The 60948-nt window shown below is 41.1% G+C and overlaps 4 protein-coding genes across 15 annotated transcripts in view; 3 read left to right on the top strand and 1 right to left on the bottom strand.

The window, feature by feature from the left end:
- The first annotated feature begins 322 nt into the window (after positions 1 to 322).
- Positions 323 to 17914, top strand: thbs2a (thrombospondin 2a). Of its 3 annotated transcripts, none has more exons than XM_061836764.1 (23): positions 323 to 399; positions 815 to 877; positions 951 to 1504; positions 2547 to 2631; positions 4780 to 4979; positions 5912 to 6052; positions 6481 to 6574; positions 6656 to 6826; positions 7501 to 7677; positions 8213 to 8386; positions 8534 to 8661; positions 8744 to 8896; positions 9715 to 9933; positions 10018 to 10125; positions 10712 to 10871; positions 10953 to 11071; positions 11155 to 11389; positions 12770 to 12997; positions 13089 to 13360; positions 13430 to 13527; positions 13821 to 13960; positions 16402 to 16432; positions 16808 to 17914. In XM_061836764.1, exons 2-23 carry the CDS (start codon positions 820 to 822, stop codon positions 16809 to 16811), a joined length of 3549 nt encoding a protein of 1182 aa, XP_061692748.1. In that variant the 5' UTR covers positions 323 to 399; positions 815 to 819; the 3' UTR covers positions 16812 to 17914. The 3 variants fall into 3 exon arrangements, with proteins under 3 accessions (XP_061692748.1, XP_061692747.1, XP_061692749.1); XM_061836763.1 differs by lacking the exon at positions 323 to 399 and adding an exon at positions 451 to 655; XM_061836765.1 differs by lacking the exons at positions 323 to 399; positions 16402 to 16432 and adding an exon at positions 451 to 655.
- A 10532-nt stretch (positions 17915 to 28446) lies between these two features.
- Positions 28447 to 35866, top strand: agpat4 (1-acylglycerol-3-phosphate O-acyltransferase 4 (lysophosphatidic acid acyltransferase, delta)). 5 transcript variants are annotated; one of them, XM_061837851.1, is made up of 10 exons: positions 28450 to 28793; positions 29098 to 29279; positions 29362 to 29531; positions 31873 to 32034; positions 32116 to 32269; positions 32373 to 32475; positions 32562 to 32637; positions 33420 to 33618; positions 33712 to 33729; positions 35495 to 35866. In XM_061837851.1, the coding sequence occupies exons 2-9, from the start codon at positions 29102 to 29104 to the stop codon at positions 33726 to 33728; spliced, it is 1059 nt and encodes a 352-aa protein (XP_061693835.1). In that variant the 5' UTR covers positions 28450 to 28793; positions 29098 to 29101; the 3' UTR covers position 33729; positions 35495 to 35866. The 5 variants fall into 5 exon arrangements, with proteins under 5 accessions (XP_061693833.1, XP_061693835.1, XP_061693834.1 ...); XM_061837850.1 differs by having other exon boundaries at positions 33709 to 33729; XM_061837848.1 differs by lacking the exon at positions 33712 to 33729 and having other exon boundaries at positions 28458 to 28596; positions 28723 to 28793.
- A 2843-nt stretch (positions 35867 to 38709) lies between these two features.
- On the top strand, positions 38710 to 45305 carry LOC133509602 (transcription factor 7-like 1). 4 transcript variants are annotated; one of them, XM_061836803.1, is made up of 8 exons: positions 38710 to 38866; positions 39489 to 39813; positions 41280 to 41348; positions 41623 to 41687; positions 42401 to 42448; positions 42575 to 42731; positions 44616 to 44723; positions 44796 to 45305. In XM_061836803.1, exons 2-8 carry the CDS (start codon positions 39511 to 39513, stop codon positions 44859 to 44861), a joined length of 816 nt encoding a protein of 271 aa, XP_061692787.1. In that variant the 5' UTR covers positions 38710 to 38866; positions 39489 to 39510; the 3' UTR covers positions 44862 to 45305. The 4 variants fall into 4 exon arrangements, with proteins under 4 accessions (XP_061692787.1, XP_061692789.1, XP_061692786.1 ...); XM_061836805.1 differs by lacking the exons at positions 44616 to 44723; positions 44796 to 45305 and adding exons at positions 43111 to 43197; positions 43280 to 44107; XM_061836802.1 differs by lacking the exons at positions 44616 to 44723; positions 44796 to 45305 and adding an exon at positions 43111 to 44113 and having other exon boundaries at positions 41626 to 41687.
- A 140-nt stretch (positions 45306 to 45445) lies between these two features.
- Positions 45446 to 60948, bottom strand: part of map3k4 (mitogen-activated protein kinase kinase kinase 4) — a 31053-nt gene continuing 15550 nt past the window's right edge. For 2 of the 3 annotated variants that reach the window (XM_061836798.1, XM_061836799.1), the window contains exons 8-27: positions 60312 to 60411; positions 60109 to 60192; positions 59765 to 60031; positions 59542 to 59691; positions 58649 to 58810; positions 58310 to 58443; positions 56851 to 56929; positions 56666 to 56744; positions 55771 to 55864; positions 55399 to 55521; positions 53560 to 53660; positions 53401 to 53481; positions 49641 to 49832; positions 48658 to 48728; positions 48242 to 48358; positions 48002 to 48161; positions 47788 to 47910; positions 47136 to 47242; positions 46809 to 46988; positions 45446 to 46267 (exon numbers count right to left, since the gene is read on the bottom strand). In XM_061836798.1, coding sequence (XP_061692782.1) covers positions 46247 to 46267; positions 46809 to 46988; positions 47136 to 47242; positions 47788 to 47910; positions 48002 to 48161; positions 48242 to 48358; positions 48658 to 48728; positions 49641 to 49832; positions 53401 to 53481; positions 53560 to 53660; positions 55399 to 55521; positions 55771 to 55864; positions 56666 to 56744; positions 56851 to 56929; positions 58310 to 58443; positions 58649 to 58810; positions 59542 to 59691; positions 59765 to 60031; positions 60109 to 60192; positions 60312 to 60411 — 2425 coding nt within the window. In that variant the 3' untranslated portion in view covers positions 45446 to 46246. The remainder of the gene's footprint in view (positions 46268 to 46808; positions 46989 to 47135; positions 47243 to 47787; positions 47911 to 48001; positions 48162 to 48241; positions 48359 to 48657; positions 48729 to 49640; positions 49833 to 53400; positions 53482 to 53559; positions 53661 to 55398; positions 55522 to 55770; positions 55865 to 56665; positions 56745 to 56850; positions 56930 to 58309; positions 58444 to 58648; positions 58811 to 59541; positions 59692 to 59764; positions 60032 to 60108; positions 60193 to 60311; positions 60412 to 60948) is intronic. The other variant, XM_061836800.1, reaches the window with a different exon arrangement.

Below are 60948 nucleotides of genomic sequence, written 5' to 3'. Positions count from 1 at the left end.
AGTCAGCTTTGATCACATCTACAGCAGTGTAGGTGTCCCTCTTTAAAATGCACCTGGGGAGGCCAGTCCGCGAAACTCCCAACAACCACTGGAGGTTTTCAGAGTGATATTTATGGAGGCACAGGGCAGCATTCTGTATATTTCCTAATAGGAAAAAAGGAATCATTAGAAGATCAATTCCTGCAGATTTTACTTCAACAGTACACTGATACCCTGTGAGGATAACCTTTTGAGAAAATGGATGGATGGATGAATAGACACTGAGAGTCAAGTGAATTTCCATTGCTAGTATCACACTTTTTCCTTGTGAGTGAGTGAGTGAGTGAGTGAGTGCCAAAGGAAGGATGAGCGTGAGGGAGACGTCACACACAATGTGTGTGTCACGCAAATGAAGCCAGGGTAAGGTCATTTTGTAAAATGGGCTCCTATCTTACACAAGCGGGTCGGTGCTAGACTAGCTAGCCTGCTGCACCCTCCTCCCCGAGGGCTGAGTATAAGAGGCGGGAGGAGTGCTTCTCACCTCCAGTCTGTGGATGTAGTCACTCAGAGTGGGATTCTCCTGCTCAGGTACTGGAGGTGCCGCATTATCATCACATCTCCTTAACTTCTTTTGCTTCCTTTCAAACTTTATTGCTGGATTAATTTAACATTTTTGGTAAGTTATTACGCGCGTGCTCGCTTGTGAACTCATTCGTAGAAGTTTCGATAAGCAGCTTTAATGGATATTTTAAAAAAGTATTCGTGCTTTTGAATTCATACGATTGACCCTCGTAAAGGCTTCACATTAATAATGCTGTTTGTGTTGTGTTCGAAGGCAATATGATACTCAGGTACTTGCTACCAATAACGTTCCTCTTCCTCCACACGCTCGCCCAAGGTAATCCTTTTGTTTGAATGAAATCGCTCGCTAAAGATGAGCCATTTTTAATTGCAACTGCTCAATTTTGTAGATGGCGAGCAGGACGACGAAACCTCCTTCGACTTGTTTGAGGTGAGTCACATCAGCCGCAAGACACTGGGGGCCAAACAGTTCCGGGGCCAGAACTCGGACGCCCCCGCCTATCGCTTCATCCGATTCGACCACCTGCCCCCGGTGAGCCCCGTCGTCCTGGAGAAAATCGTGCGCCGGATCCAAAACAACGAGGGCTTCGTGTTCGTGGCCAGCATCCGTCAAGACCGCAGCTCACGTGGGACCCTGCTGGGCTTCGAGGGTTCCGACGGCCGGCGTCAGTTTGAGATCGTGTCCAACGGACGCGCTAACTCCCTGGACCTGGTCTACTGGCTGGAAGGTGCCCAGAACATCGTTTCGTTCGAGGACGTGGACGTGTCCGACTCCCAGTGGAAGAACTTAACGCTGCATGTCCACGGGGAGAACGCCAACCTGTACGTTGGCTGCAACCTGGTGGACAGCGTCATCCTGGACGAGCCATTCTACGAGCACCTGCAGGCCGAAGGCAGCCGCATGTATGTGGCCAAAGGATCCATCCGGGAGAACCACTTCAGGGTGAGTCATGCAGGCCTCCCGTGCACTGGCGCGGCATGGTTAGGTTTGCTGTTTTGATTCTCAATTATGGGTTGAAGTTCATTTTAACCAACAGTTTGTACATTCCACAGAAACTCATTGTTCCGCTTTTAGACTCTAAATTGCAACTTTCTGTGCAATTTGTGTAGAGTGAGAGTGCAAGAATAAAATGTTTTTCGTTTTGTTTAATACGTGCAAGCATGGATAGAAAAAGGAGAGAGGGAACATCTACAGTTTAAACAATGCTGGTTGTACACTTGGTAGTCCCCGCCACAGCTCATGATGTTCTATCAATGAGGATTTGCCTCTGAGAATATCGATCAAATCGATCTCCTGAAGTGCCCTTGAGTGAGTTGCTCCAAGAACATTTGACCTTTAAGCTGCACCCTCCCTCACTCCCTCAATTACCTACATTCCTCTGTCTATGAATTTGAAGGTGTTATTTTCCTTGCATTGCATGCAGTTAAAAATATACAGCTTTCAAATTTGTATGTCGCCCTAGTTTCAAAAGATGTGTAAACCTCCAACCTTAAAATGTTGGACATTTCTTAAAAAAAAACGAGTCAAGAAAATCTGTAATTGCTTTAATTTTATTTATTGCGTTACTAAAATCTATTCTAGCATAAAATGCCAAAGAAGCTCTGCCATTCTCCATAATCAGATGATGAGCGGAGGTGGAAAAATGTATTGTAATGTGTTTATACACTGTACCAACATAAAATTGCATATTAAGAGTAACTATATAGGAAAGTTAACTTGGAAGTGATTGATAGAATAGTGTGTCTGCTGAGCCTAAAAAGTCCTGAACTGTATTTTGTCAAATTAAGGTCTCTGTTATGCTTAAAAAAAAAAATAAAACTACACTCCATCCTGCTCAGATTTTGTTAATGTAAAGTTTTGAATAAGTACAAAGTAATCTTAAAAATCATTAAACTTTCAAAGTAATACATGTTGATAGGTAATAGACACACAGACAGATTGCTATCTATTATGATGATCATTTTATGTTTATGTTACCAAACAGGGTCTTCTGCAAAATGTGCATTTGATATTTGACACCACAATCGAGGACATCCTGCTAAGTCGAGATTGTGAAGTTTCCAAACAAGGTACCGTGTATTTGTCTTTTTTTTACCCCTCTTAAATTACTGTGCATTATGTTCTTTGGTACTTAAAGCAGAAATCACCCACCAAAAAGGTCCCCAATGAGTTAAATCAAGAGGCTTTTCTATTTGTGTGACCTTGAGCAGTTAAAGGTTGTGTCAAACATGATTACATTTGCAGATGTGGGGCTGCCTTTCACGTGCGAGTGTGCAGTCTAAGATCAGAACCGCACTAACTGCCCGCATCAAACGTTTCACTGCATACACTCAGCTGACTCACGGTTTTAACTTTGTTTTTAAAGTGGGTCAAAGGACTTGCAGATTAGATGTGTGGCAAGATTTTCCAGCATTACTTTCAAGAAAAAAAAAAAAAAAAAAAAGAGTCCGTAGCAGAAGGTTGTGAAGGTGGTGTGGCTCACAAAAATGCATGCACGCACGCATTATTATTTCCACTGCACAGGACCTCGAAAAAAAAACCCTGGGAAAGAAAATACGAAAGGGAACGTGAATACCACACAACGGAGTGAGCCTCGGCTTACAGCTGCACACATGCACGCACACACAGTGAAGTCACACCGTTGGCTGATTAGCTTTTCGCAACTCAACCCTCATGAGAAATAGAAGTTCTGATCCTCAGCTCTGCTCACAAAGACTAAATACTGTATGTATCTAATCATGTTACTGGTCACCTAATCTGGAAACAGTGGGACAAAGTGAATCCATATGAGGTGTGCTCTGCATAACAGTTGCCATTAGCAGGGTTGAATTCTAGATTTTGTCTGACAAATGTCGGTCTTACGTAGACTTTGGAGACAATTTCATCATTTGTGTCTTCACGAGAAAAAATACAGTGTGACTCTCAGGGAGTGAAGATTGTGTGAATCCTTTCATATTTGTCCTGCACACATAGCAGTGAACGCTCTTGAGGTTCTAATGAATCGAGCCGCCGAAGCTGGAAAGAAAACACAACGTGAAGCTCAAGCTGGTTTGTTCTCAGGCAATTTTTTGTGAGTTCTTGATTTAGAGTGCCTGGGTCTGCATTCAATCTTTGCCTATTTACAATGCTTCATCCAAAACATTTGCTCTCCCTGTCACACATTCATTTAAGTCATCATGTCATCACTCCCGTTTTGTGGCTCCAGGAAGAAAAACAATCCTAAACTGGGTGGAATAAAAATCTTAAAATGTCATGTGGCTCATTGGGCCATAAAGATGTCATATGCATGGATGGTATCTGTGGTCTTTTTGCTTTCTGCAACAGCGATCACAGCTAGTTACTAGCAACAGTTACTCATTTCTTCAGATGGATGGAAGGATGGAGTCAAAGAAAGATTTGTTTCCACCAAGAAGTACACTTCACTTAAGTATTGTTCGCGAGGTATGCTATTTTTACACCTTTCTTCTCTCAAAAGCTGGAAAGGCTACTGAAAGTTTAAATGTGCAGTTACAGATAGTACAGTTGATGATAGTGATGACATAGTTTCTTATCTTTGTCTGCTTGATGGTTTAAATAGTGTTAAGTGGATGTGATTTCCTATTACCTTGGCTGACATACTGTCGATCTCATCATCCTACATACCCGCAGTGTAAGCCAGAACAGCGTTTAACGAACTGTACAGCTTTGTTTATTTATGGCTTGACAGCCCTTCAAAAGCCTTCACCTTGAAGACCAGGAGCCCAGAAGACTGCAACCCTACACAAATTAGAGAGTTCTATTATGTGCTCATTAATTGGATTGTTTTTGCTTTGCGATCTCACCACAACCTCCAAATTCTTCTATGTACGTTCATCTGTGTGCTGCTCTGTTCATATTGTGTATGTCAGCTTATCTGAAGGATCGTGGAGATTTATGACAAACGGTTGTCTCAGCGCAATGGATAACGCCCCCATTTCGGAATTCTCTACTTCTGTCCACTCCCTTTACCCCCACCCACTCTTCCACTCTCCCTCAACCCCTCTGTCACCGTGCTGTGGAAAGATTAACCGACTCTTTCACTGCTGACTGAGCATCTGTTTTTGAGAATACAATCAACACTATAATCCTCACATTGTCGCAATCTTTTTGTGCTTGGGCTCAGAACAACTGGGAAATCCCAGCATGCCCTGATCAGTGTACTTCTGTTTTCCATCCCCCTGATGTCTCTTTTCTTCCAGATGATGCCAATATTGTCAGCGAGAGCACTGAGATCGTGGATGTGAGTCCTTCCATAACCACCAACATCATTGGCCAGAAGAGAGATGACACTGGCGCAGACATGTGCGACCGCTCCTGCGAGGAGCTCAGCACTATGTTCCAAGAGCTCAAAGGTCTCCGAGTGGTCGTCAGTAACCTCATTGATGGCTTGCAAAAAGTGGTAAGCAGAAAATCTCGTTGATGGAGCCTTTTTGGAAAATTCTTTACTGATGATATTTTTTTTACAGAGGAGTATTCATAATATGAGGAAGATTCAATTCAATAAATGAAGAAAGTAGATATCGTCCTGTCATCTTAAAAAATTAAAGAATACGAGGTGACCCAGATTGGTTTAAAAGTAAACAGCTAGTGACCACAAGGCTGGTTACAGCAACCTGAGGTAGATCAACCCCTTGACTCCTGCTCTTTCTGGCATTATATGTCAGACAGATTTTATGACATGCTACATGTGGATATAGGAAGTGTTCCTCTGGCAATGTTGGGGACCAGTCTAATGTCTGGCTGTGTTTAAACAGCGCATGTGTTTCCTCTGGGAGCCTCCCAACAATAAGAGAGTCTGGGCACGAAGCTTGGAAAAAAAATGGCTGAGATGAGAAGGGTCCCTGAGGCTCTTCCAGACCAAGTGGTGTCTTAGATTCTAACGGCGCACACTGCTGCCTCCATTCTTCAGCACACAGACGCAAAATTTTGGCAGCATTTTATCCACTGACACTTGCCAAGTGTGCAGGAGTCCAGCCACAGACTTTTTTTTCTCTCCAATTGGGTTGGAGGTTACAAATGAAAATTTCTGAATTATTTCACTCTTTGTTATTTAGAGTACAGTAATTGGAACCGCATTTACAAGTATTCAGATTTTCTCATCATTGCTCTTTGTGCTCTATTTAACATTTCTCTGAGCCTTTGGCACTTCAAAGGATGAGGTAAATGAGCTCCCCAAATGTCTTTCTATTTTTCTAGTTAGTTTGTCATGCTTGAGTATTATTTACTGCCTACTGCGGTTGCAGGTGCCTATTTTAACGGAACAGAGCAAGCCATTAATTAGCAGGAGTCTGGTGTATCCAAATTCAAACTCATCTATTCTTTTTATGTCAGACGCAGGAGAACACCATCATGAAAGAGGCCCTTGGAAAGATGAAGAACACTAAGGAGAAGAACATGTGTTGGCAAGATGGCCGACTATTCGATGACAAGGAAGACTGGGTTGTAGACAGCTGCACCAAATGTACCTGCCAGGTAAAGCTGACTCAAATGTTACAATTTCATCTCACCAGAAGTGAGCATGAAATGATCTGAAAATTCAGCGCACTGTGTCATATTGGAATTATTATTTTTTTTAAATATGAGAATGACTGTGCCTCTGTGACACATCGCCGATATCCAAAAGTGTTGAATCCACCATAAAAATGGCAGACGTACATTTTTTTCCCCACCAACATACTAGTACAATATTTTGCTGTAAAACCAAGAGAGGTGATAAGTTTAGGTAATATGTTTAATCACAACAAAACGTGAAATACAGTATGTTTTATATGACATTGTATTCCTTCTTTTGTATTTTTACAAATCTATTGTGAGAACACTTTACAAGACATGTTATAAAAATTTACCGTTGATTTAAATTGTCCTGACTGTGCATTAATCTTACTTTTTCTTGATTACAGGAGTCCAAGGTAGTGTGTCACCAAATTACCTGCCCCGCAGTGGCCTGTGCCAGCCCTACATTTGTTGATGGCGAGTGTTGTCCTGTGTGTCTGCGTAAGTATGCGGCACCTCCTATTGGCATGACCCCCCCGCCACACACACACATTTTTTTAATCCCCCCTTTCCTTTGTCTAGCTAAAGACAGTGAGCATGGCTGGTCCCCGTGGTCGGAGTGGACAGAGTGCACAGTCACTTGTGGGCCAGGAACTCAGCAGAGGGGAAGGTCATGTGATGCAACCAGTAACCCCTGCACAGGACCTTCAATTCAGACTCGCAAGTGCAGCCCAAGAAGATGTGACAGTCGCGGTGAGAATATGAATCATATCATATGATATATTGTTATTTTGACCATTTGTCAAAATGTGAGGAAAGGATGTGATCTACATCGGGGAAACCACACCTCCAAAGACCACCAATTAGATTCCCTACAGTGCAACATTCCTCAATGTTGTTGAATCAGAATGAGGTTGGACTGCATGGTTGGCTTACAGGGTGTTCCCAGTGTAAGATCTTTTCCAAATAAATGCTAAACTCATGACCCAAAGCCCAGTGAATCACTTTTGGCTGTAATGCAATATTAATGATTATTGTGAATTATATAAAACACAAGAGTTTTGGGGATTTTCAATACATATTGCTGTATGAAATGAAGATAATTGGCTTCTTGGGAGATTGAGGGATTGTCTTGTTATTGCTTGAGGGTAACATTACACTGCATCTGTGTGAGTGGCTGAATCAGTCTAACCACTGGATGATAGCTTACGCAGTGTGATGTAAACAGTGGAGCTAGAACTTTGGAGCATCTTTGAAAGTGAGCCATGGCCTCCAACATCACATAATATTTACTTGTAGAAAATGTGGTTGCCATTTTTTTTTTTCTTAACTTTGGAAAATTGGATTTCTTTTTCTGTTTTACTCAGTGGAAATCTTGGAGGATAATTTGTATTTGTGTTGCTTGCCTGACATGTCTGATTTTTCAGTTCGCCAGGATGGAGGGTGGAGCTTGTGGTCGCCGTGGTCGTCCTGCTCAGTGACCTGCGGAGATGGCCAGATCACCAGGATACGACACTGTAATGCCCCCATGCCTCAGCTAGGGGGGAGAGACTGTGAAGGAAACGGGCGGGAGACTCAGCGCTGCACTGCAGAGCCTTGTCCAAGTGAGTAGCATCACTTCCTTGTGCCTTGCACCTTGCCTGAGCCAACATATTTTGGACTAGCCTCCTTCAGGAAATGTTGACCTAAATCTCTGTATCTCTTGTAGTGTTAAGTCCCCAACCTCTGACTTGCTGACTCTTCCCCAGAAACTGGACCTTTTTTTTCCCCATAATTTATGTGTTCAGTCACGCACCTTAATCCATGTTTTTCTGAATTTATACACGAATATATGCGCTGAACATTTATGTGCTTTACTACTGTGTAAGGGGCCCCTTTAGATACAGGACTCAAAGACTACAATGGTGGATGGCAGTTTTACCATAATTTAATTTCAGAAGCCATTAAAGCCGACCTTTTTCATGCTGTTTGAGGTATTGCTATCCCTAAATGACTAAAGGTTGCGCTTCAAACCTGGGTGTTGAAGTCATCCTCCTACTTGGCCTGCTTCTGTTAATTTTGTACTACGGGAGGAAAACGCTTACTACTGAGTTGCTGAGTTGTGATGTTGCACACACAAATAAATCTTTGTTTCATCAGTTGATGGAGGTTGGGGACCTTGGTCTCCGTGGGCAACCTGCTCCGCAACATGCGGTGGTGGGATCAAAACTAGGAAACGCGAATGCAACAGCCCTCATCCTCAGTACGGCGGCCGGAAGTGTATCGGAGAGGTCAACGACAGTGACAGCTGTAACAAAAAGGAATGTCCTGTTGGTAAGCTCTTGGTTATAGATTGGACTCTTTCTAGAAATTGATACAAATTTGATCCTCAAATGAGGTTGAGGATCTTTTTATTTTTAATTATATCAAGTCGTATTTAATTAAATCTCTTTTCAATCTCACCATGTGAATCCGTTTTAGATGGCTGTCTGTCTAATCCGTGCTTTGGGGGAGTGGACTGCAGCAGTGCTCCTGATGGCTCCTGGGAGTGCGGGCCGTGCCCCGCTGGTTTCCGTGGAAATGGTACCCATTGTGAAGATATCAATGAGGTAAATGTTTTTTGTCCTATAAGAGGGATGTTTAAGAATGATGTCATAAACAGCTTTTTTCTTTATTTCCATCCTTTTACAGTGTGAAATGGTGCCTGACATTTGCTTCAATGTGGGTGGACTGCAGCGCTGTATCAACACCGATCCAGGCTTCCACTGTCTCCCCTGCCCGAAACGCTACAAAGGCACCCAACCTTTCGGGATGGGGGTGGATGCTGCTAAGAAGATCAAGCAGGTAATGTAAATCTTGACGTTGCTTGAACTTTATATACAGTAAAATAGTTGTCTTCAGTAACCATAGTTGCAACATTTAACCTAACAAAATTGAATTCGCTGGATCAAGAACATCATCAATAGTATTTTTTTTTGACACCAACTCTGAGGTTTGATGAGTATTTTGACCCGGTATCAATAAGTAAGCAGACAGGTGGAGATGCTTTGTGTCTGTCAAACAAAACACTTCTCTTCTGTTTTCAGTATAGTAACAATAATCTTTTTTTGTTTACTATTAATATTAAACATAATGGTATGGTTATTTGAATAACAAAATCAATTGAGATTTCTATTTCCATAGCTAAAGCTACACAGCCTTTTGACCAGGCTACTTTTTCCCCCACTTTTGTTCTTTGCAAATGCTCATCTATATTCCCATGCCCCAGTCATATAGTTATTTGATTTGAGGATACTGGAATTGTCTCACTGCTGGCAGTGAATGGTTCCATTTCAGGGCTTTGGATCAAAGGCCTACTCTCACTGCCACTTTCTACTCTTTGAGCTCATGGAGTGGCTTTTCAAAGCGTCGTCATATTTTGGTCCGCCAGTAATGAGTGGCAGCTGTGAGTACCTTCTGATGCAATGGGGAGCCACAGTGGGATGTGTGATGCATTAAGCGGGATTTTATCAAATCAGCAGCGCTCTGAAGTACTTTGTCTAAAACGTCTTTTTTAACTATGTCAATTTGGAGCTGCTGTTGTTTTGCAATCCTCTTTCCAGACAGACAGATGACAATCTCAGACCATTCCGACCCTAGCCCCATTTTTTTCTGTCATGCAGGTGTGCGAGCCAGAGAATCCCTGCAAGGACAAGACACACAACTGTCACAGATCGGCTGAATGTATCTACCTTAGCCATTTCAGTGATCCCATGTATAAGTGTGAGTGTCGCACTGGTTATGCTGGTGATGGCTATATATGCGGTGAGGACTCTGACCTCGATGGCTGGCCCAATCACAACCTTGTGTGTGGTGCCAATGCCACCTACCATTGTAAGAAGGTATGTCATTTGATTACCTTTCGTTATGTCATTTTTTAATGGAAACAAGTTTTTTATTTTGAAGCCCTTCTTCTGCATTTTCAGGACAACTGCCCCAGCTTGCCCAACTCTGGACAAGAAGACTTTGACAAAGATGGTCAAGGAGACGCTTGTGATAAGGATGATGACAATGATGGAATCTTGGATGAGAGGGTATGAGATGCTTTTTACATATTTGCACAAATGACTTGGTCCTCTCGACCTGTCTTCTTTTTCTTTCTGCTTGACCCGTTAAGGGTTTCCACAGTGTGTCATCTTTTTCCAACTAAGCCTATCTCGTGCATCCTCTTCTCTAACCCCAACTGCCCTCATGTCTTCCCTCACCACATCCATAAACCTTCTCTTTGGTCTTCCTCTCGCTCTTTTGCCTGGGAGCTCCATCCTCAGCATCCTTCTACCAATATACTCACTCTCTCGGCTCTGAACATGTCCAAACCATCGAAGTCTGCTCTCTCTAACCTTGTCTCCAAAACATCCAACTTTGGCTGTCCCTCTAATGAGCTCATTTTTAATCCTATCCAACCTGGTCACTCCGACCGAGAACCTCAGCATCTTCATTTCTGCTACCTTCAGTTCTCCTTCCTGTTGTTTCTTCAGAGCCACCGCCTCTAATCCGTACATCATGGCCGGCCTCAGCACTGTTTTATAAACTTTGCCCTTCATCCTAGCGGAGACTCCTCTGTCACATGGTCCTCTCAACCTGTACATTCCTCTAACAAGTGTATATTTTTAACCTTAGGACAATTGCGCCCTCCTTTACAACCCTCGTCAGTCTGACTTTGACAAGGATGAAGTAGGTGACCGCTGTGATAACTGTCCTTATGAGCACAATCCTAACCAGATTGACACGGACCACAATGGGGAAGGGGATGCCTGTGCTATAGACATTGATGGAGATGGTAAAAGAACCCTCAAACTGTGATAATTATTGCCAGGCCACTGTTGTGTCTTCTACCCACAATCCATCTTTATTTTCATAGAAATCCTGAATGAGAATGACAACTGCCCTCTTGTATACAATACTGACCAGAAGGACACAGACATGGATGGAGTTGGTGACCAGTGTGATAATTGTCCCCTGCTGCACAATCCTCTGCAGGTACTGCAGTGTGTACAAGATCTCCAAGGTACCAAAATTCTCTTCATTATACCCCTGATCCCTCCTTTGTGTTTTGCCAACAGATGGACTTGGACAACGACTTGGTGGGAGATCAGTGTGACAACAACCAGGATATTGACGAAGACGGCCATCAGAACAATCTAGACAACTGTCCATACGTGGCAAATGCCAACCAGGCCGACCACGACAAAGACGGCAAAGGAGACGCATGTGACTTTGATGATGATAACGACGGTGTACCTGATGACAGGGACAATTGCAGACTGACCCCCAATGCAGACCAGCTGGACTCTGACGGTGAGGACAGAAGTTGTTTGGCACTTTTTATCATATTTATTATATGTTAAACACATAAAAATACCTAAGCAATCACTGCATCATAGATGACTTACTATGACTAACTTTGAACCACACAGTAGGGAATACAACTAATTTATTGTGTACCGCCCATTTCTTTCAGAACAATGGTCACATCTCCTCTTTCATTTTTAAGTTCTATGTTTTTGACATATCTTCAGTGAAAAACAGCCACAAGGTCAGAAGATTTCTCAAACCTACAGTAGGTGACAGTAATGTGTATTACTAATGAGTTGCCATCAGGTCCAACAATATCAAGAGGAAAAAGAAAAACTGTGGAAATAGATTTTCCATAAAAATAAACAATAATTAATAGATTGGCATCAAAATTTGATAAGTGGATTACATTTTGATTCTCCATGACCATCTATTTCCAGTTAATTAACTGTGGTTCTAGTTAATTATATGCTAGTGTTTTGTGTTCAGTGACAAGTTGCGGTTTATTGAGATGATTAGAAGGAGTTCAAGGAAAAGTCCGATCTGACGTTTGTGTTCTGATTAACAGTAAAAGGAAGTAGTTCCTGAAGCAATTGAAGGTCGGAGTATACAAGTATCATCATCATCATACACACAACAAACGCACCTGTGATGATGCCAATCATTTTCATCTGGTGTTGAAGTTTGGCTTGAGTTTTTCTGTTGTCGTGCATGAAATGTGGCAGTGGAAAGAGTGGCGCTTTGGGGTTGGCATAGGTGATGTCATTCCACATGACTTCAGCGAGCGGCCCAAAAGGGCACACGCCAGCTTGTTAAGTTTTTATTTGTTTTAGGCTTGCTCTTGATTAGTTTGCTATGCCCAAATTGCGCCGGGTTACCTGGAGTTTATACAGCTGCATGTAACTGGAAACAGACTGCTGCAGAGGAAGGCCCTTAGTCACTGATGCGTTCACTCTCTTCACAGCTTGTCAGATAGTGTTTATTTGACAGAAGTGTAGTTTCGTGTGCCATAACAAACATGATGACAGAAAGCAGCGAGCTACTTCCATACGGCGGCCTTCATGACTCACGGCAACCTTTCCACTGGGAGCTCCAAGCCTGCTGTCTGGCTCAAGTGGACCTCGGATATCACCACTGATAGTTATCACACCATGGCAAAAGATGACTGCTTTTGCTTCAGTGACTTGGAAAATGTGTTTAGTTGTACTCACCGGCCACTTCATTAGGAAGAAATCAGAAAATTATCTTTTTGTCTTTGGCACACAGTCGAGCACAGACCTCTGCCAATGCAATTTGTATCCATCTGTATATTAGCAGGTACACATTATACCCAGTTCCAGTGTGAGTAAGGTCAAACCTGTCTTTCATCTCTTTCTTTTCCAGGTGATGGAAGAGGTGATGCTTGCAAAGATGACTTTGACAATGACAGTATCCCAGATATCCTCGACGTGTGTCCAGAGAACAGTGCTATTAGCATCACAGACTTCAGGAAGTTCCAGATGGTCCACTTGGACCCAAAGGGAACCACTCAAATCGACCCCAACTGGGTGGTGAGGCACCAAGGCAAAGAGCTTGTGCAGACTGCCAACTCTGACCCAGGCATCGCCGTAGGTGGGCATCACTCATTAGAACTGCGTAAAATTACACTTAAGTTTAAGTCAAGTCATGTATGAAAGGTTGTGCTTTTCTCTCGCACCACCAGGCTTCGATGAGTTCAGTGCTGTGGACTTCAGTGGCACGATGTATGTGAACACAGACAGGGATGACGACTATGCAGGCTTCGTTTTTGGCTACCAGTCGAGTGCGCGCTTTTATGTGGTGATGTGGAAGCAGATCACACAAACTTACTGGGAGGACAAGCCCTCCAAGGCCTTTGGTATCTCTGGTGTGTCCCTCAAAGTGGTCAACTCGACCACCGGCACTGGAGAACACCTCAGGAATGCTTTGTGGCACACGGGCAACACCCCCGGAGAGGTAGGCTCAGGTTTAAACATATTTGTTGTCTGCTTTGAAAGCGCTGGCATTTTTTTCTTATTTATTTAGGTACGCACTCTGTGGCATGACCCCAAAAATATTGGCTGGAAAGATTACACAGCTTACAGGTGGCACCTCATCCATAGACCGAAAACTGGTTTCATCAGGTAAAATATTCACTTGAAGTTATTGTGTTTATAATTGTATAAAAATAGAGACTCATTTTACAATGAGCCTTATAAAAGAACTTCTCAGTATGAAGCAGTACAGTTCTGCATCACTGCTAACTATGATATCAGTATTAACAATATTGTTAAATTAATACCTCTATGATACAGCTCTTGCTTTGTGTGTCAACAGACAGGCACATGTACTTAATTTGAGTCTGGTGACAGACACATAGAGTATAATATGTTCCTCACATTTTTTCCAAGTTTAATGTGTATGTCATTGTTTGCAGAGTTGTTGTATACGAGGGCAAACAGATCATGGCTGACTCAGGACCAATTTATGACAAGACATTTGCTGGTGGAAGGTTAGGATTGTTTGTTTTCTCGCAAGAGCTCGTCTTCTTCTCCGACCTCAAGTATGAGTGCAGAGGTTAGTAGAATCCATTTTATATATATATACATTTGTAGGGATGTTTTTCTTTAGCTCTGTAAATGAACAAATGTGTTGTCTTCTATGTGACTTTCTGCTAGGATAGTCTTTTCTTCGAAATTCAGTTTATTCATTCATACATTCCCGGGTTTATTGTTTGCTTACATTGTAGTTGAAATAAGATGCATGAGCCATGCCAGAGTTGGACTCTGACTGTGATATTGAGCTTTGAAATGAGTAGCTGTGCACCTTCTATAGGGAAAGTGATGTACCTAAACAGCACTTGTCAATCTACTTGAAAATATTTGAAAAACTCTGGTTCGACCTACCACTTATTATAATTGGTGTCACATTCTCTTCATTAACCTCGATGGAAAAACCTCAAGGGTTTGGCTCATTACATAAAAACCTGATTCCAGTGAAGTTGGTATGTAGTGTAGAACGGAAATTTAAACGAACCATTTTGTCATGGATACATCATTTTTAGCAGATGCATCGTCCCAACTTCATTAACAAGTCTCTTTGATGAATTCCAAGCTGATATTGCAGATTTTCACCGGGATTGTTCCAAATTTTAATTTCAAGACCCAAAGTAAAAATTTTGGTTCAAGGTCCCATCCTTGATCCATACATCCATCCATCCCTCCATCCATCCATTTTCTGAGCCGCTTATCCTCATGAGGGTCGTGGGTGTGCTGGAGCCAATCACTGATGTCATCGAGCAGGAGGCAAGGTACAGCCTGATCTGGTTGCCAGCCAATCGCAGGGCGCATGGAGACAGACAACAGTCGCACTCACAGTCTCACCTAAGGGCAATTTGGAGTCCCCAAGTAAATCGTGTTTTTGGGATGTGGGAGGAACCCGGAGTCCCCGGACAAAAGCCCATGCAGGCACGGGGAGAACGTACAAACTCTACACATGCAGGGCCAGGATTTGAATCCCAGTCCTCAGAACTGTGAAGCCAACGCTCTACAGCTGCGCCACCGTGGTGCCAAGGTGCCACATTTTAGCTATTTAAACCTCCACATAGTGACTCTCTAATAAGGATTCAGTAGAAAAATGTGCTTTTCATCATAACAGTGTCCAGAAAATGCCCTTCTCACAGCTACTTCTGTTTGACACAGTTTTGTATCCGCTTTGTCTATATTTGGCTAAGACCATCCCTCTTTCCTCTGATTGGTTGCCTCTATGTAAAAGACTTGTGAGAGCACACGTGTTTGTTATGTTGACAGCGCTGGCCTGGGACTAGAGAGGGAGGCAGAGCTCTATGCTTGTATGTACATACTGCAAGCTCGAGAAATTCGAATGACCTTATTTCAGGCTTCTCGGCAGGAAAAAAAAAAATGTAACTCAGGAATGGTGCAGACGATTTCAATTCATATTTCACGTTTCCTGAGACACCATTGAGACAGTATCACATCCAAAATACTAGAAAAGGTTGGTTTGGCAAAATATGGGACCTTCACAAGAATACAGTATATCAAATTTGTCACTATTCATCATCTATGGCCACATAGTGTTCAACATAAATGGCCAACAGCCCAACAGATGTTAGAAAGCCAAGCTTTGAGTTTCTTTTCATAGTCAATATTTTCTATGGCATACTGTATTACAAAATACTACCACGTGTGGTCAATTGTTTCCCAATAAAAGGTGTCAATGTGAACACACAAATAAAGATAAAGATTATGCTCATTGAATAGGCTCCAACACTCCCACAACCCTTGTGAGGATAAGCGGCTCCGATAATGGATTGCTGTTCATTTAAGTCTATGTTGCAAAAATTGGTCTATGCCAATGAAAGTCTCAGCAGCAACTTTATATTTTACACTACAAACATTCCAATAATTCGGCCGAGGGTGACTCCAATCCTCATCAAAATTCTGGAGCTTGTTCTTGTTTTAACTGCGAATCTCGTAAATGTTGTCATGGATCCAGATAACTGCGTGAATCCTAGATTTGCTCAGTCCTAGTTAACGTTATAAGACTTCCTCCATTCAGCAGTGAGTAATAAGTGAGTGTTTATGTTGAAAATCAGGCTTATGCAAAATTGATCTGCCTTGCCAGACGCCTTCAATTGTTTATACAGCTCTATTCAGACTGCCAAGTGTTAATATTTGGATATTAACTTTTTTTTTCCTAGCAGCAGTGTGTTTGTGTGTATGGATCGAAGCTAGGGCTCCACAATATCGGGAAAATAATTGTATTGCGATTTTCTTTAACCCTGTGACGGATATTAATACGTGAAAAAAAATACAGAATAACAATACACGAAAAGGTAAAACCAGCACACATTCCTCATCACTGCAAAAACTAATCTTAGTCCTAATCGGACCGTGCATGTGGGTAACGAATCAGGGAACCAGAGGTCCAGAAAACCTCTTGCCTTTTTTATGTCATATGAGAAAAGTCTGAAAAACCCTTCGTGTCTTTTGTGTCAGATGAGCTGGAGTTGCCGACAAGGTTGATAAGGTAACATTGTGTGTGTTACATGTTGTTTTGTTGGCTCAAGCACATTTTTAAAAGATAATGTCATGCTATGTTTTGTGCTTGTCAGCTTTTTTGTGTACAATGCACCAGATGCATTGTGGAAGACCTTGTAAATGTGTGTGCACGCCTGTGTTTGTTCAGAGTGTGTGATTCAAGGACTTCCAACTTTCTGTCCAGCATTGAAGTGCTGAAAAGCCTGCAGCCTTCTTGCAATCACTCAGTGATGCCCGCCCGCCACGTGCACACATTTTTTTCAGCGCTTTTGACTGCGAGGCCCTCTCCCGGCGGCGGCGGCATTGTTGTGCATTAGGATTCCAAGCATCCAAGTAAAAGCCACTATTTTCTGTGTTTCTGCAGATAAGTGAATCGAGATGGCAAGCAAGTAAACATCACATCGTCACTGAATGCATTTCAACGTAAATGAGACTTTCCATGCTCTTCCATGTCTCCACGCTGGAGAGGAAACCATGACTCTGATTTCCTCTTTTCCGGGTGACTTGTATGTATACGTTCTCTTCAATGGGTTTGCATGGGAGGACGGACATGAGTGGATGAGAGGCAGAAACTATGCAGAATATTTCGTTATAACTAATGTACTTATGGCTACATTTTTAGACAATTCATTGTACAACCACTTAGATTCTGTATGTGCTTTCCTACACTATGTGAACCAAAATGTGGTCTGTTTGCTTTTTTACATGGCTCCTGTACAGTATGTTACAATAATCGTATCAGTAACCAAAACATCATTTTACTATTCCAAGTCATTTCTTTTAACCCTGATTTTTTTTTTTTTTTTTATTGAGGACTTGGGTCAACAACTATTTTTTAAAAAACATTTTCTGAACTGCCAAAGATGTTTATACTAAGTCTGTATTATAATTCTTTTTGTAAATTATTTGTTGTTGCTTGATTTGTTTTGGGTATGGGTATTTTTGCATTTTTTTTCTAGAGTTTGTAAATATTATTTATTTGTTTACACTGACAAAGCGCATAAACAAGAACCATTACCATCCAGAAGAAATTATCACAAGTTTACATATGCTGTCATTATTGGCAATGTTCCAAAAATTTGTCCAGCAGTTTGCAACCTTTCTTGAATGCAACTGAAAATACTTTTGAGGGAGTTTACTCTGGCAACAATATGTTTCAAAGGAAGTGTTTGTTTAGGAGGCTTGTTTTTACCTTAATTCTTTGGCTCGTAAATATGGTTTGTGCTACACAGTGACACATTATTGCATGAACGGCAAAAAATCAGCGCTTTAACATGCAGCCATTATGTGCAATGACTTAATTAACAGTGTGAATATTCATATGGTAACCATTTCTTAAAAAGGTTTATATGTTTAGGTAGAATTTTTGTTCTTCGGGGAAACATTTGCAACGTGGTCATTCCCTTGCACAAAATCACGTTTTGTTGTGTAACATTGTTCTTTTTCACAAATAAATTACTTGTACACATTTTGTTAGGACTGTTATTGAAATACACTGTAGTAACCTTCCAATTGATTTGCAAAACATCAACTCTGATGTATTTTAAGGAGAACCTTTTATAAGGATTTATTGATGAATTTTTTTCTCATTAAACCTGGTTAAAAAAAAATCATAAGCCATCAATATTATACCTTATTTGGTATTAGACTTACATGAATGTTGATGTAATGAGATGGGATTAATTATTTCATGTCACGGTCTACCATCTGGGAGAAAATATTCAACAAATAATATATTTTCGAATCACCTAAGAGGCTTTTAAATCTATTTGAGGATTTATTTTCTGCAGCCTTGCGCATTTTCATCAGTGGAGGGAAAATTGGGGGAGATCCAGCCAGGAAAAGAGCGTACGTCTGGGGAAAATGGGGAAGTCAACACTCAAAGCAGTGTGGCATGCAGATATTTGGATTGAAACTTTTGGATAAGTCCACATGGCCCAGAAACACTAAACACTGGCTTCAATGGCTTCTAGCACGTTACCACTTTGACTGAGTTCCAGCCACATTGGTTTCGTGGGCTCTGCCAAAGGATGTCAGCGTGTTACCCAGTAAACCAACACTTTCGGTTGTGACACCAGCCGCTACCTCAAGAAGATGAGCTTCCTCCATTAATTTATTGTCACTTTCATTGGGGTCCACAACCTGAAAACAGAAGATCGATAAATACGTACAGAGTGTTACTTATCGCGGAGATCCAGAAACGGAGCTCGGCAGCAACATGTGACTTATAACAGCACCGAGATAAATACATAAAAATAAGTACAACTGTACGCAACCCTCACGTTTTAAATTGGATGTTTGAATTTCCTCTCTATCCACAGAGAGGTGGGAAATACCAACCGGCGGTTCAAGGTAGCTTCACATATTATTCCGCTGACAGTCTTTCTCAGCTTCATGTCAATTTTCCCTTTTCCATGATTTCTTCCTTTTTTGGGGGGAGGGGGGTAGGCACCACTGGAGTGTCTTTTGAGGAACAGACGGACAGAACAATCATAAATGTAACAAATGGCTTTCAGGCAACAAGGTAATAGTAAATTTACAATAATATTAATAATTCATGGTTTTCCTTGATTCATTACTTAAATTCATCCATCCATTTTCTTACCGCTTATCCTTACAAGGGTCGCGGGGAGTGCTGGAGCCTATCCCAGCTGTCAACGGGCAGGAGGCGGGGTACACCCTGAAGTGGTTGCCACCCAATCGCAGGGCAAATTGAGACAAACAGCCACACTCACAATAACACATACGGGCAATTTACAGTGTCCAATGGACCTTTCCCACTGGTGACCGTCAGGCTCCGCCCCCCTTAGCAACAGTTGGCATCTCCCACAATCTTCTAAAATGGCGACTGAACACAACAGGTTTGAAGTGGATTCTCTATAGTGTATTCCCGGTAAAACTGCGGTATGTTTTTTGCCAAATGCGCCAGACTTGCATTCATGCTCATGTACACTAAGTGTCTTTTAAAATTAAATGCTTGAGCAATGAACAGCCAACATTCCATCCATTTTCTCCCATGTGGGAACATTATTGGGATGAAACAGGCAGCACTCACTCACAGGAAACTCTGCATTTTGCTATTTCACAGAATCTGAGTGAAATCAGAATGTACTGTTCCCACCGGCCGCTTTGACAAGTTGACCGTTGGTGCTGCTGAACAAAGTGATTTCGGCGCCTGCCAAAGAAAAGAAGTGAATCTGTCACTCGGAATCAAATAAGTCATTTGTTTCAAGGCATGAGTCCCTGTAGTCACTGGGAAAATATCCACTGCTTATGCCAGTCTTCGGGCGCCTGACGAAGCAGAGTTGTCAAAATGTTGAGACCGCAAGTCGAGCTCCCGTAACACGCAAGCCCAGTGAAGAGAAAATCAACCTCTAAGACATGACAAATACTGTAAAGGGGTTTTCAGTTCAGTTGGAGTAGAAGCAAATGAGGGAAGAGTTTCCCAACATGTAGTAGTAATCACATTTTTGATCCTTTGCTCATATTCGCAATGTGGAAAAGAACACGTAATAAAATGTATTCTTTGAGCACTACGGTGATGACCCCTGAGGTTGAACAGACTGCTTGACCTCCGATTTGTTCTGATAGTTTTTCAAAAGATTTTTTTTAAACAGAAATGTGTTATCTTTGTAGGCCATGTTTATCATATTTTTTAAAACGGGTCCAGGATGTGCACCACACACCACCGTCAAGTTTCTGTCCCATAAGAATACATCATCACTCAGCAAAAGGAGGCACACGCAGTTACCAGCATGCTATTTTTCATTTGATTGAAACCTAGAGGTTGAAATGATATTAAGTTATTTCGAGATCACGGTTTGGAGTATGTTCAGGGGCTGAACTTAAATATAGGTGATTATTAACATTTTTAGGGAGGAACCTCGATTACATATTTGCATCTTTTTGCTGTTCACTGCAAGTTTTGGTCACTAACCCTTGCAGTAGCGAGGGTTGAAGGTACCGTGTGGAAAATAATACAAGAAAGACAGAAGTCACTTAAGTATTGTACGTTTTCTTAAAAGCAAAAGGAAATAAGAGATTGTGGTGTCAAATGGAGGCTTGTTTCCACTAAGGTTTGTGTGAAACTGAGAGCAGACACATTTGGTCTCATTAAATCAGTTTATGAAGTCTTGGCCTTGCAGTAACCTCGTAGAAAACAAAGCCAGGCAGTGCACGTTGCTGCAAGCCCCCTTAATATTAGATTTATCTGACTTTGCACTCAGAAAAATATCACTCGATGACGTTCCAATTAGCCACCATCAGAAATAATACAATCACTTCTCGTGCCTGATTAACTGATGCTCACCTGAACGAGTGCTCATTTTCCATGATGGGGATCGGTTTAATTTCTGCAGGTCAGTTCCCTTCATGTTGAATGTATGCCACATAATTTGCATCAAATATCGAGCTGCTGTTTTCCCTCCTGGAACACACAGACCACACGCTGATACATGAGAAATTACTTTGGGTACACCTGAACAATTGAATTACATCAAATAAAAACAATCTAACAAAAATTCTGCATTTCCAAATGGAGTGACTGCACCCACGGAAAATAGCCGAGTTTACCACCACGCCATCAATGCTCTCCATGTGGTCAATCCAGTGATCCTCCCTCGTTTTGGTCTCACGATGTCAAAATAATTCTCATTGAACCACTTGAATTTTGCCATTCAGCTCCTTGTTAGAGAACAATAAACTGTACAAAAAATCAATGAAACACTGAACAGTTGAAAATGAGTGTTCAAAGGTTGAGAGAAGGCAACAATCAGATAAACTCCACAGGTTATATGGCATTTCAGAAATTACGCCAGAAAGCCAGATAACCCCAATTTAAACTTCATAACCAGATTTGTTTGTTGGTGAATTGGACACAGATTGACAAGAAAATGGGGATTAATGACACCATTTTGGATTGAACCTATTTATTTTCGTGGTGAATTGTGGAAATAATGAAGGGGTTAGACCAGCGTTGGACACAAGTAGATAAGGTCTATTAACGCATACTTGTGAAGCGATGTCACTTAAAACCTCCCAGTGATTTTTTTTTATACATGGTGCTCATCCAACTCCCTCCTGTGATGCGCCGCCAAAATGATAGAGCTCCCTGGCTCTGAGATGTTGGCCGTGGGCAGTTGCATCAGGATTATTGGGGGGGAGGGGAGGGGGTTGTCTTCTGTAGTAATTTTTATAAGGGTTATACATTCCTTTCCGCGAATGAGTAAAAGAGGACTGACTAAGTAGATTTTTTTTTTCTTGACACTGAAAAGGGTGACAAACAAGAATCTTAACTATAACTCTTTCTCCATCTTTTCACCAGATGTTTCACGAGATTACCAATCATCCAAATTTAAAAAAAAAATTCTGATAATTTCAGCACATGGCACAGGTTACCTAAGTGTTAGTCACACACCCTGAACTTTTGCTTAGTTCCGCTATTAATCAAACTCGTCAACGGCTTTATGTGGGTAATATTGTCATGAATAGATTTACTGAACATGAGAGGAGAGTCATTGTTTTACTATTACAGTGGGTACGATCATGAAATATAATTGAAGATCTGTTTGCGCATTTGTGTGTGTTTATACTGCGGTACTCTATGTACTTGAGTCACATTGACATCTCCCAAGCAACACAATCAAAGCTCATCATGTCTGCGACGCAAGGGAGATGAAAGTACGTTTTCTTGCCCGTGCGTCAAAGAAGTACAATGTCTACTGTTCTGTTCATCTCCATATTTTCGACATGCGGTCTTTAGTTGCCGACAAGGAGACTTTTACACATAACGTTTTATTACCTTTCTACTTGATTTAAGTCTTAAATAGATAACAGAGCTGGAATATAATATAGCAAAACTCAAGTGTGGTGCTCAGACATGTATCATCTTGTATCTCTCAGTGCAGAAGAACAACAGGGGATATCACATCGTGAAAGTGACTTTGTTGGAGAGTGGTGCCGATTTATATCATTTTGCCATAATACACAGCTTTAAAACATACACGACACCCTCCAACCTTCCAAAGTCCCAGGTTATCTTGAACCCATACCAGCTGACTCAGAGCAAAAGATGGTTTCCTTGGGCGTCGACCACAGCGCACAGAGAAGACTTTTCGTGCTCACATTTGTACTGATGTTGAGGAATTAATAATTGTGCTGGTTGCATTAAAGTTAAATGTATGTAAATCTACACGAGCGTTTTTCCACGTGATTCCAATTAATTTCTTTTCCTCTATTTTCTATGGCTTTCATTTTCAAAATGGGGTACGAGTACCACTCGTGAGACTTTGACTCCCTCTGAGTTAAATGTTCAAACTGTTACAGTTTCTGAAAAAAAAAAACAATTATAATTCAGTACAATACATTTTTAAAGTACAGTTCAGTTGCATTTAACTTTTAAGTACAATTTATTTGGGTTAACATTTCAGAATTGTTTGTCTTCAAAAACGGATTTTGGTGCATTTTTTTTTTTAATTGAGAAGTATGTTTTAATCTAATCTTATTTAAAATATTAGATGTCATTTTATGCCTCATTTTTAATTAAAATTTACATCAAAATTTTGATCTCCTCACTAGTCAACAGCAAATCTGAAGTCAGCTGGGACAGGCTTCGTGTTCCCCTTGAATAAATAATGGCAAGTAAATTCATTTGCTAATGCAGCCCTATGGGGGCACAAACCAGTGCAATCTGTAGGCCGGTCCCAAGCCCGGATAAATGCAGAGGGTTGCGTCAGGAAGGGCATCCGGCGTAAAAACTGTGCCAAACAAATATGAGCGTTCATCTAAAGAATCCCATACCGGATCGGTCGTGGCCCGGGTTAACAACGCCCGCCCCCGGCACTGCTAACCTGCAGGGCGTCGGTGGAAATTCAGCTACTGTGGGTCGAAGACAAAGAAGAGGAGGAAACCGGATCCAGCGTCAGAAGAAAAAGAGGAATGCACAGAGCCTACAACTGAGTGTAGGGACTTTGAATGTTGGGACTATGACAGGAAAAGCACAGGAGTTGGTTGACATGATGATTAGGAGAAAGGTTGATATTCTGTGCATCCAAGAGAGCAGGTGGAAAGGTAGTAAGGCTAGAAGTTTGGGAGCAGGGTTTAAATTATTCTAACCCACGGAGTAGATGGGAAGAGAAATGGAGTAGGGGTTATTTTAAAGGAAGAGCTGGCTAAGAATGTCTTGGAGGTGAAAAGAGTATCAGATCGAGTGATGAGACTAAAATTTGAAATTGAGGGTGTTATGTATAATGTGGTTAGCGGCTATGCACCACAGGTAGGATGTGACCTAGAGTTGAAAGAGAAATTCTGGAAGGAACTAGATGAAGTAGTTCTGAGCATCCCAGACAGCGAGAGAGTTGTGATTGGTGCAGATTGTAATGGACATATTGGTAAAGGAAACAGGGGCGATGATGAAGTGATGGGTAAGTACGGCATCCATGAAAGGAACTTTGAAGGGCAGATGGTGGTGGACTTTGCAAAAAGGATGGAGATGGCTGTAGTGAACACTTATTTCCAGAAGAGGGAGGAACATATAGTGACCTACAAGAGCGGAGGTAGAACCACGCAGGTAGATTATATTTTGTGCAGACGATGTATCTGAAGAAGGTTACTGACTGTAAAGTAGTGGTAGGGGAGAGTGTAGCTCGACAGCATAGGATGGTAGTATGTAGGATGATTCTGGTGGTGGGTAGGAAGATTAAGAAGACAAAGGTAGAGCAGAGAACCATGTGGTGGAAGCTGAGAAAGGAAGAATGTTGTGTGTGGCCTTCCGGAAAGAGGTGAGACAGGCTCTCGATGGACAACCGAAGCTCCCGGAAGACTGGACGACGACAGCCAAGGTGATCAGAGAGACAGGCAGGAGAGTACTTGGTGTGTCATCTGGTAGGAAAGGGGAGAAGGAGACTTGGTGGTGGAACCCCAAAATACAGGGAGTCATACAAGGAAAGAGATAGCGAGAAGAAGTGGGATACTGAGAGGACTGAGGAGAGGCGAAAGGAGTACATCGAGATGCGACGTAGGGCAAAGGTAAAGGTGGCAAAGGCTAAACAAGAGGCATATGAAGACATGTACACCAGGTTGGACACGAAAGAAGGAGAAAAGGATCTCTACAGGTTGGCCAGACAGAGGGATAGAGATGGGGAGGATGTGCAGCAGGTCAGGGTGATTAAGGATAGAGATGGAAATGTGTTGACTGGTGCCAGTAGTGTGCTAAATAGATGGAGAGAATACTTTGAGAAGTTGATGAATGAAGAAAATGAGAGAGAAGGAAGAGTTGTAGAGGCAAGAGTGAAGGACCAGGAAGTGGAAATGATTACTAAGGGGGAAGTCAGAAAGGCACTACAAAGGATGAAAACTGGAAAGGCAGTTGGTCCTGATGACATACCGTAGAGGTATGGAAGCAATTTGGAGAGGTAGCTTTGGAGTTTTTGAACAACTTATTCAACAGAATACTAGCGGGTGAGGAGATGCCTGAAGAATGGCGGAAAAGTGCGCTAATTCCCATTTGTAAGAACAAAGGCGATGATGAGAGCTGTGGGAACTATAGAGGAATAATGTTGATGAGCCACACAATGAAGTTATGAGAAAAGGTAGTGGAGGCTAGACTCAGGACAGAAGTAAGTAAGCATCTGCGAGCAACAGTATGGTTTCATGCCTAGAAAGTGTACCACAGATGCATTATTTGGCTTGTTGATGCTTGTGGAAAAATACAAAGAAGGTCAGAGGGAGCTACATTGTGTCTTTGTGAATCTAGAGAATGCCTATGACAGAGTACCAAGAGAGGAACTGTGGCACTGCATGCCTAAGTCTGGTGTGGCAGAGAAGTATGTTAAAATAGTACAGGACATGTATGATGGTAGCAGAACAATGGTGAGGTGCCTTAGGTGTGACAGAGGAATTTAAGGTGGAGGTGGGACTGCATCAGGGATCAGCTCTGAGCCCCTTCCTGTTTGCAGTGGTAATGGATAGGCTGACAGATGAGGTTAGACTGGAATCCCCTTGGACCATGATGTTCGCAGATGATATTGTGATATGCAGTGAAAGCAAGGAGCAGGCGGAGGAACAATTAGAAAGATGGAGAGATGCACTGGAAAGGAGAGGAATGAAGATTAACCAAAGTAAAACAGAATATATGTGCGTGGATGAGAAAGGTGGAGGGGGAAGAGTGAGGCTACAGGGAGAAGAGATAGCGATAGCTTCAAATACTTGGGGTCAACAATACAGAGCAATGGAGAGTGTGGTCAGGAAGTGAAGAAACGGGTCCAAGCAGGTTGGAACAGCTGGCGAAAGGTGTCTGGTGTGTTATGTGACAGAAGAGTGTCTGCTAGGATGAAGGGCAAAGTTTACAAAACAGTGGTGAGGCCGGCTATGATGTACGGATTAGAGACGGTGGCACTGAAGAAACAACAGGAAGCTGAACTGGAGGTGGCAGAAATGAAGATGTTGAGGTTCTCGCTCGGAGTGACCAGGTTGGATAGGATTAGAAATGAGCTCATTCGAGGGACGGCCAAAGCTGGATGGTTTTGGAGACAAGATTCGAGAGAGCAGACTTCGATGGTTTGGACATGTTCAGAGGCTGAGAGAGTGAGTATATTGGTAGAAGGATGCTGAGGATGGAGCTCCCAGGCAAAAGAGCGAGAGGAAGACCAAAGAGAAGGTTTATGGATGTGGTGAGGGAAGACATGAGGGCAGTTGGGGTTAGAGAGGAAGATGCAGGAGATAGGCTAAGATGGCAAAACATGACACGCTGTGGCGACGCCTAACGGGACAAGCCGAAAGGAAAAGAAGAAGAAATTCATTTGCTCATTTAATTGCCACAAGAAAGTTTTCATCAGGTTTTCAGGATACGTTGTAATAAGTAACATTTTGATGTTGTGCAAAAATAGTTTAACCACTGGATAGTTGAAATAATCGAAGCAAATTCCAGAAAACTACTCACACTCTGAAAGCAAGTTGACGAGACTTGCGAGTTTAGGAACAGGAACAGGAAGATGTTGCCAGAGCAACACCGTCACCTAGTGGTGTCTTGTAGGTAGTACTGGACTGGAAATGCTTTTGTACGTTGCTTTTTGGAGGCAGAAAACTTTTGGTGGATTTGTGAAATCAACGTTAATATAACTAATATAGCTATGTGTTTTCATTGTAATGCAACGATTTTTTTATTGCAAGGATATTTTTTTACAGACTGTTAGACCTTGTCGCACTCGTCAATACTCTCTCGTCAGAGTTATTTGGTGATAAAGACCAGAAGTAGTGAAGCAGCATGCTACCTATAAAAAGGGATCTTGTAAATTAAACTAGTGTGCATTATAAGGCCCGTTTTAGCTGTCTGACAGCCAATACCTTGTGCTTTCTTTGAAACAGCCACATTTAAAAACAAAAACATGCAAATATGCAATCAAATTCATGGCTTTGCAAAATACAAGTTAGTTTATCCATCCATTTATTTGAATTTTTATATTGCATCATGATATATATATATGTATATATATATATATATATATATATATATATTATATATATATATATATATATATATATATATATATATATATATATATATAATTTGTTTTTGCAGCAATTATATGCACTATAGCAGTGATTCCCAAAGTCCGGCCCAAGTACCACTGGTGGTGGTATACAATTACATGGCATGTGAAAAGAATCACAAATATAAAATTAACAACATTGAAAACTTTAAATTTTGTCAAACATTACATGAAACCTGTAGCTCTGTACAGAGCCTAGTGGAACTTGAAAATGAACAAGACAGTGCATTTTTGTATACTTATTTAAAGTGCATTTTCTATGCTTCACCTACAGCAGCAAGTGCATTTGAGTTGTGTTTAACACTTGAAGACAGTACAATACAGTTGCATTTAATCTTTAAGAACTGTGTTTTTAAATATTTAAGTACAATTTTGCAGTCATGTACAATACATTTGAACTAAATCATTATTTAACCCTCTCTGGACCAAATCAAATTTTGCAGAGAGAAAAATCTGATACTTTCAGAAAATGATATTCTGGATTTAAAATTTTCAATTATATTAAACCTGTTGCAAATTTGCAACCCCTGCCCAAAAAGCATATATATATATTTTTTATTTTCAAGCCGTGTATTTCACTAAAACTAACACTTGGGCCAAATACATTACAATATTTTTATTTTTTTCATGATGTTGTTACTTGCAGCGCTGAATATTTTTGAGGTACTACTTGAAAACCACTCGCGTACAATTTAATTTTATTGTATAGCTTTGGGCGGCACAGTGGATCAGCTGGTAAAGTGTTGGCCTCACAGTTCTGAGGACCTGGATTCCACCTGTGTGGAGTTTTCATGTTCTCCCTGTGCTTGCGTTTCCTCCCACATCCCAAAAACATGCAACATGACACTCTAAATTGCCCCTAGGTGGGATTATGAGTCCGACTGTTCGTCTCTATGTGCCCTGCGATTGGTTGGCAACCAGTTCAGGGTGTAACCTGCCTCCTGCCCGTTGACTGCTCTGATGAGCTCCAGCACTCCCCGCGACCCTCGTGAGGATAAGCGGCAAAGAAATGGATGGATGGATGGATATATAGCTATGGCAGCAATTTGAGTTTTGCTGTACTGTACGTGTACCACCCACCACTAGAGGTCACTGTACGCCAACAAATTCAAAGTTTGTCAGTGCAGCTACTTTATAAACGTTCAATGTAAGAAAAACCGAGTCTAGTCTAATCAAACTGCGTAGTACAATAATATTTTTTTTGATGTTGCAAGCCATATATTTATTGCACTAAAGACCAGCAGTAGGCATGCGCATCACGATTGCCCAAAAAACCTTTTCCTCTTTTGTGCGTCGATTTAGCAAGCTCCAACTATGAGGACAACAAAAGAAATATCAATTTCACTCACGACTACGCAATTTTGGATTTACTATTATGTTAATGAAAGTATGTTATGTTTAATATGTCACAATCGGTGCTGGTTCCACTGTCAGATTTTGACCGTGGCCGTGTACTTTTGACTGCATAGACGATCTTCGGAGGCGGCAGTTCTCCAAACGAAGGAGGACAGACCACTTCCAGTGGTTTCTGGGCTTTGGTGCTGCAGGCGTGGCTGTCAAATGGGAGTGGTAGGAAGAACGACTTTGCAGCTGCCACGGACGAACTGTTAAGTCGCGCCTCCACGCCCACGTTCAACTGCCTTGAATAAGGAGAAGAACAAGATATTCAAGGGCGGTGAATCTGTAATATAAACTGTGTTGTTTTCTTGTTTTTTTTTTTTTCTCACCTCAGCTTGGAGAGGTTGGTGGCAGCTTTCGGGCGCACGTAAGAAGCAAGGTAGTTTGCGCTGTTGGCTGACGTGGGTGAGTAATCACTTTTTTTTTTCATCTCATACTACTGTTGTGTGTTATTCCCTTCTTGAGTGGGTGGTGGTATGTTGCAACGGTTGCTATAGTAGTAAACAAAAGTGGTGTTGGCCTAACCTCCCCGATTATTTTAAGGCCACACATGAAGTTCTCGCAATCAGACTTTTTTGCAATCCAAAATTGACAAACTGCCTCCAAATGAAACAACCCACTGAACAAGGGAACTGACAGGCGTATTGTGATGGATTTGCGTGGCTATACAGTACTTGCCCCAACTATACAAGATGTTGAAATACTCCAGAATAATGAGCCTGGCGCAGCTGCTGAAAAGCCACTTCCTGAGCCACCTGATCATCTGCTACGTGTTCCTGGTCAGCGGCCTCATCATCAACCTGTTGCAGTTATGCACACTCCCCCTGTGGCTGCTCGACAAGCAGCTGGCCCGAAAGGTCAACTGCAGATTATCCTATTGCATCTCCAGCCGTGAGTACTGGCATCAATCACCCTGGTGAGAAGTGAAAAATCACCTCGCTCACAAATTTTACTGGTCTATATCCTCTCATAGAGCTGGTAGCAGCATTGGAGTGGTGGTCTGGAACCGAATGCAGCCTCTATACAGACCCAAAGTCTTACCCTTTGTACGGAAAAGAAAACGCTATCGTGGTTCTCAACCACAGTTTTGAGATTGACTTCCTGTGTGGTTGGACCTTCTGTGAGCGATTCGGAGTTCTTGGGGTAAGAGTCTACCGAAAAAGCCGTGCGGTATATTTTGTATTCTGTAATATCCTTCATACATACTCTCTAATGCAGAATGTCCCACCTAAGATTCGGTCATATATTTATTTTTATTAACTTGGCACAAGAGTCACCAACCTTTTTGGAAACGAGAGATACTTTTTGGATACTGGTTAAAGGAAAAATCCAGAGCTTTGCATGAACAGTGTATCCAATAGGTCATGTAATATGTACCCTATTTTGACAATGTGATGCTAAATCCTCTCTCATTTAATAGTGTTTTGAGAAGATGTACGTGGGCATATGGGAAGTGTACTGTGCCGTTCCAAACACTCGATTACATGGGACACCATTATGCCCAGTGCTGATTTCAAATCTATATGGAAGTATTCCTCCATCTTCCCGATCAACCGATACTGCTATTTCTTCATCAGATGAGGATAAAAGGGCATAATGGTGTCCCATGTAATCCAGCGTTTGGAACAGCACGGTACATGTCACATATGCCCACATAAATCACGTGACTCGCGAAAATGGCAGCGCCCCTGAAAATTCGTAATTGTCGACAAAATCTTCTCAAAACACTATTAAATGAGAGAGGATTTAACATCACATTGTCAAAATAGGGTACATATTACATGAGCTATTGGATACACTGTTAATGCATGCACTGGATTTCCCCTTTAAAGTTAAGGCCTACCGGTTTGATACACACTTCTAGAATGACAAATGTTCTGAATAATTTGTGATAACCTGTAAAAAAAACTGCTGATTTCTCTAATTATTAACAATCGCACTGAGTAACAGTTTGGAAAAAAAAAAAACCCTCAGAGGGATTTTCGTGCTGACTGGCGTGCTGATTCCAAAATTGCGGTCGTTTATTTTTTGGAGCACATCAAGTTTTTTTTCTCCACAGTTCACCCTCCAGCTAAGCAAAATTCCACTGATTAGCTGTAGTACGACTTGCCAGCTGATTACAATTGGACTCATCTCCAGCGACGTGGCAACGTGTTTGTGCAGCCACAATGGAGACTCTGTGGTGAGAGGTGTGTGCGGCGCACAATAGGTGAGCTGCAAACACTTCATTTCTGCAAACAGACATCTCGCAGAGTAGGAATTAAGGGGATTTGTGCCCTATGCTTTGTAAAACACAAGGTTAAACGTGTTAAATAAACATTCCAGTCATGCCTGTTTCTTTCATATTTCTTTGTATGTCAATATTTAGAAAGTTTTATAAAACAAGCACATGTTTTGACTACAGAATTTTTCACTTTCTGTTTAAGAAAGAAAGATAGTTAAAAATCTGACGCGATAGAGAATAACAGATCAGTTTTGGATTCTGCACCCCCCGAAAAAATGTTAAAACAGGCCTAACTTAACAAATATTGTGTAATTTGCATATGCTTTGTTGGTGACTCATGGGTTACAGTCAAATGTGTGCTACTTTACTGATTGTCAAACAGACACTTTCTTGGCAATGAGTTTCTTCCATCTGTTTATGCAAAGTAGAAGATGATGCAATTAAAAAAAATATTTGAATCAGTTTGGATTCTGGGGATGAACCAAAGCGAGCTGAAAAGATTTGGGTAATCCATGTCTGAATGTATGTTGTTGCAGGGTATCGAAAACTTTGTGTCGATATGTTTGTGACCATCATATAAAAAAATACAGTTGTTAACGCAAAGAAAATTTTGTACATTCTCACTTAAATTATGGGCTAACTATAATCCGATTCAAGATTTATAAAAGATCATCAAAACTAAAGGGTAGCTTTTCTTGTGACTGTGTCAACATCATAAGCAAATGTAAACTCTCTTCCCAGACTCCATTTTGCCATTGAAAAATATAGTTAACGTCAGAGTAACACATTTGTGTGTCTGTGGTATTTCTCTCAAGCTGACACACCTTTCCTTGAGGTCCTCGAGTACTCCAAACGCACATGTGTCAAACTCAAGGCCCGGGGGCCGGATCTGCCTTTCCACATGATTTCATGTGGCCCGCGAAGCCAAATCTAGAGTATCAATTTCTATGATTCTTGTAAAAATCTGTACCAAAATTTCAAATTGTCATATATCATATATGATAAAGTTGAGCTATTACAAGCATTTTTATGTTACCAAACGTGAATAGTTGAAAAACACATTACCCTTGATTTCTGATTCCAAAACTAGTTCATAAATTGATTATTTAAATATGATGAGATGAGTACATATTTTTCTTCCACAGTCATAACGGTCCTCTGAGGAAAACTGGAACAACAATGTGGCCTGCGAGAAAAATGAGTTTGACACCCCTGTCCTAAAGGAATGTGCTTCTTCAATGTGATTTGGATGTTTTTCAGAGTTCCAAAGTTCTTGCCAAAAAAGAGTTGGCATACATTCCTGTCATTGGTTGGATGTGGTACTTCCTGGAGATCGTTTTCTGCAAGAGGAAGTGGGAAGAGGACAGAAAGACAGTTGCTGAAAGTCTTCAGAACCTGAGGGACTATCCTGAAAACTATTGGGTATGTGTAACATAGCGTTAGCAGTGGTTAAGACCTTGGGGTAAAAAAAAAAAATGATTAAAAAAAATTTCCCTGTGCTAGTTTTTGCTTTACTGTGAAGGAACTCGCTTCACCCCAAAGAAGCACCAGATCAGCATGCAGGTGGCCGAGACCAAAGGTTTGCCCAAACTCAAGTATCATCTTCTACCAAGAACCAAAGGCTTCTGGGTCACTGTTCAAAACCTGAGAGGAACCGGTGAGTGTATTTTCACCATTGCGTACTGCTTTTTTTTTTTCTGGTCACAATCATGTGCAAGTGAGTGCACATTTGAAAGCATTGCTTTTCTCTCTCTGCATAGTCGCAGCTGTGTACGATTCCACTCTCAACTTCAGAAACAACCAAACGCCGACTCTGCTGGGAATCCTCAACGGAAAGAAATACCACGCAGATTTGTATGTGAGGTACTGCTTTTTGCCGCCGCAGTGTCCGTTATCACATACATGATCATCGTGTAACTGAGAGTTGCCATTTCCCTGCTTGCTTGCAGGAGAATCCCACTGGAGCGGATCCCAGAAGACGAATCAGAGTGCGCCGATTGGCTCCACAAACTCTACCAAGAAAAGGTGGTGAAGTACTTCGAAAAGAGAAGGATCTTGTCTTTTGGTTTAGGGAGGGGCTTTCTTTCCCTGCCTTTATTTTTTTCATTGATGTGAGCATATCTGATAGCCAAGAATTTCCTCTCACAGTGTGCCAAAATACTGCAAAAAGCAACTGCTGTGATTAAAAATAAATTAAAAAAATACATGACAAAACTGAATTAGCTGTAGTTGAAGCAGAGATATCTGCCAAGGTTGAAATGTCCTCTTTACAGAGGATGGTGAAAGATGATGGAGCTGTGATTTTTATTTTTTTTTTAATTTATTTTTTATTTAGGGGTTGGAAGGTTGGAAAAAAAGATAAGGAAATCATATTTTTTTTATCAGCATTTGCATAAAATTTGAATGGATTTTAACCGCAGTTCTTTGTGTAATACCGCGAACAAAACAAGAAATGGGGCTCCATTTGTGAAGACTGAAGGTAAAAACCACTTTGCACATTGAGTAGGTGCTCACATGGTGTATTAACAAAACGGAATGACCAAAAATTACCATTTGGGGTGGGGTGGAGATAAGTTCCCTTTTCTATAAAAAGCAAGTTGTAAACAGGTTCTTTACTGCTTTCAAAAAAAAAGTAATAAAATGCTATGCATTGTAATGAATCCCTTTTACAATCTATATCATTCTTGGAATTTTCTATATATTTTGTACTACTACAAAAGTAGCTGTTTTGTTGAGTTGAAAATATCATTAATTGTGACAAATTTATAGTTACTTCTTGAACTTTATTTGTATGTATGCATGTGCAGGACAGTTTTCAAGAGGGCTACGTGCAGACGGGACGATACCCCGGCCCCACAGTGAGCCCTCCATGCCGCCCCTGGTCATTGATCAACTGGTTGTTCTGGTCCTGCCTGCTCCTGTACCCACTGGGCCTGCTCCTTGTACAGCTCATCATTTCAGGGTCCGTGGTGACTATATTGGCATCAGTGGTGCTCTGCACTGCAGGTTGGTTTCGCTCTTGAGTAAGCCACAGGGACATCACCCGGTTTGAAGGGTCCCTGCATTTAACCTCCTCCTCTTTGTTTTGCAACGCAGCAGATTTGAACACCTTGTAATGTAAGTTCCTTTATTTTTTTGAAAGACACTCGTAGGGGTGACGCCGTTGAGGCATGGGAACGTTTTGAATACAGTGGGACCTCTCAAGTCATACAATGGTCAAACGCCATCAATTGCAGGAAAGATTTGAAGTGAAACTTAAAAAGAAAAATGTTTGCAAGAGTATGTTGTATGCGTCCCCATTTGTCTGAATACACTATTGGCTAATATTACGGAATGGAATGAGAAATACAGTAATTCAGGTGTCAGTCAGTAACCCTAGTTATGATTTCCTCAGAGGGCCGTTATGACTGTGAAACCCTAAAAATTATATTTACACATGAAATTTATGACCTAGTTTTGGAATCAGAAATCAAGGGTACACTTTTCAACTATTGATGTTTGATAGCACAAAAATGCTTGCATTATCTTGACATTTATGATATGAAAATATATCATTTTGGCACAGATTTTAACAGGAATCATGGAAGTTGACATGTGATTTGCCTTTGCGGGCCACATAAAATCATGTGGTGGGCCAGATCTGGCCCCCGGGCCTTGAGTTTGATTTCTTCATTTGAGGGGTCCGGCAAGTTTGGCAGTATCACTCTATGCTGTTGACCGAAGTTAACATGACAACTGCTCTCGCCCTTACATTGCAAACCTGTTTTCTGCCTTTGGTCACGTGAGCTTTGTGACAGAGAGAACAGGAAGAAAAATGTTGAACGTGAAGTGATAGCTGAGCATACTGCCAGACAAAGCAACATGAACACTCCAGCGATGTCTTAATACTTGAGTGCTTCATCATTGTTATCGTCAAGTGGTATCAAAGTTTTTGGGTTTTTTTTAATATTAACAGTGGTTAACTTATTTTTATATTTTTTCCACTCATCTCTGTTATGTTATCAATGTTAGGTGGCATGAGATGTTTACCTTACCTTTGCATGCCATCACTAACTTTTTTTTTTTTCTTTTTTAAATTAACAGTGACTGATATTTAAACCGGGGCGGCACGGTGGTTCAGTTGGAAAGCGTTGGCCTTACAGTTCTGAGGTTCCGGGATCAATCCTGGACCTCCCTGTGTGGAGTTTGCATGTTCTCCCTGTGCTTGCGTGGGTTGTCTCTGGGCACTCCAGTTTCCTTCCACATCCCAAAAAACATTCAACATTAATTGGACACTGTAAATTCCCCCATGAGTGATTGTGAGTGCGACTGTTTGTCTCAATGTGATTGGCTGGCAATCAGTTCAGGGTGTCCCTTGCCTCCTGCCCATTGACAGCTGGGATAGGCTCCAGCACTCCCTCCGGCTCAGAAAATGTATGGATAGATGGATGTAATGGATGGATGATATTTAAACTATTTCTTGAGTCTCCTGTTGAAATGTTGCTTAAAATGTACACAGTTACCAAGGTATTGACTTTTTAAACGCAATTGTTTCCTTTTTTCTAATAGTGGGAAAAAAAAATTTTGACCTTAGAGGTTCCACCGTAGTTTGCCCTGAGAGTTGAACTTCTAATAGCTGTTATGTGTGTTTATGTTGTAATTTCAAAGTAAATACTGAAAGTGCCCTTAGTGTTGAAGTGCGACTTCAAATTCAATATTTGTACTTGAATTCCTCAAACGCTTGAGTAAATATAGGTTATTAAAGTCTTTGTTGCAGGGAATGTTCACGCCAGAAATGAAAAGGGGGGTGGGGTTTCTGTGGCAAGACTCTTAAGTATCTCTTTGTTTTCTGTACACTGCTCTCGTGAACATTTGAATGTACAATGAAACGCTTTCCTCACAGCTTCAGTGGGAGTTCGTTGGATGATTGGCCAAACTGAGATAAACAGATCTTCAAACTACGGGAGCAAGATGACTCATCAAGAGAACAACTGACGAAGCCCCACCGCCCCCCCAAAAAAATAAAAAACGCTTGGAGATGAGTCATAGCACTGCTGTTGAAAAAAGATGAAAGTTCCTGGCTTTATGACTGCACTGCCGCTTGCTGCTGCACCAAGTGGTGACCTTCCCTGAGGCACAATGCATCCAGTGTGCACCCAAGAATCAAGTGGACAGTTCTTGGGAAAAAGTAGTCATTAATCAACAAGCATACATTATGATGAAAATCATAATAGTTATGTTCAAAGAGTTACATAAAAGAATTGCCAAAAATGTATTTACTATTACTGTCATTTTGTACTAGTGTATACGTTACCCTAATTGTATTGTCATGATGGGTATGTGTGGCGCTCATTCAACACAAGCAAACTTTGTCACTGGAAAGTCATTTAAACAAACGGGGTTTTATTGAATTACAGTGCTGCTTATTTCCTGTAATGTAGCCAATGAGTTCTCAGCCAGCATTCTTTCATATGCACAACTCAAATGAGGAGAGGTGAATCAATTCGGGATGCTGAAAGAATGACTACAGTTTGTGTATTTTTATTTTACTTTGCCCTCATTGAGATGATTTATCTCAAGGGTCTAAGGAAACAGAACAAGAAATAACTTTACATTTGTTGAGAAAATGACAGAGTAAATGTGACAATGAGTGATTCATACACCAGTGTGTTTGTGAGCAGTATAAGAATACGTCAGAGAAACTAGCTTTACACCCAGTACTGTATCATCTAAAAATATGCATCCCTCCTTGCACCGTCATAATGACCAACATTAAAATATGGTAGTGGTAGACCCAGTGATGCTGGTGTAACATTATGCACAGTTTGAACAGTACTGGGGTTAAATACAGGAACATTTTTTAAAAGACTCATTCAATTCAAATGAATTACATAAGGCATACAAAGTGTGATTCAATGTTGGAAAACAAACATTTCGAAAGTTTTTAATACAAATGAATTGAATTTAACTACTCAAGAAATGTACAGTCCTAGATTTGAAGAAATGTTTAACACTATAGCATGCACTGCTCAAGATTTTATTTCTGCTATACTTTTATGTACCACTAGAGGGAGACTGTGTACCACTAGTGGCACTTGGAGAACTTCTGCTCTCGTCTCCCATTCACAGTGATGGACAATGTTAGCATCTTCCCCCAATCTAATGTTTGTGTTTGGAATGTGTGAGGAGGCCAGAGTAACCAAACAAAACCCACACAAGCACAGGTAGAAGATGTAAAGCCGAAATTTGAACCTCGGAACTTGTGAGGCCTTTATTTGTACAAATATATTCAACAATAATTTGTGATACTGGTACATCATCACAATGTAGTGTTCGGTATCATAAATATACTGCACCTTTTTGCAGTGGTTCTCAAATGTTTGACACCAAGTACCAGCAGAAAAATACTTAGATCTCCAAGTACTACAATAACGACCAACATTATCATCACAACGTCACAGTAGTAGTGTACTACGCCCAAAACCAGGGAGTTTTATTCCTAAAAAGTAAATGTAATACTATTGTCAGTCACTGTCACATTATACACAGTTTGAACATTCACACTGTCCTAAAATATAGGAAACTAAAAAAACTACTTTGATACATTCAGTTAAAACGTATTACACATACAAATTCGCTGAAAATGATGCGTGAATGTTTTAAAGGTTAATAATTGCTGAACTGTAGCTCACAAATGTACCGTACTGGATTTTCTTTTTAAAGGGTTAATCCACTGTAACGTGCTATTTGAACACTTAATTCAGTGACTTTTTTTTTTTTTTCTTGGCAGACCACAAGCGGTACTCATACCACCTTTGAGAACCATTACCTTATAGAATGTTAGAAAATATTTAATACAAGTCCATTAATCTATTATCCGAGCTGCTTATCCTCACAAGGGTGGCAGGCGTGCTGGAGCCTATCCCAGCTGTCTTCAGGCAGGAGGCAGGGCACACCCTGAACTGGTCACCACTAACATGGACATAAACAACCATTCACACTCACAATCACACTTCAGGGCAATTTAGACTCTCCAATCAATGCAAGTGTTTTCAGATGTGGGAGAAAACCGAAGTGCCCGGAGAAAACCCACGCAAGGCACGGAGAAAACATGTAAACTCCACACACGGGGCCCCGTCGTCAGAACTGTGACGCAGACGCGCTAACCAGTCTCTCCCCGTCCCACCATTCAATGCAATGCATTTAATTGTCATATTTATTTTTATTAAATATCAATACAGTACATTTATATTTTGTAAAGCTTCCCTCACCCATACAAATACATGCCTGCAACTCACTGCAAAATTAACAACCCGGACAATACAGTAAAAACAATATTTTAACTGCTAAACTCATGGTTCACCATGATAGTGGTAAAAATGGTACTTTAATTTAATATTTCACTGAAAATGCTCCAGCTGTTTCTTAGTTGTCATAAAAATAGTGCATAGCCTTTGAAATCTGCGTTGTGCCTGAAGTTTCAACAAGACCATTTACGGTCATTGCTCAAACGAATATTTTAGCATATTAACAATAAAATATGGCCTTTAAAAAAAAACAGTTGTGCAAGGAAATACTGCAGTCATATTCTGGCAGGTAACCTACGGGTTTTATGGGGGGGGGGGTGCATTTTTCAACGGGTTTCCCCACTCTTGGGGAACCGTGGGTTTAAAAGTTATCCAATGTTTTTTTTATTTGTTATTTGTTGCCCTTGAAGTTGTCTACTATAATGGTCATACATTACATAGTAATTCGTTATCGTTCACTCCGAAGAATTACTGTTCCGTTTCTGTTCTAGTCGCTCTCAAATCCAAAGATGAGCATCAAAGATTCAACGCCAAGTGTTTTTTTTTTTTTTTTTTTTTTTAAGTCAAATGTCATTTCACGTCATATTTCCGTAGGTGCTAACTAATGCTAACGCCCTTGCTAACCGGAGCTAAATTGCGCCGTATCGTGAGCTCGCCTGCTAGCCGGTTTTGCTGGGGGCGGGGGTGAAGTTGACTTTGTTACTTTGGGACGGTGCTCTGCTATAAACTCAAAGAGCAGGATCAAAGACACAGTGGACGTGATCGACGCAGATCGACTCTGAAAAGTGGCATTAACGTAACCATGGCAACACGATACGTTACAAAGACGTCTTTGTCAACACGTGACATAAGCAGCGCTCACCATCAAGTTGCTCGTTGGCAGCGGTTCCTACTTTTATTCGTGAGCTGCATGTGCACAGGCTCGGCTGGGGCTAGCTAAATACTACAGTATTCATTAGTCACCCTTGGTGAGTATTTACTGTACATGATTTTGGCTGTTGGAGCCTGTAATTTTTGCAAAAATATACATGTATACAGTTTGTGCTGATGCATCTCTATCAGCATTTTTAATGTTGGAGCGAAGACTTCATAAATTTACATTCTGATATAACTGGAGGTATAAACTCCATTCACTGAATGATTCAGTATTGTTCCATTGAATGAATGGCACTCACTATGAAGCCAGTCCTTTTTTAGATGAAATATGAATTAAATATGGATTATATGATTAGTAAGTAAAGAAATGTTTACAATTTGAATGTAGAAGGGAACCAACAGTAACTGAAGTGCTCTTTTACATTGAGATTATTCTGAATTTTTTTTAAATTCTAGACTTGCATATTTTACAAACAAAAATTTTATCCTACTTAAATCTATTGGCTCAATCTGAAAATATTCGTAAAATGTAAATTATGTAAATGTTAATCTATTATCATTTATATTATTTTAATTTGGTGTCCATCATAAAACCTTATTAACTGTACAATGTTTCTGAGTGTAGTTGCATTTTAACATGTTCCCTCTCCCTAAACCTTTTGAATGTCATACAATAAGCTATACTAAAAGGTAAAAACAAAATGTGGCTTTCAGGAATCTCAATTTTTGCACTGTAATGGAACCGATGCTAAGGGGGGCTTGCATGAAGGACATGAAGTGGTACGAGATGCTCACTCCGCTCTACGAGCCGCTGGAAGAGATAGACTACCAGTGCAACGCTTGCCCCCCACCTCCTCCCACACCCATCGACCCCGCCGACACGCTGCCTGTGTTCACAGGAAGTCAGTACGCTGGCTCGGCTGACTACTTCATCCGAGGGGACACTCTGATGAATATGAATTACAGAGCTCCGCTGCATCTGGGTTACATGCAGCCAGCTCACCTGAGCATTGGACCAGGTGGTGATGTCACCAAACAGGTGAGCGTTCCCTCTAAAAATCACCCAAAATGACTCCCTCATTTGTAAATGTACTGATTTCTTTCATAAATTACCAAAACAACTGATTAAACTGCTCCAGATGCACGTTTTATAAAAAAAAAACACACTCATGTTGTTGGACTCAAATTTCTTACCTTCCAGTCTCTACACTGCCAGAGAGAGGTAAGGCTGAACAGCTATTAAAAGATGCCAAGGGGGGTGGAATTGCAGAAAGCTGCAATACCTTACCTTTAGGCTGAGTGAGAAAGTGGCAACTTTTGGCACTGTTATTCCAAAGATAAAAAATGTTCTGTCTGCCGCTATAAGTTTTTTTTGGAGTGATGCACATTTACAGGCACCCGCTGTGTTTGGAAAGCAAAAACATCTGCGTAAAAACCCTAAAAACACCATTGTTATCAAGCATGAAGGTAGAAATCATAACAGTAATCAAACATACGAAGTAAAAAAAATCTTGGTACAATGTGACCTTTAAAAAAAAATATGAATTGGAACCCGGCCAGTTCAACTGAAAGTGGAAAAAAAGTACAGTGAAGAAAATTAGTATTTCAACACCATGCTATATTGCTTGTTCTCCCACTTACAAATCATGGAGGGATCTGAAACTTTCATTGTAGGTGCATGTCCACTGTGAGAGAGATAATCTAAAAAGAAAAATCCAGAAATCAAAATGTATGATTTTTTTAAGGACTTATTTGTGTGATACAGCTGCAAATAAGTATTTGAACACCTTTCTATCAGGTGGAATTCTGGCCCTCAAAGACCTGTCAGTCTGCCTTTAAAAGTCCACCTTTACTCCATGTATTGTCCTAAATCAGATGCACCTGTGTGAGGTCTTTAGCTGCATAAAGACACCTGTCCACCCCATACAATCAGTAAGACTCAAACCTGTAAAATGGCCAAGACCAAAGAGCTGTCCAAAGACACCAGAGACAAAATTGTACAACTCCACATGGCTGAAAGGGCTACAGACAAAATGGTAAGCAGCTTGGTGAAAAAAGGTCCACTCTTGGAGCAATCATTAGTAAATGGAAGAAGCTAAACATGACGGTCAATCTCAATCAGAGGTGAGCCCCAATCAAGATATCACCTCATGGGGTCTCATGGTGAACAGCAACAGGAAAAGTTTGACCTCTCTAATTGCAAACAAAGCCTGCTGTGCCAAATATTAACATTGTTTTTCTCAGGTGTTCAAATACTTATTTGCAGGTGTATCACACAAATCATTTAAAAAAAAAATCACACATTGTGATTTCTGCATTTTTCTTCTTAGATTATCTCTCACAGTGGAAATGCACCTTTGATGAAAATTTCAGACCCCTCCATAATTTCTAAAGTGGGAGAACTCTCAATGTAGCAGGGTGTTCTAATACTTATTTTCTTCACTGTATGTTAAGGTGGAAAAATATTTTTTCCATGCAAGGCAAACCTCTCTACCTTTTCTGCAGTACCTGGAGAATTATCAGCCGTCACCCTATGAGTGGCCTCTCAATCACCCGCATGCTCCAACTCCTCTGGTAAGAAACCAGCAACACACACACACTAAAACCATACCAGGGTTTAGACATGCTGCAGCAGCTTCAATTGGGGGAAAAGTCAGCGCTAGAACAGCAATAGAGGGACAAATTATTCGTTCTCAAGTGAGGTAACGCTTATATCAGCTCTTTATGCTTCAATGAACAGCAATTGAACTCATACCAAAATGTTGGTATCATTTGTGTACTGCCATCCGATGGACAGAAAGCATAATTGCAGCTTACCAGTGTTTTGTTTTTGTGTGTGTGTCTCCAGCAGTTCCATGAAAAAGCCATGTTGATATTGCCAGAGGGAGCAAAGTTGCCTCCTACAGAAATGCCGTAAGAAGCACCACTCATAAAGGCTCTTCTCAATAAATTGGAATCTTGTGCGGAAAACTTCATTTCTCGGACTATGGAAAATGGATGGATAAACTTAATTTATTTCAGTTGTTTATTACAAACAAACAAAATCCCTGAAAGTCAGATCTGTGCCTTGCCACAATTGTCTTTGACCTCATATTCCAATTTTTTTCTGACATGCACTGTACATTGAGGAAAATAAAAATGAACAAAATGATTTAGCAAATGCCTGCAATCTTAAGTGATAAGTACCGTATTTTCCGCACTATAAGGCGCACCTTCAATGCATGGCCTATATTAAAACGTTTTTAATTTATAAGGCGCATAGAATAGACGCTACAGTCGAGGCTGGGGTTACGTTATGCATCCATTAGATAGAGCTGCGCTAAAGGCTCAATATTGATCCATATATAAGTCGCACTGAATTATAAGGCGCACCATCGGCTTTTGAGGAAATTAAAGGCTTTTTGGTGCGCCTCATAGTGCAGAAAATACAGTAATATAAGTAAAAAATGGAAGGGGGTCTGAATAGACTGGATAGCAATTAGGTAGGTAATGGCTAACCTAACCCTCTTTTTTTACTTTTTTGGGATTGATTGGATTTTGAATTTTTTTTTTTGGTTCAATATTCCAAATTATTGAGGTGCACCAACTTCATTAACACACTCTTTGCTTTGTCTGTTTTGATATAGGAGCCTTACAGATCCCATCTCCCCCTCAAGAAAGGTCCCGACATCCAAGTATGTTTAAAGGAAAAAATGTGCATAAATCCCTCATGATCTTAAATTGAATTTTGTTTTGTGTGGATTCAAAATAGAAGTGTAAATATGGTTGAATCAATATTCACATATGTTTTGTTTCACTAGTAAAAGGAAAAATGAAAGCCAGGAGGAGGAAGAGAAAGTTTACATTAAAAAGCCGCCCAACGCGTTTATGATATTCCGGAAGGAGCAGCGGGAGAATGTGATGGCACAGTTGAACATCCGCGACAGTGCTGTGGCCAATAAAGTCTTGGGTCACATGGTGAGTGTGTGGAGTACCATCCGCTTTTGACAGATAATATGCAGCGATGTCATGATTTACACAAGCTTCCTTATCATATCATGTTTCCTTTGTTGAGAATATACAGTGATGTGAAAAAGCATTTTTCCTTTCTTCCTAAATTCTTATTTTATGTTTCTTGCACTTAAAATTTCCCATCAAGCAAATTTAAACAGTCCAAGACAACACAAAAAGCAGTTTTTAAATGGTTTTAATGATTAAGAGGGGGGAAAAAAAATCCCAACATATATGACTCTGTGGGAAAAGTGATTGCCCCAAAACCTAAAAACTGGTTGGGCCACTCTTAGCAGCAACAACAGCAATCAAGCGTTTGTGATAACTTGCAATGAGTCTCTTACAGCGCTGTGGAGGAATTTGGGCCCCGTCATCTTTTGAGAATTGTTGTAATTCAGCCATATTGGAGAGTTCTCAAGAACCGCCTTTTGAGGTCATGCCACAGCATCTAAGTAGGATGAAGGTTAAGAGTTCAAGTAGGCCACTCCAATGTCTTCATTTTGGTTATTTTTCAGCCATTCAGAGGTGGATTTGGTGGCACGTTTTGGATCATTGACCTGCTACAGAACCAGTTTGTTTCAGCTTGAGGTCACAAACTGATAGCCGGGCATTCTCCTCAAGGATTTTTGGGTAGACAGCAGAGTTCATGGGTGATTTACCACAGCAGGTCTTCCAGGTCCTGAAGAAGCAAATCAGCCTCAAGCCATTACACAACCACCACCACCACCACCACCATGGGATAGTTTTCATGGGAAGGTTCACCCACTGTTTTTTTAATCAGCATTTATGGATCTCTCACTGTCGTTTGAGAGAGTCCCAAAGATTTACAAATCACTTTATAACATTTTCCAAACTACTAGTATGACAAGTATGACAGACGTGCAAGGAAATAAAAAATCAGGAAGTGGGCAACCACTGTCACACCACTGTACAGTACATTTCCCTTTAGAGAAAACTGTTGTACCAAACAAACCAGAAAGCTAGGAAGAGAAAAATTGCATTGTTTTATTTTTTGAGCAAACGCATAAAAATTGATTACTGATCCTGGATTTCCTATTCTTTGACCCCTTTCACTGGCTTGCTGTCAGTCAGGAAAGATCATTGTGAGCTGTTAGTGTGTGGGCTCTTTCAACACAGATCAGCACAGAAATAGGTCTGTTCAATATTTCCGATTGCAAATCCTCATGCCTGGTCAACATGGAGATTGAGAAAGAAAGGTAGGCAGACGACAACCCCATGGGCCGTCCTTCGCTCACTTTTCTATCACAATAAACATCGCACATGGACACCTTATAAACAAGTTTAAAAACAATAAGAAACTTACACAAAAAAGGCACCTTATAAACACCAGTTTAAAACTAAAAATAGACATTTTTAGTTTTTAATTATATTTACAAATTATAATTTGTAATTATAATTACAAATTAAAACAATCTAAAGACGTACATGTGGTGGTAGTATTACTGTAATGTCTCCTAATACAAATGACGAGAGTTTGCCACCACCAGGTGGATGGAATAATGAGACATACCCATAAAATATCAGTCTGTTTTTGTACTCCTCCATTGTATGTTCTTGCAGTCTCAATGTCTTGTGGTACCATGCACCCCTCTTCATTTATTTTTTACTACAAGAGACTGTTATGTCGCCTCGGTCATCTTGAATACACCAGGCATTCAAGAGTAGTTAGCAAACATGGTGATGTTTATGTCCTGTGGGTTCCATCACATTTTAAATCACTTTTGGTATACTCGGAAGGATTTTGAAACTTAGTACAAAATGTTAAAACTCGTGTCAACCTGGAAAAGATGAGTTTTGAGTGAAAAAAAATGTGTATTCATGTGTTCACAGTGGAAATCCCTGTCGGAGAAGGAGCAGGAGAAATATTACCAGCTCGCTGATGCTGAAAAACGCCTTCACACCCAGCTGCACCCCAATTGGTCATGCACAGATAATTACGTGAGTCCCACCACCATGGTCATGTCCAACCGATGGCGTAACGGAGTTTTACTTATTTCTTTGTGCGTGCAGGGGCGAAAGAGGAGGAAGCAAAGGAGCAGAGTGGCTTCGAAGGAAATCCTCCAACCAAAGTGCTGAGGCTCCTACTGTCACTTGACAAACTGTTGTAGTGTTTGACTTAATCACAAGTCATTTTAAGTACTATTGACTGAGCTGGAAAGTGCTCAGCAACTTCCTAAATTTTTAACAGGGTCTTATTAAACCTCGTTGTTATGAGAGGACAAAAAGGGCATTTCTAGTCAGTCTTAACTCTGACTTCACATGTCCGAGCATCGATAATATGACTCCAATGTTGACAGAATACTAAATGATCATGACATTGCCAGAATGAAATATTGCCCATAAGTAATTTGATTACACATACTATCATTTTTATACAATATCTTTTGCAAAATGCATTATCATTGGTTTCTTGTACCGTGACCACTTTTCTGCAAACAAAATTATTCCCAATGAGAAGTGAACAAGCTTAACCAGGCATGTCCGCTTTACATGAATAAATTTATACATTTATGAAAACTAGACTCAAATTCCTGGAGACAGCATCTCCCCTGAGTTAGTTTTCTTCATGTGCTGCACTTGATTTTCAGCCACACACCAACTTGTTCCCTCTAACATCAGCGCATCTTTACATGTGAAGTAGTTTCAGGTGAAATAAAATGGCTGAGGTGATATTTTAAAATTGACAAAAAGTCATTGACAGAATTTGGTCAAAAGAAGTGCTAAGAAACCACAGCACGTAAAAGAACCAACGGACAGGCACAGTATTAGGAGCCCTTGTACTGAAAATGATACACAAGCCTCTTTAAAAAAAGATTGTTTATTAATATTGTTTGTACAAAGCACTAAGAGCAGCAGAGTGGGGGCAGACCAAATTTCTCTTCACCTGGGCTGGAATGGGGTCATACGCCAGCTTTTCGCCAACAACTTTGACATCTACTCAGCAAAATCAAATAATAATCCTCATTGCTCACGCTTAGCAAGTGATAAATAATATGAATATGTGGATGGTGTCCATGTCATAAAAACTGCAGTTCCTTCTATTAAATGCACCCCCCCCCTTCCCAGCCCCTCAAAGGTCAACTGAAATGAGATTCTTTCCTCAACTAGCTGCCCCCTTGGGTAAACAGTTTAAAAGTGCCATAAGGTTTCTACCCCCACACCATCCAAACCCTACCCCATTTTGCTAAAAAAAATAAAATAAAAATTCTCATTGCCTTTTCTGAGGCTTCTTCACCAATGAGAACGATAATTTCAACTTTACAATATTGTTTATACAAGAGAGAACGCAGATGCTATTCATACATAATATACACTTAAAATCAAAAAGACAAAGGTCTACTTGTCCTCTACGTGGAGTTACTGTTGGTTCCTCAGTTTAAATGGATGTGCCTTCAGCCAAATTGTCCACATTTGTGTTGTCAACTGCGTGCATGCTGAGAAAGTCCAAAAGTTACGAGTGTTCACTCTTCATCTGTACAAACCTGAAGCAGACAGAAGGAATGGGAATGTTGTATGTTAGAGTAAAACACTGCGTTAGCTTAAAGATGCCATCTTTTTAGATGCAAAGCCATGTACATTAGAAATATTGACTGTTGATTACATCCCCGAACGCGAAGGCTAACCAGCTAGACTGCGAGCGAAGGCGCTTGCGCGATTTGTGGTTATGTGGAGTTTTGGACTGTGTGGATTCTACGTGTTCTTCCCATGCCTGTTTGGGTTTTCTCCGGGCACTCGCGTTCCCTCCCACGTCCCCAAAACATGCACTTTAGCTTAAATGAAGACTCTAAATTGCTCATAAGTGTGAATGTGTGAATGATTGTTTCTATCTGCCCTGCGATTGGTTGATGACCAGTTTATGGTGTATCCCGCCTCTTTCCCGAAAATAGTTGAGGTAGGCTCCAGCATGCCTGCACCCCTTGTGAGGATAAACAGGTCAAAGAATATGCGGTATTTCCAGCGTATTTGTGAACGAATTCTTTCTGCTGTTAGAGGAAATACTTTGTGACATCGAGGCTCACTGACCTTGACAAAGGGGTGGTCGAGCAGCATGCTCGCCGTCAAGCGTCGTTTGGGTTCGCTCTCAAGACAGTGGCCCAGGAAGTCCTTGCCCTCTGTGCTCAGCTTCTCGGGGATGGGGGGCTTGTGGCCCATGCCCACTTTGTACATGATCTGAAAGTTGTGCTCGTACTCATGCCACGGTCTCTGCATGAAAAAAAAAAAATGAAAAAAAAAAGAAAACAGGAATTAGAAACCGCTGTTCAGAACTCCCACACAGAAATACAAGTATGCTCTCTAGTGGCTGTGAGTACGTGGATTATATGATGTATATTATCTATCGTTTGTCCTCACCTTTCCTGTGACCATCTCAATGAGGACACAGCCTAAACTCCAGATGTCTGCTGCTCTGCCATGACCTTCCCCTTTTGCTCTGGTGATGACCTCAGGTGCCATGTATGCTGGTTTGTATGACGGAGAAGAAAAAAAGGTTTACCTGGAGAGTACAGCATTCAGCAAAAATACACTGAACTGAACTGCATCACGCTATTGTTAGGTTCTTAATAATTATCTCATGTAGCCAAGGGTAAAAGTTGAGAAACACTAATAAGGATGCAGCAGTGCAATTTTCTCACACCCACAATAATAAAATACATTGGAGGGGAGGGGGAGGGTTCAATATTCGCAAAAGTACAATGATTGCAATACACAATATAAACTCAAAAGAATTGAACAGTGAATGACTATAAAATTGAAAAATGAATATAGATGTTCTACTTCTCCATTAAGTGGACTTGTAACTATGGTTTTATCCCAAAAAATAAAAAATCCACAAAATAAAGTAGAAAAGCTGGAGATATGTTTTTCAATGACAATTCAGGCAATTTATATAAAAAAAAAAGAATCCTACTTCACCTTGTGAAAGGGTTTTGTACTGACTGCTTCTTAATACTAGTTCAGGGGAAGTAGGGGTAGTAGTTAGTGTAAAACTCAAAAGTGGTCTTACCGGCCGTCCCAAGGGTGCTGTTGACCTCACCCGGCATAGTGTGAGTGTTGTTCCGTAATTTGACGGAACATCCAAAGTCGCCCAGTTTGATGAGGCCAGAAGATGTTAGAAAAATATTGGCTCCTGACGAAAGTGTGGTTGTCAATAGAAGAACAAGAAGAAAAAATACATAAATAAATAAATGGGTGCACCAAACACTTTTTGGGACCCTCACCCTTGATGTCTCTGTGTACAATGCCGTGTTCATGGAGGACGTTAATTGCAGTGGTGATCTGTTTACTGTACAGCCTGATGACGTGTTCCTGCAGGCCCAGTCTGGACACTTCCTCCAGCGTTCCCTCATCGCAGTACTCCATGAAGATGTACATCTCCTCCTGAAGGGCGTTACCGCAGTAGGCTTCAGTAAAAACACAGTGGAAGGAGTGGCGTGGAATGACCGAAAGCAACGCCTTACCCTGTGGAGCTCCACTCCAAAGTAACGGACCAGGTTTGGGTGCTTGATGCCTTCAAAGATTTTTAGCTCGTCTGCCGTTTCTTTGATCGTTTTGTGATCGTTTGGCTGGAATCTGATCTGAGAGGATGGAAAAAAGAAAGCAAATGTGTCTTAGTCTGCACTATTCTAGTATTCGTTTTCAAAGTCATGCCAACCACATTTGCACTCCATTTCCAAAACATTAAGCTTGCATAACATAACTGACTTCATTCAAATTGCACCCCCCTTGTTCTGGTTATATTATCTTCATTACCTTATTCTTCTGTTAGTTAGCTTGACTGTAGTCTTGTAATAGAATATACAAACCCTCAAAAACCACCCCAACCCCCAGAACAGAATTTCTTTTCTTTCAAAGTAGCACATGCTAGACTGCAAACCTCTTTCATGGCCATGAGTTCTCCAGTGTCCACATTGATGCAGGTGTACACTTTTCCATACTGGCCCTCACCTGTTCACACAAACATATCAGACATGAGTTAGTGTCATTCAAGTACTATTTGAAAAATAAATACATTCAGGGAATATGCGCAAGAAACTCCAGAAATACAAAGTGCGCACTGTGGAATTTATGCAGACTGATACATTCACAGTGATTAATACAGTGTGTGGTATTTCTGATTGTGTTCATTCGTTATTAGATTTTGCTCCACGTGGCGTTTGTTTTAAATTTGTTGGTTTTTTTTCTACATTCCTAACGAGATTACCCATCCATTTTCAGACCTACTTATCCTCACAAAGGTCACGGGAGTCTGGAGGCTATTCCAGCTATCTTTGGGCAGTATGTGAATATTTCTGCTGTTGCAATTTAAATCCCCTCAGGTGATAAATAAAGTATTTATCAATCGATCAACACTGCCACTGCAGATATGTGCAAAATACAAAATTGTCACATTCACTGAAAACCTATGAGTCATCTGTTTAAAAGGTTGTTTACATCCAGTATACGGAAAGCATTTGCCACGCTTCACTTTTTACTCTTTTATGATTATTTCAAAGACTCATTGCAAAATTATTATATTTTTTTTCCTCTCGAAATTGTGATCTTGAGAGTTGCTGGAAAAAGGACTGAGTTAAACTGACCAAAGATGGCTGTGCTTAGCTTGTGGCACCTGAGAGACTGGAGGCTGGAAATTGTTGGCAAAGGTGCTGTGAACACTTATTATAAAGTATCTGCCCCCGCCCCCCATAAATTTTCACAAGGAAAAAAAAACATTATTTAGCCCTTCCAAGGGAAAAAAATGAATTTGTACCATTTTGGAATATAGCTGCAATGCAACAAAATGTGGAAGTCCCAAAGCTCGACACATCATAGACTGGATGCACGTTATGACATTGACTGCGGTAAAAGAGCCATCTTTACCAATCTTGTTTCCCCTCTGCCACTTGAAGGTGACCTTCCTGAGGCCGACGTGCATCACGTTGTCGTAAGACTTGGGCGTGTGACATACTTGGCCGATGATGTTGCGCTGCCGCATCACGGCATAGCGTTTGTCCTCAAACTTACGGATGGAACGACGGACGGCTTCCAACGGGCTCTGCCGGGCCGCTGAGTCTGACACGGAAAAGAAAAAAAAAAAAGAGGAAAAAACACAAAGTTTTATATAAATTTTATATCAAAGGGGGTACCTTGAGTGAAATGTGAAAATCACTGCACAAGTAGATTTTCCGTTGTATTTCACGATTTAGTAATATACATGTTCAATGCAGCCCTATGCGGCCACAAACCAGTGCAATCTGTAGGCCGGTCCCAAGCCCGGATAAATGCAGAGGGTTGTGTCAGGAAGGGCATCCGGCGTAAAAACTGTGCCAAACAAATATGAGCGTTCATCTAAAGAATCCCATAACGGATCGGTTGTGGCCCGGGTTAACAACGCCCGTCCCCGGCATTGCTAACCTGCAGGGGGTTGGTGGAAATTCAGCTACTGTGGGTCGAAGACAAAGAAGAGGAGGAAACCGGATCCAGCGTCAGAAGAAAAAGAGGAATGCACAGAGCCTACAACTGAGTGTAGGGACTTTGAATGTTGGGACTATGACAGGAAAAGCTCAGGAGTTGGTTGACATGATGATTAGGAGAAAGGTTGATATTCTGTGCGTCCAAGAGAGCAGGTGGAAAGGTAGTAAGGCTAGAAGTTTAGGAGCGGTGTTTAAATTATTCTACCACAGAGAAGATGGGAAGAGAAATGGAGTAGGGGTTATTTTAAAGGAAGAGCTAGCTAAGAATGTCTTGGAAGTGAAAAGAGTATCAGATGGAGTGATGAGACTAAAATTTGAAATTGAGGGTGTTATGTAGAATGTGGTTAGCGGCTATGCCCCACAGGTAGGATGTGACCTAGAGTTGAAAGACAAATTCTGGAAGGAACTAGATGAAGTAGTTCTGAGCATCCCAGACAGTGAGAGAGTTGTGATTGGTGCTGATTGTAATGGACATATTGGTAAAGGAAACAGGGGCGATGATGAAGTGATGGCTAAGTATGGCATCCAGGAAAGGAACTTTGAGGGACAGATGGTGATGGACTTTGCAAAAAGGATGGAGATGGCTGTAGTAAACACATATTTCCAGAAGAGGGAGGAACATAGAGTGACCTACAAGAGCGGAGGTAGAAGCACGCAGGTGGATTATATTTTGTGCAGACGATGTAATCTGAAGTAGATTACAGACTGTAAAGTCGTGATAGGGGAGATTGTAGCTCGACAGCATAGAATGGTGGTGTGTAGGATGACTCTGGTGGTGGGTAGGAAGATTAAGAAGACAAAGGTAGACCAGAGAACCATGTGGTGGAAGCCAAAAAAGGAAGAATGTTGTGCGGCCTTTCGGAAAGAGGTGAGACAGGCTCTCGATGGACAGCAGAAGCTCCCGGAAGACTGGACTACGACAGCCAAGGTGATCAGAGAGACAGGCAGGAGAGTACTTGGTGTGTCTTCTGGTAGGAAAGGGGAGAAGGAGACTTGGTGGTGGAACCCTAAAATACAGGAAGTCATCCAAGGAAAGGGAATAGTGAAGAAGTGGGACACGGAGAAGACTGAGGAGACGCGAAAGGAGTACATCGAGATGCGACGTAGGGCAAAGGTAGAGGTGGCAAAGGCTAAACAAGAGGCATATGAAGACATGTACACCAGGTTGGACACGAAAGAACGAGAAAAGGATCTCTACAGATTGGCCAGAGAGAGGGATAGAGATGGGAAGGATGTGCAGCAGGTAAGGGTGATTAAGCATAGAGATGGAAATGTGTTGACTGGTGCCAGTAGTGTGCTAAATAGATGGAAAGAATACTTTGAGAAGTTGACGAATGAAGAAAATGAGAAGGAAGGAAGAGTTGAAGAGGCAAGTGTGAAGGACCAGGAAGTGGCAATGATTAGTAAGGGGGAAGTCAGAAAGGCACTAAAAGGGATGAAAAATGGAAAGGCAGTTGGTCCTGATGACATACTGGTAGAGGTATGGAAGCAATTTGGAGAGATGGCTGTGGAGGTTTTAACCAACTTATTCAACAGAATACTAGTGGGCAAAAAGATGCCTGAAGAATGGAGGAAAAGTTTTCTAGTTCCCATTTTTAAGAACAAAAGGGATGTTCAGAGCTGCGGGAATTATAGAGGAATAAAGTTGATGAGCCACACAATGAAGTTATGGGAAAGAGTAGTGGAGGCTAGACTCGGGACAGAAGTAAGTATCTGCGAGCAACAGTATGGTTTCATGCCTAGAAAGAGTACCACAGATGCATTATTTGCCTTGAGGATGCTCGTGGAAAAGTACAGAGAAGGTCAGAAGGAGCTACATTGCGTCTTTGTGGATCTAGAGAAAGCCTATGACAGAGTACCAAGAGAGGAACTGTGGTACTGCATGCGTAAGTCTGGTGTGGCAGAGAAGTATGTTAAAATAGTACAGGACATGTATGATGGCAGCAGAACAATGGTGAGGTGTGCCTTAGGTGTGACAGAAGAATTTAAGGTGGAGGTGGGACTGCATCAGGGATCAGCTCTGAGCCCCTTCCTGTTTGCAGTGGTAATGGATAGGCTGACAGATGAGGTTAGACTGGAATCCCCTTGGACCATGATGTTCGCAGATGATATTGTGATATGCAGTGAAAGCAAGGAGCAGGCGGAGGAACAATTAGAAAGATGGAGAGATGCACTGGAAACGAGAGGAATGAAGATTAACCAAAGTAAAACAGAATATATGTGCGTGGATGAGAAAGGTGGAGGGGGAAGAGTGAGGCGACAGGGAGAACATATAGCGAGGGTGGAGGACTTCAAATATTTAGGGTCAACAATCCAGAGCAATGGTGAGTGTGGTAAGGAAGTGAAGAAACTGGTCCAAGCAGGTTGGAACAGCTGGCGGAAGGTGTCTGGTGTGTTATGTGACAGAAGAGTCTCTGCTAGGATGAAGGGCAAAGTTTACAAAACAGTGGTGAGGGCGGCCACGATGTACGGATCAGCAGAACTGGAGGTAGCAGATATGAAGATGTTGAGGTTCTTGCTCGGAGTGAGCAGGTTGGATAGGATTAGAAATGAGTTCATTAGAGGGACAGCCAAAGTTGGATGTTTTGGAGACAGGATTCGAGAGAGCAGACTTCGATGGTTTGGACATGTTCAGAGGCGAGAGAGTGAGTATTTTGGTTGAAGGGTGCTGAGGATGGAGCTGCCAAGCAAAAGAGCGAGAGGAAGACCAAAGAGAAGGTTTATGGATGTGGTGAGGGAAGACAGGAGGGCAGTTGGGGTTAGAGAGGAAGATGCAGAAGATAGGCTAAGATGGCAAAAGATGACACGCTGTGGCGACCCCTAACGGGACAAGCCGAAAGGAAAAGAGGAAAAGTAATATACATGTTCATTTGATAACTCGTTTTTTAAAACTTCAACAAGGAAAATATTTTAATTGAGTCAACATTTATTAATTTTTTTTAAATGCTCCTATAATGAAGCGCAGTATTAATTTTGGAACTATGCATAATGTCACAGTGGCTTATGACACTCCAATATAAGCATTTTGTAAGACGAAAACTGGTCTCATTTTTTTGATTAAAACAAAGGGCTACTGTTCAACTGTATTTAAATATTGGTCACGATGGTGGTACGTGGTGTAATAAGAATCTCTAGTCGATAGAAACGTGCCTTGTTATTCAACTCACCTTTTGATTGGCTGATGAACGTGCGGAGCTCCCAGCTCCTGCGTGTTGCATTATTGGAATCACCCTTTGGATAAGAAGGTTCTGTCATAAAACAGCGAGATATAAGATTAAGAGAATCAAGCAGCACGATGTGACGTGTCAAACTACGAATATGCTTACCTTCCCGGTCCTCTGTGGGGCTCGAATGGCGGCTCAGGGACTTGAATTGCAACTCTGCTGCGACGGACGACAGGCGGTCATTCTCATGGAAACTGGATCCCCTTCAAAGACGTACCATAGACAATGAACAAAAATGGATGGGAGGGAAAAATGTGGGATACAGTGAACCCCAGCATTATCGCGGTTCATCATTCATACCCTCACTATATTGTAGATTTTGGAGCTCCAATTTTTAGGGGTTTGGAGAAAAGAGAACAGTGCAAATTTAAGTTAAGCACGTTCAGGTAGTGGCACAACATTTAGGGGAGGGCAGCACTGAAGTGTACTGAAATGCATGCGGCACAATTGACAACAAGAGGATGCAGTACCAACATTTTGCCGTTTTAATCTGTTATTCACATCGACCAGAAGGAATACATGCCTGTGAGTGTAGTTGTTGTATGCACTGCTTGTGTTGCTGTCGTGTGTGTTAAAGTACTAGTTATCTGTAGCCGTAAGAACTGTAACATCTATGCTACTTCCCGTGAGCCTGTTTAGGGCATTTCCTATGATATGGTTTGGTTGAACATTTTGGTTTTTCAATATGCCTGGAACAATACGTTGTATATATAGGCGCATAGCAAATGTCAAAATATTTTATGGTAAAATGTAAACTACCGTATGTACTTCCAGCTGTTTGTCCCTCCTAGTGACAAACGGCTTGAAGCAAGCATACTTGGACTTCCACACAGTGATGTTTTACAAGTCTCCCATTCTTTCGACAGTAAAACAGAACAGCATAAAACCACAAAAATATTGTTTTAAAGTGCTTAAATCACATGGAGGGGTAAAACTTATTTATAGTCCTTCTGTATCATGACTTTTTACCCTGGGTCTGGAAAGTATCATCCCGCTAAACAGGAGTTCACTGTACTGATTAATGATCCAGTCAAACAATGAAGACATCTTTGCACTATGCAGTAAACGACTACTAATTCAAGCACACAAGCTTCAACCGTGTGACGCATGAAACAGCTACGCCCATGTTCCTCGAAGGAGCTCAGGAGTCAGCGTTCAGCATGCGACCAGAAGATTAACAGCAGAGGCCAACATCTAATGGCAGCGCCCACCAGCGTTAAAAGCAAGAGATTTGTACTGAAGCGCTAGAGAGCAGGATGGCAGAGCCCATTCTTTCCATTTCCACACAAAGTGCAGCAGACAGTCGCTTCCATTGACACAAGTGACTTATGTAAAACGAGATTTGGACACGTTCTGTAGCATTACCAAGAACAAAATCAAAACGCTGAGTTCAAATGTGCTGAGAAAGGATACATCTTTGTACTGGATGAGATTTCCAAATGATTTTGCGCGTTGTCCATGTGCACAACCCCTAATCATTGAATACATTTAATCTCATACCAGTAAGCATGCTTACTGAAATTTGGAAATGTGTAGTTTACACCTTACGAATATTTTTTTCAAGAAAGGCAGTAAAATTATTTTGTGTGAATGTGTGTTGGCTTGAATAACAAAACATACAGTCTGGACTGTATTGAGATGTCAAAAATCAATCCGTTTACAATTCTGGTATGTAGTAATTAGAAATAATTATGGAAATCATAATTGAGGTAAATCTGGAAAAGTTTAGTCTGATTTCATGTTCATGTTTCTTTTTCCAGTCATACTGCAAAGGGAAAAAAAAAAAAATACTAGCACCCCAGTGGTTCCAATATTTATGCTCATGACTGGATAGTTTTAATTTGAAAGTAGGGAAAACAAAGTGCTGTGAGTATATTTTGCTTGAGGATAGCTCGGCCTTTTGTTTTCTTTCTCGCGGATGACCAGGGGAGAGGGGGCTACCTGACGTCATTGGGGGTGCCGCTGGGCGCTTTGGTGTGTCCATGTTCCCCTGGGCCCTGTGGGACGGGCCGAGGGCCGTTGGGGAAAAGCTGATTCCGGAGGTCGCAGGGGAGACTTCGAGAGCTGCGTGGTAAAAACAGACACACTGAGGAGCTCAGACTCAGAGGAGCCGTTTGTCTTGGGTCGGGTGTGCACCGACTTGAGTGTGAAAACGTGGATGGGTGGTTCACTCATGCGCACTCTCATGCTTACATGAACACAAACACGCTTAATCCATTAGTAGTCAGTAGAAGCAAAGGGAGCCAGAAGCAGCAAAGCAGTGAAGGAAAACACTAACACAATATTTTCCTAAATAACTGATAAATCACCAACCTGAACCCTTCAGCATTGGGGATGAAAAGATTTGGATTTGGCGGGTCACTGTGACACCGAGGGACTTTAACAGGCCGAGGGTTATTTCTGGGTGCTGGAAATACAAACAAATGCAGAGTTTAACTGGGAATCTCGGAAAGGGACCTGTATTTGGAGAGCAGCTCATGGGGACGGAGCCTCAACCTTTAGAGAAGGGCTTTCTTGCACTGAAAAGAAAGTGCCATTCGTGATCAGCTGCAGCTTCCAAAACCAAGTGGAACTCAAAAGCTACAATTACATTTCAACTGGCTAAAGTGTAAAAAATTTTTTTATTATACTGTGATTGTAAGTTTCTCTAATGGTGATCATTGTACATCACCGTGTGCCGTTATCACAGAGAAATTACTCATAAGTAATGATGTGTACTGGAACGAAAGCAACCCAATATATTGAAGCATATCATATCGTTTTGCAAAGAAGACGCTTATTCAAATGAAAATATAAGGTTTTGTTTTACACCATTAATTAAATGTATTTCAGTTTTGCTGATGAAGGCATATTTTCATTTAACATACGCTTTTTTTTTGCATTTGTGAGAAAAACCTACTTGAGAAAAATATGTTGCTTACATGTGATGACAGCTGCACTTTTGCAAACAATTAGTAATGAATTAGATAACACATTATGCTTTGGGAAGATTTTTTGATATCATTATTAGACTTATCAAATAAATCACAATTGCATGCATTTGTGCTGTGTGAGTGGAAGCTGTGCTCCGAACGTCCGTGCACATCTTCTAGCGGTGCTTTGTTATTTACCGACCACGGTGGTCTGCTTTGTATCGCAGCACACAACAGAATATAAAAGCACATCCAAAAATGGAAGTAGCGGAAGTAGATTAATTTTATTATCTCACCGATGTACAGGCCAGTGACGGGGCTATGCGGTTTGCCGATCACGTGTCCGATGCATTCGTTCATCAGTGCTTGTAAATTCTGCAGAGAAAACCAACACTCAGTCCAGCAACTCATTTTAAGCGTGCCAAGAGTATTTAATAGTAATAATAGAGTTCCTTTATTAATTTATGTATTTATTTATTACCAGGAAGTCATCCTCTGGCAACGCTGATATGAAGGCAGGTTCAATAGCTTGAAGAAAGTCAAAGCCTTGAGTTGCCCATCTGTGGAAATAAGTACCACAATTTAGACATGCAAATCAAGTCTAAAAAGAAAAAATTCTAGAATTTGCTTTGCTTTTGTGCCGAGAATAAATTCTAATGCCGGAATTATCATTTCAATCCTTCAAGACAGTCGGCAGTTCTTGTTAAAATCGTGGCTCAAGAACTGTCGTCACCTGCACGCATTTAGCTTACCAATTTTGCTTTGAACATGAACAAACTTACAAGAAAGCAAAACACGATGACTTAATATTGTTGCTACACTGTTATTGTATAATAGAGTTCCCACGGAAGAATGTTAGCAAACAAAATCTCATAAATTAGAGAATATTTTGACTAGTGAAATAATTTGAATCATGTAATTTTGATATAATGTATAATATTACCTAAGTACTTTGATTTTATATTATACACATTTAATCTCATCTATATTCTACTATAAGACAAAAAATGTTCTACTATTATTTTTAGGTTACTTCAAGAAATCATTGAAGCATTAGTCATGAATCATGCCCAGTGCAGTTCTCCACCACTACAACAACAATAATAAATGTTCAATTAATACCTCTATTTCATTGTCATTTCAAACATCATCAGTGTGTTAACAAAAGCACTTAATACTGTAATTGCATTTGCTGAAAGAAATTCCAAACATTGTAGCACACAAGACAAATAAGTAGCTTCTGAGCGTGACTGGTAAATTGGTGTTTAAAGTTCAAGGGAGATAGTGACATGGGAAATAATAGTAGGATGGGTTCTTCATTTCTGGACAGGGTGTTTTTTTTGTGCAAGAGGGAGGGTTAGAACCAAAATATATTGAGCGACAAATTGATCTTCACTAAAAGTTGCTGAGAGCTACACAAAAGCCATGTGACTACTGTGCCCATGCTATAAAACTTGTTTTCAAACTCGGGGCCATGCCCTTATGATGGTGGGGGGCTAATCGTGAACACTTTTCATTATTAAGTTACACCTAACAAATGGAGCAAATATTTTTCCCCACACCAGCCACTGAAAAAATGTTTCATCAAATGATGTTACACACAAATGATGTTGCACACAAAAAGATGTTACATTTTGGCAGAAAAAAAAGGACAATTTTGTTTATTCTTGGTGACTTGATAAACTCGCCAGTGTAATTTTTCAACAGTAAAAGCGACCACTGCAGTGATTGATTATTGCAAGCTAAGCCGATGCATATTTATACAAAAACTGTGTGTGTGTGTGTGTGTGTGTGTGTGTGTGTGTGTGTGTGTGTGTGTGTGTGTGTTTGTGGCTGCGAGAGTGGTGGGGGAATGAAAATAATTTAATCTCCGGGGAGGTGGGGACAGTGAAAAAAGTTTGGGAACTATCTCGGTAAAACCATAAAGGTCAGACGCTTACCTGGGCTTTGTGCCCCGGCCACTCTCGCACTTAGTCAGGACATACGTCATCCACTTCCGAGCAAATGCTATGTAGCGCTCGCCAATCCTCTGCCTGTACTCCCCAGACATGAGGCGCACCACTTCCTTGTGGTACTGTAAAGAACAACACATTATATCTAATGTAAAATAAAAATAAAATAATTAACACACACATTTATAATAAAATACATCCATGGATTTCTAATGACCTGATAATTAATTTTCCCTACTGTAAAATTCCTATCACCGGTGCACAGTCACATTTATTGATGTGCGTGTTATTAGAGGGATCCACCCTTTGAGACTATTTGCTTTTTACCTCAAAAGCAAAGTTGTAACCTTGGATCATTGCCTCTCGGTAGTACTGCTGAAGAGTTGACGACTCGGACTCATCCACCTCAGCCTCAAACTCTGACGTGAACATGTACTCCACTCGGTCAATGGCTGAGCTGATCCTAATGCAGAGCTGTAGGGCTTCATCCTTAGTGACCAAGAAAAATCATATTAGGGGGTTAGTGGAATCAATTGCTAGGTTTAATTACCCCACAAAAAAATACAGGTGCATTTAAAAATTCTTGAAATATTGTCCAAAACTTCCTTTATTTCAGTATCTTAATTAAACAAGTAAAACTATTACATTAATTCATGAAAAACTGAAATTTCTAATCCTATGTTAAAAATCATTTGGATTTTTGAGAGTTGATGTTTTGTAACTTTTTCATGTGCTGTTGGTACCAAAAGAGGGGCTGGAAGGTGTGTTACCAAAAGGTGTATGGGACTGTTAATTGATGTTCCATGTGTCTGTAATTGTTTGTTCATAATTGGAAAAACTGTTGAAGTTAACAAAAAAAAAAAAAAAAAAAAAAAAAACGGTGACTTTTGAGTTTTTGTTAGCTGTAAGGTACATTCCCTTCATTAAAATCAGTTAAAAATAAATATTTCAGTTTGTAGTGAATCTATGAGTTTTACTTTTTCAACTAAAAACCTGAAATGGGGTTTTCCACAATTTTCAGATTTACTGAGACACACCTGCAAATATAATCTATGAATGACAACGCTACCCGTTGTAAAATCTAACAAGTTTCGCAACCCCTATTTCTAGATTGCGCAAGAGGAATCACTTTATGAGAGCTTCATTGTGAACTTGAACTTGCATCTCTGTGCAAAACGGCAGATCCGTCTGCGTTTCTAAGATTGTGGTTACGTAAGCACCTTGAGCTCCTCCAGAGCACTGGCGATAAGAGGCTGACTGGATGTTTGCTCGCGGCTCAGAGTGAGCACATCCTCCATGGACTGCTGGACGGCTTTCCGCTGAGCCACCAGGTGAGCCGACTGCATCACGATCATGAGCATGTTCTCCACCTGAGGTCACAATCGGCGTTGAGGTTTACGCTCGTTGATGCCGGCAAGAAGAGTTCATTGAGGCCTCGCATACCTTCATGGCCCTCAGAGTATCAACAATCTCCATGGTGGGAACCAGTTTGACCAGCTCTCCGTCCCACTGGGCCCATTCCGAATCAGTCAAGTCTGTGGTACAGTGTTTGCTCATGAGCAGGAAGGCCTCATCCTCCGCCATTTCATCGGGCTCTTTGGAGCAGTCTTTTCCCGCAGCGGCACTGAGCAGCTGCATGATGAGCGGCCGCTGAGCCAACAAGCCATATGGAACGAACACCTGCAGCTCCTCCAGGCCAGGAATCTGGACCTGAGGGGCAGAAGACGGAGAGCTACGTGCTTTGACTTTCATGATGGAAAGATTATAAGTGCCTAAGTAAAACACACCTTTACATAGTTTCTCTTCTTCAGAGCTTCTAAAAGAGACTCCATTCCATTCGTGATGGTGAAATCTGCGGCAACCTCCAAGTCCTGCGGCAAAAACAGGGAGGCAGAACACACACCCTCAACTCTTGAGTGAGAGTAAATCATACTCTCACAAATTCTGCATACTCACTGTTCACTTTAAAAGTGACGTAACAGCTTCTTACCTTGCGGAGCATTTTGGCAAAGCCCAAAGCTTTGGACGCTCGTTCTCTGGCTTCATGAAACAGCTCTTTTAGTGATCGACTGGTCTCGATCACTGACCGCCTAGGAGGATTTAAAAAAAAAAAAAAAAAAAAGCACAATATATGAGTAGTCATGATTGCTCAATAAAGATACTAAGCAGCAACATTATGGCAGTCTCCATGCCCTAATGAGAACCTCTATAAGAGCAGTCTTTACAAAAATAATAATTCTCATCTTTACTGACCCTAGAGTGGGATTAATTCAATATGTTTATAATAGAGCAGCACAGTGGCGCAGCTGTAGTGATGGCCTCACAGTTCTGGGAACTGGAGATTAAATCCTGGCCTCCCCTTGTTTGGAGTTTGCATGTTCTTCGCGTGCCTGCGTGGGTTTTCTCCGGGCATTAATTGTTGGCCTAAACACAGCAAGAGACTCATCAGCTGCTCTCGTAATTAGTGTCTTATTTGTTTTTAATGGTTTTAGTGTTTTTTGTTCTTAAACTAGTTGTCTAATTGCCTTATACCACTTCTTCTTCAACTGATGTTGATTTTAGATTGCTTTTAGAAATGAGGTTGCGTTGAAAGGGAATACATCTCTGAACCGCTTGTGTGTCAATGT

The sequence above is a fragment of the Syngnathoides biaculeatus genome, chromosome 12, assembly GCF_019802595.1.
Source record: "Syngnathoides biaculeatus isolate LvHL_M chromosome 12, ASM1980259v1, whole genome shotgun sequence".
NCBI lineage: Eukaryota > Metazoa > Chordata > Actinopteri > Syngnathiformes > Syngnathidae > Syngnathoides > Syngnathoides biaculeatus.
The sequence above is the reverse complement of the archived record's forward strand: the minus strand, read 5'-3'. Positions and strand labels throughout refer to the sequence as shown.

Coding starts and splice junctions, on each gene's coding strand:
- thbs2a (XM_061836764.1), top strand. CDS start 820: ATGATACTCAGGTACTTGCTACCAATAACGTTCCTCTTCCTCCACACG. Junction 8,897..9,714: donor CTGCTAAGAAGATCAAGCAG/GTAATGTAAATC, acceptor TCTGTCATGCAG/GTGTGCGAGCCAGAGAATCC. Junction 10,872..10,952: donor TATAGACATTGATGGAGATG/GTAAAAGAACCC, acceptor TTATTTTCATAG/AAATCCTGAATGAGAATGAC.
- agpat4 (XM_061837847.1), top strand. CDS start 29,102: ATGAGCCTGGCGCAGCTGCTGAAAAGCCACTTCCTGAGCCACCTGATC. Junction 29,280..29,361: donor ATCCTATTGCATCTCCAGCC/GTGAGTACTGGC, acceptor ATCCTCTCATAG/AGCTGGTAGCAGCATTGGAG. Junction 33,619..35,494: donor AGTGGTGCTCTGCACTGCAG/GTTGGTTTCGCT, acceptor CTTTCCTCACAG/CTTCAGTGGGAGTTCGTTGG.
- LOC133509602 (XM_061836801.1), top strand. CDS start 39,511: ATGGAACCGATGCTAAGGGGGGCTTGCATGAAGGACATGAAGTGGTAC. Junction 41,688..42,400: donor TTGCCTCCTACAGAAATGCC/GTAAGAAGCACC, acceptor GTTTTGATATAG/GAGCCTTACAGATCCCATCT. Junction 42,732..43,110: donor ATAAAGTCTTGGGTCACATG/GTGAGTGTGTGG, acceptor AGTCTCTTACAG/CGCTGTGGAGGAATTTGGGC.